The sequence below is a fragment of the Vigna unguiculata genome, chromosome 10, assembly GCF_004118075.2.
Source record: "Vigna unguiculata cultivar IT97K-499-35 chromosome 10, ASM411807v1, whole genome shotgun sequence".
Taxonomy (NCBI): Eukaryota; Viridiplantae; Streptophyta; class Magnoliopsida; order Fabales; family Fabaceae; genus Vigna; species Vigna unguiculata.
In genome coordinates, this window is record NC_040288.1 from 20,462,226 (window position 1) to 20,534,314 (window position 72,089).

The 72,089-nt window shown below is 34.0% G+C and overlaps 3 protein-coding genes and 2 pseudogenes across 3 annotated transcripts; 4 read left to right on the forward strand and 1 right to left on the reverse strand.

The window, feature by feature from the left end:
* The first annotated feature begins 1,739 nt into the window (after positions 1–1,739).
* Positions 1,740–3,098, forward strand: LOC114165372 (UPF0481 protein At3g47200-like). Its single transcript, XM_028050017.1, has one exon. It carries the CDS (start codon positions 1,740–1,742, stop codon positions 3,096–3,098), a length of 1,359 nt encoding a protein of 452 aa, XP_027905818.1.
* Positions 3,099–30,332: 27,234 nt separating this feature from the next.
* LOC114165373 lies at positions 30,333–31,810 on the forward strand (annotated as a pseudogene).
* An 8,253-nt stretch (positions 31,811–40,063) lies between these two features.
* Positions 40,064–41,904, forward strand: LOC114165077. The gene is made up of 4 exons (XM_028049731.1): positions 40,064–40,146; positions 40,306–41,169; positions 41,315–41,458; positions 41,638–41,904. The coding sequence occupies exons 1-4, from the start codon at positions 40,117–40,119 to the stop codon at positions 41,878–41,880; spliced, it is 1,281 nt and encodes a 426-aa protein (XP_027905532.1). The 5' UTR covers positions 40,064–40,116; the 3' UTR covers positions 41,881–41,904.
* A 4,241-nt stretch (positions 41,905–46,145) lies between these two features.
* LOC114165354 lies at positions 46,146–47,985 on the forward strand (annotated as a pseudogene).
* A 19,510-nt stretch (positions 47,986–67,495) lies between these two features.
* Positions 67,496–71,149, reverse strand: LOC114165374 (ethylene-responsive transcription factor ERF069-like). The gene is made up of 5 exons (XM_028050018.1): positions 71,066–71,149; positions 70,855–70,889; positions 68,085–68,211; positions 67,768–68,013; positions 67,496–67,711 (listed from the first exon to the last, which is right to left on the reverse strand). The coding sequence occupies exons 1-5, from the start codon at positions 71,147–71,149 to the stop codon at positions 67,496–67,498; spliced, it is 708 nt and encodes a 235-aa protein (XP_027905819.1).
* Positions 71,150–72,089: the final 940 nt, after the last annotated feature.

Here is a 72,089-nt window from a genome sequence, read left to right on the forward strand (position 1 = left end):
TTTTTATATATCACTCACTTCTTATTTAATTTTTTCAAGCTATATTTATAATTTCATAGTTCAATATATTTTTTTCTTTAACAATAAAATTTAAATTATTAAAAAATTATAAAACTTTAAAAAAAATATGTCAATGTACAAATAAAAATTGAAAGAAGAGATTTCATTGATTGTTCAACAATTTCAAAGTGCCCAAGAGTTGAAATATTCAAACATAAAATAGACAACATTAAAAGACATTGACAAACCGTAATACAATACTACATTTAAACCTAATCTTAATTTTTTTTTTTTGCTTCCACCAGTTGATTGTCCTACATCATTTGGAGACACCTACATGATTTGGATATAGTACACCACTTTGAGTATCATGTGCATTCAATGATTAAAGAATATAAGTAATTTTCTTAAGTAAATTATACCTCATTACCAGACGGATGTACCAAAACAACAACCATTGTAGCGAGAGGTTCAGGAATATATTCTCTGAAAGCAACGTAGGCAAGCAAGGTTTGCATTTGATTTCTTGAATGGTGCCTTCGGCAAACACATCCTACTACTAGTGCCAATAGTTATCAACTCTAGAAATACCAACAAGTGATGCAAAAAATAGTGGCAGAAAAATAATGCATTGTTTTGCAACATGGCCTCTACAATCAGATGCTTTTATTTTCCAAAATAAGTACAATGATAAAAATCCTAGTGATGAGCATATAAAGTATATGTGTATTCATGCATTAGTTTAGGTCATTTTTATTCATTTGTGCATTATTAGACTAATTTCATCATGCATTATCTTGTTTCGGATCATACATTTGGGTTTGTGCATTGTTTGTGTAAACAGGTCTAAAGGGAGTTAGTTAGACAAAAAATAGCGTGTTCCACATGTGTGTGGTAAATTTTTTCACGACCTGTAGGTTTGGCTTCAAAAGTGTAGGATTCAAAACAATGTGTTCCACATGTACCTCGTAGATTTGACTTCAAATTGCAAGATTCAAAAGAATGTGTTCCATAGACTCATTTTCTCAAAATTATCTTTTAGAAAAAACATGATCGAAAAGAAAGATTCTCCATTTATAAGTTTTAAAGTCCAAATCATGGTTTCTCATCCATTAACATGCCTCAAAAGCATGTGATATGCAAAAATAAATAATTTTATTTTATGAAGTAATTATTATTTTAGTCATAGTTTCTTGTCATAATTAAAAAAATTGTAATGAAATAATAAAATAGTAAATAGAATGAAAAATATAAAGAGAGTTAAACGAATACTCAGAAAGGAAAACGAAGAAAAAATAACCAGAATCATCGATTAAGTACTTCACTCTCTTCCGCCGCGAGCCGTCACCGGAGATTCGCTGTCTTCTTTTTCTCCGCTGAAGTCAAAGATATTATAGTAATATAAGGGTTGAAATGTCTTTTTCATTCTTAAAAGATAATAAAAATATTTATATTCTACAGCTTAACTAAACTAAAACTAGTTGACTTGAATACCGACAAAATGAGTCCACGTACCGACCGCAAGTGGTATCCACTAAAAGACATTCCAACCATTTCCACAACTCTTCTATGAAGTTGCAGAGAAAGTTCGAATTTTTTTTCATCATTTTCTGAGAGCTTTCACAATCACATTCATAAAGCTAAACCAGATATCATTAGTTTCTACAATTATTTTCTTGACAAGTTCTTTCTCCCTCTCTGTAGCTCAAAGTTTTCCCATTCTCTCACTTCAATTCAAGATGGCACAACCCGATTTCAGTTGGATGGTTCCCATCGAAGTGATGCTGGGTTCCCTCTTCCATGGTCAAGTCCAAGCTTGCAGCATCTCAAGCGTCACAGAGGAGCTTCGAGGCCCAAACGAAGCAGCTTTCAAGCCAAAAGAGGTCTCCATAGGACCCTTACACAGAGGAATCACCAGACACCTGCAACTAATGGAAGAGACCAAGTGGCGTTACATGCGGGAGTTTCTCGACAGAAGAGGAACGGAAGAACAAAACAGAAGATCAGAGCAAAGGCTCAGAGAGTGCGGCACAGACATCCTCAAATTGGACAAACTAATCATCGCAAGCTACGGAGGTAACATCGAATCAGAACCTCACGAGTTAGCTAAGATAATGATAGTAGATGGGTGTTTTTTGCTGGAGCTCCTTATGAGACTAGGTGATAATAGTAGCAACCCGAATGACCCAATATTACAAAACCAAGAGAAGGTGGTGTCTGTTATTAATGATATCACAATGTTGGAGAACCAAGTTCCCTTCATTGTGCTCAAGAAGTTGTTTAGGAAGGTTTTTCCTGATCGCAGTGACATCAACAGTGATCACCGTGTTGCTAATATTGTTCGCAGGGCTTTCGGTTACCCTGAGGTGAATAACTCTGGTGGCGTACACATTCTTCACTTGATGCACTTGTCCACAGTGGAACAGACTCAGCAAGAGGGTAAACGCGTGAAGCAGGAGCTTCTGAGATGCGCCACGAGGCTTCACGCTGCTGGAATAACGATTGAAGCTGCAGACATCACTCATCGCCATGAATTGGTTGATTGGTTCAACTTTGACATTAGTTTTAGTGGCAGTGTGCTAAGAATTCCACCGCTGTACGTGAAGGAAACAACAGAAGTGAGGTGGAGGAACTTGATTGCGTGGGAGCAGAGCAGAATTTGGATCAGATGTAAGTACACTTCATATGCATTGTTCTTCCAAGGCTTGGTTTGTTGTAAGCATGACATTGAGCTGCTAGAGGAGAAAGGGGTGATAGTGAATAGGGCTAGGAAGAGCAAGGATGAGTTGTTGGATCTGTTTAACACGATTTCTAAGGGAGCAGAGTACATGGATTCCAGCTATGAGGATATTTGTGATAGATTGAACAAGTTCCAGGGGAAGAAAGTCAGAACTGTATTGCAAAAAGTTCCTATTGTCACTTGGCATGGCTGCAGAGGGGTTTATGAGGTTGTAGTTTACTACTGCAGAAACTGGTACAGAATTTTGATACGTGATCATATCCCCACAGTGTGGAAATTTATAGGAGTGTTAGCAGCGGTTGTGCTCCTTGTTCTCACAATTATGCAGACCTATTATTCATCCCGACAAAAAAACTGAGTAGTGTTTGTAATTTCGTCTAACTTGTACACGTGAAATCAAGTGAAAAATGGAATCATGTATTGGCTTTATCCGAATGAATAAATCCAAATCTTGGTTTTTGTTTTAGGAGTAACGGCTTTGGTTTTTGCTGGTTACAATCACAGTTTCACTGATTTTGCTTCTTCGTGACTTGTTCATTTTCCAATAAGAAAAGTAAAGTGCAGGTGGAGAATTTACAAGGAACATAAAATTGTGCCTTAGTCCAAGTTTTTCATTTGGTATTAAGGGATGCTTTACTTTGTGTGCTTAGATTTCTTCTATCATTTAAGTTTTTTTGGGGGGCTTATTGCCGCAGCTAATCAAAGAAGGGCTTGGATCCACTGACAGAGAGAGAGAGAGTGGGCATTAAGAAACTGACAAGTCAAATCAGGGAAGATTTTCTCTAGTTTTCATGTTCCATTTACTAAATGGTTTTATTTACTAATTTTACCAGTATTGGCTTTTTGGCTGGGCCATGTGGCAAATGTAGTAGTTAGTTATAACTGTTAAAGTGTAAACGAGGCAGGAAATGAGGAGTTAGGAAATGGTGAGGATACGCTGAAGTTGGATGGGAAAAGTTGGTGTTGTTCATGATTAAATGACTGCTATAGGAGTGGAATAGGGCGGAGCAAGAGGGGGAAGCCTTGTGAATTACAGGCTGAGCTTAAGAAGGGCAAATCGAACTTTTCACAAATACAAGAAATTTTGTAATTATTTGAACCAACCAATTCTTAATGAAAAAATAGACCGAGATTAAACCTTTAATAATATAACATTCGCTATTTTATAAAATATCGCTTATTTTATAAAAGCACAATAATATTTTTTGACACCACACCTTTTTTATTATCATTTGTTCTTCACTACTGTTTACTTTCTTTTTATTTTAAAAATATAAAAATTAACTATTGTTAAGACTATTTTATTCATGTAAAAGTTGTCAAATGGTGTCACCACTACAAGAAAAATGTACATTTCCAATAGATATTTATCGACGGATGTCCTACTTATCGACAAAAGTACCGACAAATATCATTGATTGATTTACCGACGGATATTTCCTTCGATAATGTCGTATGTGAATGTTTGACCTATTTATTGACGAAAGTTGCATAGTTACCGACGGATCATATCCTTCAGTAAAGTCCTCGGTGAAATCAGAATTACATTTCACTTTCCCCTACCTTAATTTTAGTTTCGTCCCAAAATGCAAACCAAATAGAAAGGTCTTTGCATTGACATTAGCCTAGGAAACCAAATCAAAATCACATTGCACTGTTGTGACCTTGTCATTGCCCACTATCAAACCATCGTATCGTCTCTTCTTGTCCGTGGGTTGAGGGTGTAACACCCTCTATTTTGTATTAACTATGTTTAAATTTCTTGTTTAATTATGTAGTATGAAGTAATTTTATGATTTCATAAGTAAATTGACAAAGGGTTTTGTACAATGTAAATGATGATTTTTTTAGAGCCAACTACTTCATATTTTCGAGTTGCCTGAGTAAAATTATGATTAGGGCTTCATTAACCATTGGATTAGCCTGAAACTTTTATAGAACATTCTTAAAACATATTTCTTCACTATGAACGATAAGATTTTGAATTGGAGGTGTATGGAAGGGGTAGTAATTCCCGCACTTTACTGTAACAGTTAGGTCTCCAACTGTTGTCCAGTTCAGAGTTGCCATCGTAAACATTTTATTCTCAATTCGTTAACCATTGGATCGTGATGAAATTTTATTCAGAGTTCTTAAGACATAGTACTTAACTTTCACCGTTCGGATTTCTATTTAGAGTTATGTGGTTGTTGAAATAATGTTTTTAGTTTGAAATAGCGTCATTTACGTCTTGTTTTAAGTTATTTCTGCAAAAATTGGATTCAAGTTTCATAAACTGTTGGATTGAGCTCAAATTTTTTTGAGATTTCTAGAGACATAAGGATTTATAAATATAGGTTTGTGGTAAGAGATATGAATTTTATAGTTTGAGTAAGAGGTCTTCTAGAAATTCAACAAGTCTGCTTGCAACTACCATGAAGTTGCCAACTATGCAAATTTTGACCAAGCTTCTCTATATGGTCAAAATAAATTTATCCTCACTAAGAAATCTCATAAATCTACCATCAATTCATCTTTATCCATTTATGCAAGATTTTTCCTACAAAATCCAAAAAAAAAAAATGGTGAAAATTAAAGTAGGAGAGGGAATCCAACACCTTGACGTCTTCATTTCCATCTTAGAGTATAATTAGCATCACCAAGGTATGGGGGGGGGGGGGTCTATCTCAAATCTCTAAGTCTTTATCTTAACAAGTTTTCTTCAAGTATACAATCTGTCTTCTTGATTCTGAAATTTTCATATATTATCTTGACATTTTGAGTTGAAAAATGGATTCATTGGTTTTGAAAACCTAGGGTTAGGTTCAAGAATCATCTTATTTGAAGTTTAACACAAAAAGTTATAAATAAAACAAGTTTACTATTTTACTTAAAAGATTTTATATGAAAATTATATTTTAATTATTGTACTATACCTAGGCGGAGCAGTGTAACTACACGACCAAAACTGCCTAGGTATAGCCCCACAAATAACCACTGTATAAGTAACCGGTTAAGCAGGATCACATAGTGGCCCGAGTTGCCTACGGTAAAGAACAATACATAATAAGGGGTTGTTAACCCCCAAACTTAGAACGTTACAAACGAAGCCCCTAGTATCAACAATGCTAGCACAAGACTTGGGCTTGACCCAAGCCCATCTAGGACCGAACATTGGCCCAACACAACTAAGGGGGCCAAGCCCAAAAGAATGGTAGACATAATTAATAACTCTATAAATACGGGTGGACCCTAGTAATTAAGAGGTACGCTTTCATTAATTCCCTAATCTAAGATTTGACTTCTGAAGAGCCATTTTGCTGACTTGATCGTCGGAGCCCTCTCCGTAGGTAACCCCTTCAAGGGTTTGGACTGCATATGTAAGAGATGACATGTGCAAGTCAAGAAGGAGCCAGCTCGAAGGGTCAAGGATTGAGGTAAGGAATTATTTGTGTTCACTAATATCTCTTATTTGTTCTTCGTAAGAACAATTGGCGCCCACCGTGGGGCACGAAGCGATACCTTATTAAACAATCCGAACACTCTCGAGAATGGTCTCCACCTGCAGCAGAGCCGGAACCATGAAGCACCCTAAGGCAGGTCCTACTATGCTTGTCAACATCACCCCGGACTTGGCCGCCATCCTTGAAGGCCAAACAAAGATGCAACAAGAACTTGCCAGGTCAGGAGAACAAAGATGCAACAAGAAAGCGCAATGCTGATGAGATGGAAGCGCTTAGGCAGGAGAACTCCAGGCTGAGGAGGAAGATTGAAGTTGACCCAACCCAGAAGGGGAAGGGTAAGGAGCCGTCAGAAGCTCCCAGGTCCCTGGTCTACCAACCTAGCGAGGATGAAAGTGAATATAATCCCACCCCACACACTTTCACTACCACCCAACAAACACCCATCATCTCCACCCACCACACAAACATCCACCATCCGCGGATACCCCACAACCGCTAACCCTGTTGCCACCCTTCCCATCACTCATATCCCTCCTCACTACTTCACCACCACATTCCCTACCATCGTTCGTCATCCCATCCCACCATACTCGTTACCACCACAACCACCCAGATGTCGTCACCCTTTCATTGACATCATCACAACCACACCTCTCCCCAGCCAGTGGGAACCCTTCACACTGGACCGCTACACGGGAGAAACCGACCCTGATGAACATTTTAAAGTGTACATCAACCATGTTGCTCTCTACACATCTGATGATGTCGTCTTCTGCAAGGCTTTCCCCACCACCCTCAAAGGCCTTGCCCTTGAATGGTTCACTACCCTCTCCTCATACTCAATTGACTACTTTGATACACTCTCCCACCTTTTTACCACCCATTTTGCCAGCAACCGCCCACATCAGGCCACACCCTTATACTTTCATAGCGTCAGACAAGAAAGAGACGAGACGAGATATGCCTTCATTGACCGCTTCAGCAAGGCCGCCCTCTGCACGCACAACCTCACTCAAGAAATGATCTTGCAGTGTATGGCTCTAACTCTCAAACCGGGTCCATTCGCCAACAACGTCTACCTCCACCCTCTAGCCTCCATGCACAAACTCAAACTGCGCATTGCGGATTACATCCGCATAGAGGAGATGCAGACTCCACACACCAAGTTTTGCATTGACTACACACCCTCCTCCACCAGCCCGGACATCCCACCTCCATGACTTGAATCTAGGCCCAGAGAGCCTAGGCAACCACGATTCACTAGATATGCTCCATTAAACGTCCTCAGATCATGCCTTCTCGACAAAGTGCTCCAAGCCGATATCATCCCACCACAACACAAAACCTTGAACCCCCATAATGCTGACATGACCAAGTACTGCAATTATCACAGAAACAATGGTCACACCACCGACGAATGTAAGGCGCTTAAAGATAAAATAGAAGAATTAGTTCACGCTGACCATTTTCGTCGTTTTATCCGGAAAGATGGACCTTCTCATCCTCGTCAATCCGAGAACCGCCACCCCCCTCGCAACACTCGTCACGATAATCAGCCAAATCCAACCAACCGCCCAGATCAACAGCCAGCCCGCACTGACATCAACCAAGTTGATCCCCCTTTACGCGACACAATTAACACTATCGCAAGGGGTTTCGCCAGTGGTAGCTCCACCTCATCAGCTCGAAAGAAACACCTCCGTAATATCCAATCCATCAACCACATTACCCACTCCCACCACAGACGCCAAATGCCCCTCATCACCTTCACCGATGTTGATTTCCACGTTGTTGACCAACAACAAGATGATCCCATGGTCATCACAGTCGAGCTCGAGAACTTCGCGGTCAAAAAGATGCCCGTAGACCAAGGTAGTTCCGTTGATATCCTTCACTGGACCACTTACCAGAAACTCCAACTTTCCCCCCGCTGCAATGACTCCCTATGATGAACCCATCTATGGTTTCTTCGGAGAGAAGGTTTACACCGGTGGTTACATTGATCTTCACACCGTCTTTCATGAAGGATCCCAAACTAAGACCATCTTCATCCACTTCCTCATCGTGGAAGCACCCATATCATACAACGTCCTAATCGGCTGTCCATCCCTCAACACTCTAGGAGTTGTTGTCTCCACACCACACTCTGCCATGAAATTCTTGTCCCCATCTGGCGACATCATTACCATCCATGGCGACCAACGACTCACATGAGAATGCTATATGGCAAGCCTGCGCCTCAACAACAAATCCTCTAAACACATAACATTGAACGCCTACTTGGTTCGAAATCGCTCTATCTGGCGACGACTTGGACCCCAAGATAGGATGCGACTTACACATCAAACTAGTTGAGGAAATTGTACACCTAGACCTCCCCACTGGCCAGACCCTCAAATCAGAAGCAAGCCTCCGACGAGAGCACCGCGATGTCCTAACACCCACCCTAACCGCTAACGTAGACCCTCAAGTAGCAGTTCATAAGTTGTCCATATACAAAGATGACAGGTACATCTCGCAGAAAAAACGAAAGTTAGGAGAAGAACAACGGTCGACAACAAAAGCGGAAGCCGAGAAGTTACTAGATGTCGGGTTCATCGCAGAAGCCCATTACAGTACTTGGCTCTCTAACGTCGTCTTAGTTAAAAAAGCAAACGACAAATGGAGAATGTGCGTCGATTACACGGACCTTAATAAAGCCTACCCTAGAGATGCATACCCCTTATCCAACATTGACTGACTAGTAGATGGTGCAGTTGGCAACAAAGTTCTTAGTTTCTTAGATGCGTACTCCAGATACAATCAAATACCAATGGCCACATCCGACATGAACAAAACCACATTCATCACAGATGACGCTAATTATTTCTCCAAGGTTATGCTCTTTAGACTCAAAAAATGCAGGTGCTTCCTATCAGAGGCTAATGATAAAGTATTCAACCAATTGATGGGTAAGTGTGTCGAAGTATACATCAATGACATGGTTGTCAAATCACCTAGCCACCTGTAACATGCGCAAAACTTGTCCACAGTGTTCTCTGCCCTACAATAGCACAACCTCAAGCTCAACCCCGAAAAGTGCGTTTTTGGCGTTGATAGTGGCAAATTCCTAGGCTTCATGCTCACACAACGCAGCATTGAAGCCAATCCTGAAAAATGCAACGCTATCATTGAAATGCACAACCCCATCAATGTCAAAGAGGTCCAACGCCTGATAGGCAGCCTAACCGCTATATCCAAATTTCTCCCAAAACTGGCCGAACAAACTCGACCCATTATACAACTTCTCAAAAAATCCGCAAAATTCTCTTGGAACAATGATTGTGAAACAGTTGTCCAAAATCTCAAAACTACCCTCACATCCCCACTAATTATCCACAAACCAGACACACACCTCCCGCTCTAAGTATACATCATGGCTACAGACCACACGGTTAGTGCTGCCTTGGTCCAGGAATCTGCCAGGATCCAACATCTAGTATACTTCGTCAGTTGGACACTACAAGATCCTAAGACCAGATATCAAATGGTAGAAAAACTAGCTCGCTCCTTGTTGCACGTATCAAGACGACTACGTCCATACTTTCAAAACCACCATATTATTGCCAAGATCGATTACCCCATCCAGAAAATCCTTCAAAATCCCAACCTAGCCGGACGAATGTTGTGCTGGGCTATGGAACTCTTTGAATTCAACATTCGTTACGAACCACACGGCCCCATCAAAGCCTAGTGCCTACTTGACTTCGTCAACAACCTCCAACATACCGCTGAAGAAGACCAATGGATACTATATGTTGATGGTTCCTCTAACCTAAGGGGTGTCGGTGCCAGTATTGTCCTAGAAAGTCCCAACCATATTCTCATTGAAAAATCCCTCCACTTTGCCTTCAAAACCTCCAACAACCAAGCCGAATACGAAGTCATCCTCGCGGGATTATCATTGGCACATGAAGTTGGTGTACGAAGCCTCGTATGCAAAACAAATTCCAAACTCACTATCGGGCACCTCAACGATGAATTTCAAATAAAAGACGCAATTCTCCTCCAATACTACCTCCTGGTTCGTAACGTCATACAATCCGAATTCGACCACTTACATATCTAGCATATCCCAAGAAGTGAAAACGTACGAGCAGACGTTCTGTAAAAACTCGTAAGTACTAAACTCAAAGGCAGACATAAGTCCCTCCTACAACAGACACTATCTGCCCCATCGATAACAAACATTTGCCTCCACCTCGACCACGCCGATAACTGGATAACTCCCTACGTCCACTACCTTAAGACCGGCAATGCACCACCCAATACCAACAAAGGATGGCAAGAAAAAAGCAGCGCGATACACCATGATAGGCGACAAATTTTACAAGCGAGGATATGGGCAGCCCTTACTCAAATGTGTTACAAGAGAACAAGCCGAATACATAATTAAAGAGATACACGAGGGAATATGCGACTACCACTCAGGCGCACGAACAATGACCACCAGAATACTCATAGTCAACTACTTCTGGCCAACCATGGAGGCAGATTGTCAAGCCTTTGTTAAGAAATGCATACCTTGTTAGAAGCATGGAAACCTCATTCACCAAAAACATGAATAGTTACATTCCATACTGTCACTATGGCCATTCACCAAGTGGGGAACGGACATCTTGGGACCCTTCTCTCCAGGGAAAGGACAAGTGAAGTTCGTCATTGTCGGCATCAACTACTTTACAAAGTGGATAGAAGCCAAGCCATTGGCCACGATTACAGCTCAATAGGTTCAACAGTTTGTGTAGAAGAACATCATATGCCGCTATGGAGTCCCACACTATCATAACCGATAATGGCTGACAATTCATTGATAAAGAGCTCACCAAGTTCTACACCAGCGTAGGCATCAAACACATCACCAGCTCCATAGAACATCCGCAAACCAATGGACAAGCTGAAGCCACCAACAAGGTCATATTGGTCAAATTAGGAAAATGTTTAGATGGCGCGAAGGGCCGCTGGCCAGAGGACCTGCTGGAAGTATTATGGGCCTACAGGTGCACCCCCCCAATCTGCCACCAATGAATCCCCTTTTAGTCTAGTTTACGGCACGGAAGCAATGATACCGATTGAAATTGGCGAACCTTCCTTACGCCGTCAAGTATACGATCCTAACCAAAACCAGCATAATCTATGTACACACCTAGATCTACTAACCGAATTACGAGAAAAAGTGCAAATCTGGAACATAACGGTAAAGCAGAGAGCGGCCAGGAAATATAACTCAAACCTATGACCACAAACATTTATTAAAGGAGACCTAGTTTAGAGAATGGCTAGTAATGCAAGGAAAAGAGACGACAAATTCTCGGCCAACTGGGAAGGCCCATATTGAATACGAGAAGATGCAGGAGGAGGCGCTTACAAACTTGAGTTACTGTCAAGAGAAGAAATACCAAACACGTGGAATGCATCTCACCTAAAGTTTTACTTTAGTTAGTTTGATCAATGTAATAAACACTTGTAACCCTAGGTGTACTCTTTCTCCTCACTTGGCATTATTTCCCTAAGGAGAGTTTTGGCCAGGGAGATTTTAACGAGGCACCACAAACTTCATGAATAAAACAAAGGGTTCTTTCTCCTATACTCAACAAATATATTTATTCAATTTCTTAAGTTCCTCACCACTTACCACAAGTAAGCGGTCTGGGTCGAACACTAATTATTCAACTCGATTTCTTAAGTTCCCCCACCACTTACCACAAGTAAGCGGCCTGGGTCGAACACCAATTATTCAATTTGATTTCTTAAGTTCCCCACCACTTACGACAAGTAAGCGGCTTGGATCGAACACCAATTATTCAATTTGATTTCTTAAGTTCCCCACCACTTACCACAAAGTAAGCGGCTTAGACCGAACACTAATTATTCAATTCAATTCCTTGAGTTTCCCACCACTTACCACAAGTAAACGGCTTGGGTCGAACACTAATTATGCAATTCAATTTCTTAAGTTCCCCACCACTTACAACAAGTAGGCGGCCTGGGTCGAACACTAATTATTTAGTTAAATTCCTTGCATTCTCCACTACTTACAACAAGTAGGCGGCCTAGGTCAAACACCAGAACTATTACGTCGTTTGCGCAAAAATACTTAATTTATTTTCTAAAAACATTCATACCACTTCTCAAAGTAAGCAATCTATAACGCTAATATCAAACAAACTATAATGAATTTAAGGCAAAAAAATCATCAAACAACGCGCTCCTATAACACGAACTAGCGACATCACATGACATTAAATATACAAAAAACATTTATCATATTAACAAACGAAATAACAATTGTACGGATTATTAGAAACTTAGGATTAATATCAAATTAAAAGTGTTAAACAGTAATCCTAAGCAGTTGTTTGGTTCACGTCTACCTCCACGGCCATGACTGTAACATCCCTGGCTACCCCTCCTCGGGCCCCAGAGGCTGTCAGGTTACTACAGCCCAATGCACCCCAACCCCTCACCCTTCTCCGTCCATTCATACTGGGTGGGTTGTTGCCAGTGGGAATCGAACCCCCAACCTGACCTTTAACACCTCTGGCTCACCAGCAGATGCTACCAGTTGTGCTTTTTGTAACATCCCTGGCTACCCCTCCTCGGGCCCCAGAGGCTGTCAGGTTACTACAGCCCAATGCACCCCAACCCCTCACCCTTCTCCGTCCATTCATACTGGGTGGGTTGTTGCCAGTGGGAATCGAACCCCCAACCTGACCTTTAACACCTCTGGCTCACCAGCAGATGCTACCAGTTGCGCTGCAGCACAACTGGTAGCATCTGCTGGTGAGCCAGAGGTGTTAAAGGTCAGGTTGGGGGTTTGATTCCCACTGGCAACAACCCACCCAGTATGAATGGACGGAGAAGGGTGAGGGGTTGGGGTGCATTGGGCTGTAGTAACCTGACAGCCTCTGGGGCCCGAGGAGGGGTAGCCAGGGATGTTACAATGACCTCATCATGGTTTGCATCCAATTCAGCCGCCATCTTCTCTGCCTCTTCCTCTAGGCTTGAATCCGCTTCATTCACAAGCTACCCTCTAACCACATCTTTGTTTAAATCGAACTTGGCGTCCGACACATCTATATCCTTGTGAAAGAAGGCAGCTTGCCTTAACCCCTTCTGGAAGCCATTAATATGTTCTTGGATTATCTGACCCTTCAAGTCTTCAAGTTCGCTCTCTAGAATGTCATGTTTTTCCTTCAATTCATCATAGTCGGTCTCGAGATCCGCAATCTTGGTATTCAACTTTTTCTCGGAGTCCAAACATCTCACCCCCTAGGATCCCAACCTCTTCTTTTCCTCCAACCACTATTCCCTCTCTTTCGACAAGTGAATATCAATGTCGTGCCACACGGTAAATATCAATGTCGCGCCACACGGTAGTCTTCGACAACTCTATCAACCCAACTTCGAGCTTGGTCACACCAGACGAGGATCCCGGCCCCAACAAGGTGGCCCTCACCCTCTTCACATCCTTATGATGAAGGATTGACTCCAACCAAGGATAGAGACACATGCTTAAGAAGACTAAGCATGTTTAGAAAGGAAGTTCACTAATCCTTCATCCCTTTCATTTGTGTTTGTTATTTTTGATTCCCTAAATTGAATTAATTGAATCAACTTTAGTTGACTTGTTGACCTTTGACTAGGTTTGACTTGTTCACTATAATTGACTTGACTTAAGCCAACATGTTAATCTATGTTTATTTGCTTTGTAGGTTAATTAGGAGTAAGAAAGCAATGCTAGGTGGCGCATGGTGATTGGGGAGCATAAATGATGTGGATGAGAGAGTAAAGCAAAGGCATAAAGCATAAAGTAAAAGGCATAAAACAAGTGTACCTCTGTACCTTTGGTCTTCTTTGTTTTTAGCAGACTTTGGCCACTTTTTGGAGACATATGAGACACATTCTTTGTCTCCTTTTGTGCTAGAACGAAATTAGTCTTGCACACACCATAGTTGGCTCTTTTGTCTCTCATTTTTGTAACCTTATTTGACCTAGTTTTTAGAAGCTAGGGTTATGTTTTTGTAGAGACATCCTTAGGTATCTTTTATTTGCATAGAGGACCCTAAACTCTTCTATATAAGGGGTGCTCCTAGACATGTAAAAGGGTTGAACATTTTTGAAGTAAAAGCACTCTTGTGTCTCAACCATTTGTGAGAGTTTCCTCCATAAGGATTGAATACTTTCAAGCCTTATCTTGCATAGCAAGTGGCAGCACACATCCACTCATCTTCAAGGTTGCCATGGCTTCTAGCCTAGCCTTGTAGTGGCGTGCTTCTCACATTTTTACCATTTCTTTCCTTTCCATTTTATGTTTTCTTCTTCCTTTAATTGTTCTTGGTTTTCTATCATTTATGTGCTTTCCATTTCCTTTTCGTTTTCAATCAATCCATCATCTTCTTCTCTAGAGTTTTGTGAAAGGAACCTTCACATCTAGATAGCTTGCTATCTTATTGTCTAGTGGGGATTTCCTTTAGTTTTCCTTAAACAACTCTTCACCATATTCATAATATTAAAAGGAAACAAGATAATCCTTCATCATTTGGTATCTAGATCCTTGGTTATCTTGAATATGGTGTTTTTCATGTGCTAACCTTGTCTTGTTGTAGCTATCTTTGTACGGTTCAAATCCACTTCTATTACACACAAAAACAGTGCTGGTAGAAAACGTGACGAGTTTAAAACATTAAACTGTACCAGCTCAGCGGTCCAAAAATTACATTTTTGATGTTAAAAGAAAGCTCTTTGAGTCTAGTTTCCAGAAAAAAAAAGAACCAACGCATTTGGAGTTCTATGGAGAAAGTTATGATCAAATTAGTGAGCAAAGGTTAGATCTGCCAAGAATATGTGAATCAGCATTTTCAGGTTTTGTTGTGGCAGTTTGGCTACGATTTTTACACCTCTTTAAGCTCCTAAATGTGGTTGGATAATATGTCTTTGGATGCTTAGTCTTTGAGCCTCAAATCCATGGGTTTAAATGCATGATAGCTACATGTTTGTGTCTTTGTGTATGTCATGTTGAGTCTTTAAATGTGCCTAATTTTTGCTTGAGTCATATGTCATATGTTAACTTGAAGTTTTCTTATTCTTGTTTTTCAAAGTATTTGAATCTTGCTTTCACTTTGTGTCTCGCTTGATGTATGCTCCAGGCCACCTAAAACTCCTTCTCACCATTTTATGAAACTAGTTGTGAATGAAGAAAATTTTGCACCAATTTTTGTCTAAAAACCGAGAGCAACCTTACTCCTTGGTGAACTAAAAGTGTGTTTTTCACTAGGTGTTATGCTACTAGTTTTCATACTTAAGAATTGGGTGATATTGGCTAATTAGTTCCATGCTTTAACTTGGTTATGATCTTTCTTGGTGCATGCATGATTTAAGACTTGAAGATGCTTGTCAACCACTTTCCACAGGGTCTTAAAAATTTGTTTTTCTTGTTAGTCTTGTTCAAAGTTTTGTCACCAATATTTTTCTTTCCTTAGAGTTTAGCTTTCCTTGTTTTTGTGCTTTTCTTGCTTGTCACTAGGTGTTCTTTGTTTTGTCTTAGTAGTTTTCTTTTTTTGAAACTCTTGGGGTGTTGTGGCTGAATCACTTGTCTTGCATTTGAAAGGTTTTGAACAAGTTTTTAAAAGTGTTTGCTTCACTCCTTTGGTGGATTTTGAGTGCTAGCCTTGCCTTGTTACTTTGGGAGTGTGATCTAAACACTTGGGTTGCATTTTGGGTTGGATTTGGTCTCGATTTTCATGTTGTCTAACCCCTAATCCATTTATTAAGTCTCAGATTTGAGTGTTTTTGTTGTAGGAATCATGGCAAGTTCATCAAATGCACCTACACCAAACAAAAACAATACATTGATGAGATTGCTTCGGGATTTGGACTTGTCTAGGAAGGAGGCCTTTGAACAATTGAGAAAGGACAAGGAGCAAAGTGACCTAAGAATCCAAGAGCACATTCAAAGGCTTGAAGCTAGGGAGCAAGAAAGAGAAGCTAGGAAAAGAGGACATTCTAGGCGCAACCCATCACAAGAGAAGCAAACACCAAAGATTCCTAAGTCTAAAGGAGAAAATGACCCAAACATCTACATTGAGTGGGAACAAAAAGTGGACCAAATTTTTACCATTCATGTAGTTAGTGATCAAAAGCAAGTAGATTTGGTAGTCTTAGAGTTTAAGGATTATGCCATGACTTGGTGGCATCAATTATGTATGGACAATATTAACCAAGAGTCACTTGCGACTTCTTGGAGGGACCTTAAAAATTTGATGCGCGCTAGATTTGTTCCTTCCTACTATAGGAGGGAGACTCTTTTGAAGCTCCAAATGCTTCAACAAGGGTCCATGTGTGTGGATGAATATTACAAGTTAATGGAGTCCATGCTTCTAAAAGTAGGACTCCAATTTGAAAGTGAAGAGGAAAAGGTAGCAAGATTTGTGAGTGGGTTAAGGAGGGACATACAAGATTTAGTAGAGTTATATGAGTACTCCTCTCTTGACAAAGTTTTACATTTGGCCACCAAAGTTGAAACTCAATTGCAAAAGAAAAAAAAGGCCAAGAGGAGTAGTTCATACAATGACTACTGTTCTAGTACTTGAAAGATAAAGAAAGAAAACATGATAAATCACCACCCAAGAGTTCCCAAGACCCACCTCCTAAGACTAATTCATTTAGGCCTTCTAATGAAACTCCTAATTCTTCTCAAGGTACAAGGACAAGTTCTATAAAATGTTTTAAGTGTTTGGGATATGGGCACATAGCTTCAAATTGTCCTACCAAAAGAACCATGGCCTTAAACCTTAAAAAAGAAGTAGAGAATGGACATTCTTCTCCCCCTTCCCCCAAAAGTACTTCTTCCCACACTTCTTCTTCAAGTGAAAGGATTAAACCCCTTGAAGGTGGATTGTTAATGATAATGCACCAACTAAAACAAGTTTTCAAGGAACTTGACCCTTCTCAAAGACAAAACCTTTTTCATTCAAAGTGTCATATCAATGATAAATTATGTCCCCTCCTCATAGATAATTGAAGTTGTGTAAATGTGGCTAGCACAAGGGTTGTAGACAAGCTTGGCTTGAAAACTATCCCTCATGCCAAACCCTACAAGCTATCATGGCTTAAGAAAGAAAACATTAAAGTAACTCAACAAGTCCTCATTAACTTTTCAATTGGAAATTTTAAAGATGAGGTGTTATGTGATGTTGTGCCTATGGAAGCAACTCATCTTTTATAATGGCCATGCTAACACCTATGCTTTCTCCTTCCAAGGCAACAAGTTCACACTCCTACCTCTCTCACCCAATCAAGCAAATGAGGACCAAAATAAAGTGAAAGATAAGAGAAAAGATGAAAAAGAAAAAGAGCAAGTTACCTCCAAAGTGTTACTTGCCTCCAAAAAAAGATTTCCAAAGCAAGATGGACATCACCATTCTTCCATCTCTTGCAAGGCTCAAAAGGAAGACCTAATGCGCAAGCATGAGAGGAAGAGTGGTCTAGAAAAGAGGGATGGCCTAACCAAAGCTAGGGGTAATACCCTTAGAAAGGATGGAACAAGAGCTCATAAAAGGGAGGCGCAAATCCTCCCCAAAATCAAGTCAAGCTCCATCTACAAAGGCTTAAAGAATTTATGGTCAAATTCTCTCCAAGAAGAGGAGGATGATGAAGGATTGACCCCAACCAAGGATGGAGGCACATGCTTAAGAAGACTAAGCATGTTTAGAAAGGAAGTTCACTAATCCTTCATCCCTTTCATTTGTGTTTGTTATTTTTGATTCCCTAAGTTGACTTAATTGAATCAATTTTAGTTGACTTGTTGACCTTTGACTATGTTTGACTTGTTGACTATAATTGACTTGACTTAAGCCAACATGCTAATCTATGTTTATTTGATTTGTAGGTTAATTAGGAGTAAGAAAGCAATGCTAGGTGGTGCATGGTGATTGGGGAGCATAAACGATGTGGATGAGAGAGTAAAGCAAAGGCATAAAGCATAAAGTAAAAGGTATAAAACAAGTCTACCTATGTACCTTTGGTCTTCTTTGTTTTTAGCAGACTTTGGCCACTTTTTGGAGACATATGAGACACATTCTTTGTCTCCTTTTCTGCTAGAAGGAAATTAGCCTTGCACACACCATAGTTGGCTCTTTTGTCTCTCATTTTTGTAACCTTATTTGACCTTGTTTCTAGAAGCTAGGGTTAGGTTTTTGTAGAGACATCCTTAGGTATCTTTTATTTGCATAGAGGACCCTAAACTCTTCTATATAAGGGGTGCTCCTAGACATGTAAAAGGGTTGAACATTTTTGAAGTAAAAGAACTCTTGTGTCTCAACCATTTGTGAGAGTTTCATCCATAGGGAGTGAATACTTTGAAGCCTTATCTTGCATAGCAAGTGGCAGCACACATCCACTCATCTTCAAGGTTGCCATGACTTCTAGCCTAGCCTTGTAGTGGCGTGCTTCTCACATTTTTACCATTTCTTTCCTTTCCATTTTATGTTTTTTTCTTCCTTTAATTGTTCTTGGTTTTCTATCATTTATGTGCTTTCCATTTCCTTTTCGTTTTGAATCAATCCATCATCTTCTTCTCTTGAGTTTTGTGGAAGGAACCTTCACAAATTCAATTTTTATCTTTTAATAAAAAAAATAATTAGATGAAAGGAGAATAAAAAAAATATTCTGGAGGGAAAGATAGTGCCACGAAAAAAGTTGGTCGCGAAGAGGAACGTATAATGAGAATACAATGGCATGTGTAAGTGCCATATTTTGCATTCAAAATGCAACACATAAAAACTGTTGTATTATGAAACAAATTATGGCAGTTTTTTATAACTGCCATATTTATTTCATATTTTTATAGTGATCTAGTAGCAGCAACTTTTAGTTGAGGTCTTACAGAGGGAACTCAACAAGGGTTGTCGTCGTCCTCCCTCGATCTCACTATCGTTGGCCATCAGTAATTGTCTCACCCACCATCGTTGTTTTCACTCTCGTTGTTATCCCTCTGTATGTTCTCACTCTCATTAGATTGTTTTTCGCAAGCCAGTGGTCGCATTGAAGTTGCATTATTAGGAGGTGTCTACAAGAGACTTGAGCCATTATTAGGTGTGCCGATTTTTCCCTTTCTCTTTCTCTCTCTCTCTCTCTCTCGCGCCCTAATTGTGTTATGTTTTGTTTTTTGTTCGATGAAGTTGTTTGATTAGGGATTTCGTGTAGTTCTGAACCAAATGTGGATGAGAGTGATTAAGGATTTCTAAATGAAATATAAATACAATTGTGGATGAACTTTAATTCTAACTTGGGAAATTAAACCCTTTGCAATAAAAAGGACTTATAAACCATAGGTGTGATAGGTTATGAACTTGAGTGTGCATGGTTTAAAAAATGCCATTATGAATAGTTAGACAATTGATGGATTGATTATTCATCACTTTATACCTGTTTTGGTTTTGTATGCAATGGTTGCGTGAATTGAGTTCAACACTTAAAAAACCCTTTTAAAATGAAGTCTGATTTCACTTTGAACCACTATTCATGAGTTTTGTTCAAACCTGCAATAATTAATTGGCTTTGCCACTCTTTTCCTATTTCCAAAAATTTTGCTATAGGCTTCCTTCAACAATTCAATTAGTATAGGGCAACATGTCATAAGAAATTTATGCAACGTAGTTTATGTAATTTAAAAATGAAATTAGGCATCAAGTTGAATGATATTCTTATTTCTAACACTTCTTTAATGGTATAATAATGAAAACATATCTGATGATTCAATACACAAAACATATATTGACTCAAATATAGGAAATGACTACACAAAACATATATTGACTCAAATATAGGAAATGACTTCTTATTTTTGTTTTGGTATGCCAACATGAAAACAAAAACACCAATTATATTTAAAAACATCATCCATGGTTGAATTTTATTCAAATATAATTAAGATAACTTCATCTATTACTTTAGGGTAGTTTGTTTTCACAGCTCATCACACATTAACTGTTTATATTATTCACATTTGACCTACATTTTTAAAGTTTGACATCAAATCAAATTTACAACGTATTTTGTTGTAGGCACGTGAGTTGGGACGGTAAGTGTTTCTTGATGAAGTCTTTCAACAAACACATATCCGGAAAGGTACTGGCTAGTATGTGGATGAGAGGTCAAGGAAGACACATGTAAGTCTCTTTTAGTGTTTAATATTATTTACTCTTAAACTTATATATATATATATATATATATATATATATATATATATATATATATATATATATATACACACATATACACACACACCATTAGATAATAATAATTGTTCATTTTGTACTTACAAGAAGAATTTCAAATCAGGCTTTCCCAAGACAGATTTGAGGTTTCCTCTTGTGATGCTGATAGAACACAAGAGCAGTCCTCTGTTGATCCTACATAAGACGAGAATATCAGGACTAAGTGTTGGATTGAGACTATTGGAGGAAAAAAGAAAGGAAGACTTTATGCGATTGGCCAACTTGTTGCAAAATATACAAGTTCAAATGAAAGCATGAACCAACTACTAACTTCCTCCTCTTCTAATACTAAGGACCTCACTAATATTAGGTAACAACTTTCATGGAGTCTGGAGGAAAATGATCAATTGAGGTCTGAGTTTCGATCCTTTCAATCACTAGTTATTCAATATCTCCCTCCTGATGCTCAGACTCGTCTTCAACAACCACATCCACTGCCAAACCCTAATCAACAGAACTATGAAATTCCTCAACCCTAGTCACACCCCCAACAACAAAATAATCAGGAGGATGAAAATTTAAATGAAGAATCTTCTCCTGATTATGAAGATTATTAGTCAATATAATTTAATAGCTAGATTAGTTAGTTTAAGTGTTTTTCTTTGGCTTTGAAGAGCTCACTTGTGCAACTTGAAGTGGTATAGAAAAATTAAATAAAGGAAAGTCAAAGAGTGTTGATTAAAGTCTAATCAAGAGCTAACCAGCATAAAAAAACCAACAACAAAGTAGTGCCGATTGGAACAACTTCTGTTGGGCGAGAAACTAGTTGTGACAAATTTGAAACAAAAGCTAAAAAGTTGACCTTGAAGTTGACTTTCTGTAATTTGATCTCCTAGCTTTGTGCCAACTATGGGAAACGTCAAGGAACACTAGAATATATTTGCTAAAGTTGGGAAACCTGAAAAATTGATTGAATCGTGCATTCCATGTTACACTTGATTAGTTAGCTAGTTTACTTAGTTCAAATGGTTATTGAATCGAGATTCGTATTGTGAACCGTTTTGTGAATTTTTTTGAATCGTGAATCGAATCTTAATACGAATCGTAAGATACATGATAAATAAAAAACATTAAAAATATCATATATTATAATTAAGTCAAGATCTTCAATTTAAATGTTACATCTTAATTTTATTCTTTCATTCATCATCTCCAAGATCAATGTCACTTAGATCATCTTCTTCACCTAATATAACATTCTGTGGCAACTCTTCTTCATCCTCTTCCTCAACTTCTTCAACCATCCCTTCAATTCCATCATCATTTGCTGGTGTAGTAGATTTTCCCTTTATGTTTAAGTTACTTGGACCCCTCTTCCTTTTCTTGCTTGGAGCTCCCTCTTCAAGAGTAAAAGATTCATGTATATCCATCCATGAAACATCGTTTGGTAGACAAGGATCCTCTTTTTCAGTAATTGACTCATCATCTTATTCAATATCAAATAGACATATAGGATCATAAGTATCTCCTTTCTCTTCTCTAACCTTTTGTCTCATTTCATGTTGAATATTATATTTAACAAAGACAAGAGCATTTAGTCTTTCTTGTTCCAAACGGTTTCTTCTTTTGGTATGGACTTGATCAAATATGCTCTAGTTTCTTTCACAACCAGTAGCACTACAAGTGAGACTTAAAATTCTCATTGCTAGATTTTGCAACTTTTTACCTAAACACCATAACTTTCCCACCAAAGAGCTGCAATGTCAAATAAAAAACTAAACATTTATAATTGTGAAATTATGCTTTTAATAAAATCTTGAAAAAAAAAATAAAATTTATACCAAGTTGCTTCTTATCCCTAATGTCAATTGCCATGCTTCTTCCAAATAATCCTTGGGCTTTCTTGAATCTATCAAGTTGTTTATCAAGTTGAAATCTAATCCTTTTATCAGGGATCATTTTTTCTATGGTCTCATACAAAACCATATGAAATTTCTTCATCCGGATTGAAGCTTTTGTCATAATGAAATCTAATATAAAAATAAAAAGTAGGTGTTAAAATCTATCTATGAAATTGTAATCTAAGAAAGTGTAGTGTTTTCTAATTTTCTATATAAATTTAGGACCCATGTGTGTCTATAAATGAAAGTTGTGACTTTTTTGGCATTTGTAATCGTATTGTAAAATACTGGAAGTTCACCGATGTCTTCAAGAATTAAGTCAAGGCAATGAGCTGCACAAGGAGACCAAAATAGTTTAGTTCTCTTCTCTTCTAACATCTTTCCTGCTACCACAAAATTAGAAGCACCATCTATCACAACTTGCACGACATTATCCTCCTCAATTTCTTCAATCATAGAATCTAACAATTCAAACATTTGTTTAGCATCCTTGATCACATTACTAGTATCAATAGATTTTAAGAACACTGTTTCGCTTGGACTATTAACTAAAAAGTTGGTAAGAGACCTCCCTTTTCCATCTGTCCAACCATCACACATCAAAGTGCATCCCCATTTTTCCCATTCAACCTTATATTTCTCCAAACTAGCTTGAATATTGTCAACCGCTTTTTTCAGATAAGATACTCTAACTTCATGATAAGTTGGAGGCTTTAAACCCTTTCCATATTCCCCAACAGATTTCAACATTTGGGTAAATAAGGAGCTTCTTACCAAATTAAATGGCAAAGCATTCCCCTATATGTAGTTGCAAATATCTTGAATCACCAACTCTCTATCTTTAAACATTTCATTTATGGTTTGTTGTTTTGTAACTCCTTGTTTCCCCTTCTTACTACATTGAATATTTGTTTTTTCAAAACAATCTACCCGATTTGCTTCTTTTATTTTTTCTTTATCTTCTAACAACTTCAAAAACATTTCTCTAACATCATCAGGAACATATGTATAAGCAACGACATTCTCCTTTGTTCCAGCAAGATGATGTTTCATTCTTGCAACACCACCCCAACAAGTATGTGAACAATATTTGCACTTGACTAAAAGTCTATGAGGAGGAACACTCTCATAATGACTCTATGTATTATCTATTTCTTTCTTTCTCCTTGTTTGAGTCATACTCTTTTTAATTCTACAAATAAGAATAAATTCAAACTAATATTTCTTCTTAAAAAAATATAAATTAACATTCAGAATAAAAAAATATAAAAAGAAACATATATTTTGTCTGAAAAAGAAACGTTACAGATCATAAAGATTAATTATGTTTTGATAAACTATGAAGCTTTATTTTATTTGAAAAAGAAAAGTATATTTTATTTGAAAAAGAAACGTAAAGAAAGATCACGTGAATATCTTTTGAGCTTTCTGCTCTAAGATGGAATTTAAACAAAAAATAAAAAGGTACATAAAGATCATGTGTGAAGATTTCAGAAAAAAGTGAAATAAAAGGTTGATGTTATGTACATCTACTTTTTCAGTAAATTAAATATTATTAAAATTAAAAATCTAGAAACTTCATCAAAAAGCAATATATCAAAAAGCCATTTTAGATGCGAGCAGAAAACATTTGAGCAAAAAACACTTCAGCAGAAAACACTTCAGCAAACCTGTTTCAGATGCTTTCACGATGCTTTCTTTTTCATGATGCTTTCTTCTTCACGAAAATGATTCTTCACGAGCAGTCAGGTTTTCTATGCTTCTTTTTTTCTCTTCCACTTTATGCTTTTTCTCCACCTTCTTTTCTTTTCCCTTCTTAATTTATAACCAAATTTCCATCAAATGTGACTCTTCAGATTGTTGGGTTTTTTCATTTTCGATGTGTATTGTATGTTGCGTGAAGCGTATCCGGTGTGAGTAGCATGTAGGCAGTGTGTCGCTTTGTGAGATGTGTATTTTGGGAAAGTGTAAGCGTGGACAGAATCAGGTGAAACAAAACTGAATCGGGAATCATACGATTCCAACACGATTCAGCCGATTCAAGTCACGATTCAAGTGAGGAAACAATTCATCTACTAATACGTTTCGTGGGACACGAAATTTGAACTGTATCACGATACGAATCGTACGATTCTAACGATTCTAACTACCATGGATAGGATGATGTTGTTAGAGATTAGGCCTTGTTAGATTTAATGTTGATGCTGTAATACTAAGATAATGTAGGATTAATGAGTTCTGTTCTTATATTTTAAAATTCTGCAGTTTATTAAGTTGGCATTAGTTTTAAATAGTTTAGTTAAAGTAGAGTAGAGGTTAGCCTAGTTAGGTACTTTCTTTAGTAAACTAATACACTATTTTGAGTTTGGTGATTTTGGTGCAAGTTTATACATGTATTGCAGTGGTTTAATGCTAATTCAAGAAAGAGCAATCTGAAATGGAAACAAGTGCAAAATCTATAATGGAACTTGCAGTTTTCATCATCAAAAACAAATTCTAAAAGTAGTAATAAAACGAATTTTGTTTATTATTTGTCACTATATTTGTAGTTATTAATATGTAATCAATATCAAAAACATTTTTTATGACTCCATATTCATCAAATATTGCATCTATATTGTGTTAATGTTAATATTGAACTCAACTCATTAAATTTGTCTAAAGATATGTTGTTGTTTACTTTTTATTTATAAATTTGTTTTGCCATTACGAGTGTTTTTCAAATATTTATTATTTTAATACAAGAAATTTTTAAATTATAAAATCAAACTATATTGAAATTTATTTGTTATACTATTGTGATAAAAAAAATTGTCAAATTATATTAAATATATATTATTTAGATTTACCTTTTTAATAGGTTTTATTTGCCTTGTGGTATTTATAATTAAGGGTTTATTGGATGTGATCTTTCAATTTTTCTTATTTTTTTGTCTAAATCTAATGTTTTTTTGTTAAAAATAATTAACATTGTTGCTTATATTACATTCGTGTTTATAAGAGAGTGACAATGTAAATGACACGTGAAATTGTAAACTTAGACATTTCTTTCAAAAGAGAAAAAGTGGAATAGAAGAGTGAGAGAAATACTTGGTCTTAGTTGTTTGAAGGTTGTGCAAATTGGTAAGATTTATCGAGAATGAAGAAAAAGATGACCCTTGAATTTCTTTTTCTCTAATATTCTGCATCATGATTCAAAATGAAGAAGGAATATACCCTTAAAAATGGCATTGTACAATTGATAACTAATGAAAGACTTAGATAGTATTCGTTTGATGAGATAGTCTTGAAAGAATATGAAGATGAATTTATGTAGATTTAAAGGAATGATTGTGTGTGTTTTTTTGAGTAGATTTAGATGATAAAGTAAGTGAATTTGAAGATAAATTTTATGAAAATTAATGATTGATTTAATTGATATGATAAATTAGAAAAAGATTATAATAGATAAAATTAAAAATTTACCAAAACACCTTTCATAATAAAAATTTAATAAAATTATAATTAAATACTATGGGGCATTTCTACATTTACTTGGCAGAACAAATGCCAAACAAGTATTCGAAGGAAATATGATGTGAAAGTAGTTATTTACTTTTCTGTAATGACTTATATAATTTATAGTATATTGTAATACATCAATACAATTTCTAGATCATCATTATTTGTATTAATGTTGCCTTACTTTTAATCCATTACTTAGTTTATGATTGTGTTCTCTTTGTGGGTTATATGGTATACTATCATTTTTATGCTAATTGAGATTATAAATTAAAAATAAAGATTTTAGTGAACCTAGTCTCAATTTGAATCCATTAATAAAAAAAGATTGCGTAGAGTTAATTCCAAAACACACCAAAGTGCAGATGAAGTGAAAGGAACAAACACAAAAGTTGGAAATGGATAAATTTTCTCTCCTATTATGCAACCTATTTTCTTTTACATCCATGTAGAACTCCCTACACTTCACTTTTGTAAAAGGGAGTACAAAATATCTACGATGATTAATCCTGTGGATAAACTTACTTTAAATCTTCTACACTCCTTATATTAATTAGTAATATTTTTTTTAATAAATTTTATATCCCTTTAAGAAATTAACTATCTTAATGCATCATTTCTAAATTTATGTTTTTGCATATTTAATTTCAAAATTCTTATAATACATAAGTATCATTTCCAAATTATTATTATTATGACTATGATTGTTGGTTTACTTTTAACCCACCGCTTAGTTTATGATTATTTTATTTGTGCTATAAGGTATGGTTGATGCATTTTTTTTGTATATTTAACTATTGTTATGCTAAAAATACACTAAGAAAATGTAGTCTACTAATTGAGCTTATAATTTAAAAGATGTTGTGAAACAAGTGCCAATTTGAGTCCGAAAACAATAAAACGACTTGTGTAGAGTGAGGTGCAAATCACCCAAAAATGAACATTAAGAAAAATAAGTAAATAAACATTTTGAAATGAATCAATCATCCTGTATATCATAAAAGGTAAATATTGTTTTCATCACATATATCTAAATAAATTCATTTTTTGTTAACAATAATTTTAATGTATAATAATGTTGATATTGATTTATATAAGATATTGAATTATTTATTTTTTTATAAAAATTTGTAAAATTGCAGGACCTTCTATTATTTATCTTATGTATTGAACCTACTCATATATATTAATATTCTTACAAATAGGATACGTTAATTATCACAATCCTTTGTAAATGAAGTTAACACTTAATAATTAGGTTACTCCTAGGGACTTAAATAGTTAAGTAGTCCTTATAATTCTTACTATCTATCCCAATACTTTGAATCCAGTTTTAAAAATTTCATTACATCTATCTATTTAATTTAATTTTGACAATTAATTTTGATATTTAACCTACGACCAAATCGAACATAAACAATCACTCGCTGAGATGAAAGAAAAATACACTTTAGATCACCAAGGTACCTAGGAACACAGTTGTCGGAGCCACAAACAAGGAAGATAGCCGAAATGTCGAAAACATGGGGGAGAAGAGACGAAGAAAGGGGTTTCGTGCAAAACCATAAACAACAATTTACCTTAGATGTCCGACATAAATCTTAAAATTTATGACAAACAATGATGTCACACGACTTATAATATAAAATTTTTAATGAACCTTAGGTCATCCCACATAAAAAAAAATGATTTTAATTACAAAAGTATCCTTGCATATTCTTTATGTTGTGTTCTTTTGTGTTAGACAATAATTTCCTGATGCTAGGTACACTTTTTCCTATATTCTTGGTTCAAGTTTCAAGTAAATCATCCTTGTTTTGTATGAGATGGAAGAATACTTAGTATTTTCAAGCAATCTTTTTGTGTTAATTGTGATACGATGGGTGGATATCATAGGTGTTTGATAAAATGATTTTGTGTTATTGTAGACTAAGGTTTGGGTTGGCGGTGTTTTTTTAGGCACAATTTTCTTCATCAGTGTCTAAATATATTTGAGCTTGATTTAGCATTGAAACTTGAATTTTCTTATAATTTTAAAAGTATAATAAAATAAACGACATGAATCTTAAAGATATTCACCACTTAAACATAGATTTAATTAATAGGATTAAATGTGAAAGTTTGCATATGAGATTGGAATAAGATCAAAAATGCAAAAATAAGAGCACAATGATATAAAGAAAAGATAAGATAGAAATTCTTAGAAGCATGCAAAAATATGAGAAATTTAAAAAGGAAATAACAATTCAATTCAAAAATTGAAAGAGACAAAAGATAATATGAAGATGAAGAAATTATGATTCAATGGCGGAGGCCATGCCACTTGAAGATGTTTCAAGATATGTGTTAAATTGAGTAGCCACTTGATCATAGGATTAAGGATAAAATGAAGTTAAGAAAAGAAATTTCTCTCTCTTGTAAATACCTGAAGCATCTTAATGGATGAATAAAGTTGTAATGTATGTACATACGGTGCAAACCATGTGGAATGAAGTGTAATCGACCGCTCAGATGTGGAAAAACCTGACCGGTCATTATTAAAATAAGCTAAACATCTAATTACCATAAACATGTCAATAAGAAGGTTTAAAGTGAATTGGGCCACAATTTGTTTGCCCCTAATCAAAAAACCCGTGGAGATGACTATAAATACAGGTCAAATGTATGGTTGTTCAAACATTCATTACACTTTTATTACTTTTATTATAGCATTAATTGTTTAAAATGATCTAACCTAGGATGACTTTAGCATTGGAGCACCTGTAACATATACCTCCTAATCGGTTGGCAAACAGATTACCTTAGCACGAAGAGGATAACATTGAAGTCAACATACCAGGAAATTGTTTGGAGTGGACGTTTGACCATATACTCGAAACAAAAGTAAAAACCATTTAATTGGTACAAATTCAAGGAATAAAGAATCATATTTCTTTTTTCCTTTTTTCATAAGCTTTTAGACCAGAAAAGGAGTGATATTATTTTGTAGTCAATGTAGTTTTTATATGATTGATTTACAAAACTTTATGGACTCTCTTTAATGAAGATGGCAATTTCTCTTTGAATAACCCTTTTTTTCTTAATAAGTAGATGCCAATGATTTTTTTATGCATGTTTATCTTTATTTTGAAATAAAACTATTGAAATAAATTGGTTGACATACATTCACAGTTTTTGGATTTAGTTTATGCATATGTTGTCCATTTTTCTTGAGTCGCATTACGTTGAGAAACAAGCATGTGTTTTTAAGATGACAAATGCCTTATAATATTTCTTTCATTGAATTATTTAGAAGTTAATTTTTCAGCATTTGATAAAAATGATATCACAATCGTAGCACTTGCACACCAAAAAATACACAACCTTTGTTGTATTGAATTACTTTTTATTGTGATTAAAATAGCTAAGTTAACTTGTTTGTAATTGTTGCGCCATAAAAAATTTTCTTTCTATTAGATTACATTCAAGGGCACAACAATTTAACAATCAACTTTTAAAGTACAATCTTAAAATATAATAAACTTATATAAATTTAGAGGTATTTAGAATATATTTAAATCATATAAAAATATCATTTTATGTCTTACTAAAATACTATGAATAGTGATAAAAGAAATATCATGCATACTCAGTCAACCCTGTATATTATAATTATCACTATGTACAATTGCCTTTTTATTATGTTATGTAAAAGTGTCATTAATTAGTGTTATTAAAATTATTATTTTTTTCTCTTTCTTAACTCTTTATTTGAATAAACTTTCTTTTGTTAAAGTTATGTGATTGATATTTTTTATTTTCATCTTTTAAGCATAATTTAACTGAAAACCTACTGTCATATGTCATATAATTTGCTATTTAGGAAAAAAAGAACTACAAAAGTGAAACCATGTCAAGTTTGCCCAAAAAATCATTAATCAAGTTGTTTTTACATCTACTATTAGTTACAAAGTTTCCAAATAGTTTTTTAGATCTGTAAAACTATGTAAATACATGTTAATCTAGGTTTAAATACATCACCAAACATCTTATACAACCAAATAAAAAGAGACAACCAACATCAATTTAAAAATTAGTTATGCCAAATATATCATCATTTACTGATCCGCCATATATAAAACTAGCAATTAATTTCATATACGTATAAATTTATCTGCTTTAAAATTTAAACGATCATACATCTTCATCTAAGAACAAATCATCACCATGATGAACACATTATCTTTTTCTTACACGGTATGAACTTTTTATTGTGAATGTTCTATTACTTTGCCTTTTCTTTTCAATCTTATCCAATTCACGCGTTTTAACTACATTTTAAATCATCTACAAGATTATCATACGAATGATCCTACACACATATTTTCATGGCTAATGGAAACAACTTTGTTGTAGGTTCATATGAGGATTATCTCTAAAGGAGCAATAATTTTATTTTCAATAATGATGTTGCTCTTTGACACAACTTACTCAGTTGTTTTAGAGTCGGATGAAAAATCATATAAAGTCAGCTACTTTCTTGTCTGAAAATTTTGAAGTGGGACCAGGAAAAATTGTGGTGAAAACATTATTAGATATTGACTTTCCAAGGGGACACATTGGGGTCAAGAGTTTTGATGTTGAAGTAGTTGATGAAGATGGTAATTCAGTACCTTTGTATGAAACTTACCTTCATCATTGGTTTGCTGTAAAATATATTGAAAACATTACCATGTCAGAGTACATTAAACAATCTCACGACCTTCGCAATGGTATCGAATTCGAAAGAAATGATGGTGCATGCCAAGGTTTTTTGCTTCCACATTATTGGGGCTTGGGAGCAGAATCACGAGGAACATCTTCAAATCTTCCAGATCCTTTTGCAGTTGAATTAGGTAATCCTACAAAAATAAAGCATGGATTTAATGAAAAATGGTTGTTTAGCATCATGGTTATTGATACACGTGGAACATAAGATAGAAAAGGTTGTACAGAGTGTAGGTGTAAGCTTATGAATCTCCCAAAGGACTTTTACAATGTAACAACGGGCATTAACGGTCAATTGTTGCCTAGAAATTATAAAGGAGGACTCTTTTGTTGTCAAGATAACGTACAATGCAAATTAAGAAATGGTTTTCGTGGCCCAACAAGAAAGCTTTCCCTGAGATACAAAATAAAGTGGGTTGATTGGGATGAACACCAAGTGCCTCTTAAGTTCTATATACTTGATTCAACTGATCGTGTAAGATCAAATGGTTCTACACCAATTCATGATTGTCAGGTAGACGATTTACTCAATACATACAATACCTTACAAATCATAAGCTAACTTTTGAAACTCATTTAATTTCCAAACAAAGGGGGCTATTAATTACTTTTTTCATCGGTATGTGAGTAAAATAAATTTCTCAATTTGTTATAGGCAGAGTATACGATCCCGAGAAATCATGACAATAACATCCCTCATGTTAAGAAAGCAAACATCCCAATGACAAAAGGTGGTTATCTTATATATGGCACTGCTCATATGCACACTGGTGTTGTCAATGTTACTCTATATGGACAGGTAATATTTGATATTTGTTGTTCCCATGCAAGTTGTATCATGTAGATAAACTCACGTTAAATTTTGTGTGATTCATATATTCATTTTTAGGAATAAATTTTGTTGATACTTCTATATCTTTATAAGAAATTAACAAGTTTATTGAATCATCTCTATATTTATGATTATGCTTAACTTAGGATGGAAGGGTTTTATGCACTTCAAGTCCAAAATACGGAACTGGAAAAGAAGCGGGAAATGAAAAGGGTTACCTAGTTGGAATGTCAGTTTCTTATCCTAAACCCGGTTCTATAAAGATCGAAGATGGTGAAATTCTAACACTAGAATCAATATATGAAAACAAGTTTCGTACCGGAGCTATGGGGCATTTCTACATTTACTTGGCAGAACAAATGCCAAACAAGTATTCGAAGGAAATATGATGTGAAAGTAGTTATTTACTTTTCTGTAATGACTTATATAATTTATAGTATATTTTAATACATCAATACAATTTCTAGATCATCATTATGTGTATTAATGTTGTCTTACTTTTAATCCATTACTTAGTTTATGATTGTGTTCTCTTTGTGGGTTATATGGTATACTATCATTTTTATGCTAATTGAGATTATAAATTAAAAATAAAGATTTTAGTGAGCCTAGTCTCAATTTGAATACATTAATAAAAAAAGAATGCGTAGAGTTAATTGCGAAACACACCAAAGTGCAGATGAAGTGAAAGGAACAAACACAAAAGTTGGAAATGGATAAATTTTCTCTCCTATTATGCAACCTATTTTCTTTTACATCCATGTAGAAATCCCTACACTTCACTTTTGTAAAAGGGAGTACAAAATATCTACGATGATTAATCCTGTGGATAAACTTACGTTAAATCTTCTGCACTCCTTATATTAATTAGTAATAATTTTTTTAATAAATTTTATATCCCTTTAAGAAATTAACTACCTTAATGCATCATTTCTAAATTTATGTTTTTGCATATTTAATTTCAAAATTCTTATAATACATAAGTATCATTTCCAAATTATTATTATTATGACTATGATTTTTGGTTTACTTTTAACCCACCGCTTAGTTTATGATTGTTTTATTTGTGCTATAAGGTATGGTTGATGCATTTTTTTGTATATTTAACTATTGTTATGCTAAAAATACACTAAGAAAATGTAATCTACTAATTAAGCTTATAATTTAGGTATAATTAGTCGCAACGTACCCAGTTTCGTTCCAATGTGTCTAAATGGTATCCGCTTTTAACTTTGCATCTATTTAGTACCCAAATTAGTTAATTTGCATCAATTTGGTCACTTTTAGTTGACTTCGTTAAATGACTTAACGTCTGACCATGTTGACTACTTAAGTGGGGAAAAAAAATATTACGTGGCATGAGAGTGGTGTGTGATGTGGAACAATGTTTCGAAAAATGAAATTGAAAATTAAAAGGGGAGGATTTGGGAACGAATTAGAAGTTGGTGTTCGATTGAGAAGCGTTGTCGCGAAGTTAGGGTTCAATTCAAATTGGCGATTTCGAGCGTTGTGGAGGAAATTGAAGTTGTAATTGACATCAAAGTGGCAAATATTTCGGATTCCAGGTGCGCAAACCATTTTAATTTGTCTTTCATTGAATTAAATCTTTTTGGAATGGTGGGGTTTAGGGTTTGACCACTGCAGCAAATAACCTTCACGGTCACTGCACCAATCGAACAATGAAGAAGAAGATGAACATGGGAATGGGAAATTAGGGTTTTTTTAGTGGGGAAAATCAATTGAAATAGGGCATGACACGTTACCCACCCATTGCCACTGTACAATTATTCTCATTGACACGTATCCGTTCAACAATGCCAGATCACTGTTCCATTAACGGTGTTTCTGAAAATTTAACAGGATGGACCACATTGATGCAAATTAACTAATTTGGGTACTCAATAGATGCAAAGTTAAAAGCGGGTACCATTTAGACACATTGGAACGAAATTGGGTACGTTGTGAATAATTATACCTATAATTTAAAAGATGTTGTGAAGCAAGTGCCAATTTGAGTCCGAAAACAATAAAACGACTTGTGTAGAGTGAGGTGCAAATCACCCAAAAATGAACATTAAGAAAAATAAGTAAATAAACATTTTCAAATGAATCAATCATCTTGTATATCATAAAAGGTAAATATTGTTTTCATCACATATATCTAAATAAATTCATTTTTTATTAACAATAATTTTAATGTATAATAATGTTGATATTGATTTATATAAGATATTGAATTATTTATTTTTTTATAAAAATTTGTAATATTGCAGGACCTTCTATTATTTATCTTATGTATTGAAGCTACTCATATATATTAATATTCTTACAAATAGGATATGTTAATTATCACAATCCTTTGTAAATGAAGTTAACACTTAATAATTAGGTTACTCCTAGGGACTTAAATAGTTAAGTAGTCCTTATAATTCTTACTATCTATCCCAATACTTTGAATCCAGTTTTAAAAATTTCATTACATCTATCTATTTAATTTAATTTTGACAATTAATTTTGATATTTACAATATCAAAAGTGAACATCTATATAACACATGATAAAAGCAACAACAATTCAATAAAGATATTTATAATTTATCATGAATGAGATCCCCAAAAACAACCACAACATAAATTAAAACACTAAATGGAGGTTTTGATCATTAACCTCGATGAAAAATTTTAACCTACGACCAAATCGAACATAAACAATCACTCACTGAGACGAAAGAAAAATACACTTTAGATCACCAATGTACCTAGGAACACAGTTGTCGGAGCCACAACCAAGGAAGATAGTCGAAATGTCAAAAACGTGGGGGAGAAGAGACGAAGAAAGGGGTTTCGTGCAAAACCATAAACAAAGATTTACCTTAGATGTCCGACATAAATCTTAAAATTTATGACAGACAATGATGTCACACGACTTATAATATAAAATTTTTAATGAACCTTAGGTCATCCCATGTAAAAAAAAAATTGATTTTAATTACAAAAGTATCCTTGCGTATTCTTTATGTTGTGTTCTTTTGTGTTAGACAATAATTTCCTGATGCTAGGTACACTTTTTCCTCTATTCTTGGTTCAAGTTTCAAGTAAATCATCCTTGTTTTGTATGAGATGGAAGAATACTTAGTATTTTCAAGCAATCTTTTTGTGTTAATTGTGATACGATGGGTGGATTTCATAGCTGTTTGATAAAATGATTTTGTGTTATTGTAGACTAAGGTTTGGGTTGGCGGTGTTTTTTTAGGCAGAATTTTCTTCATCAGTGTCTGTCGCAACCGGAATCGCGACGGGAAGGCGAACCGAAAAAGAAAACGGGTTTGAAAAAGATATTTGGAGTCGCCACCATAGTTATTCTGGAAAACTATGGAAAACCATAAAAATAAAACAAGTCTGCGAAAAATCAGATTTTGGATCCAGGAGTCGGTTACGCGTAGGGAAGGTGTTAGCACCCTACCGCGCCCGCCCGAGGGCAATACCTTTAATTAAAAATGCAATGCTGATGTGATTTTTAAAATATTAATTTTCCCCAAAAATAATAAGACAAAAATGCTAAAAGAAACAAAATATTTTTTTAATTTTTTGGGCCCGACAACGATTGACCTTGGTCCTACGTATTCTCATTCAAAGTGAGAACTCAAGGTTACGTAGTTCTTTAAAATATATTTGAAAAAAAACTATTTCAGAAAATGATTTGATTTTTTTTTAGAGGTGAACCTGACAAGGACTGGCTTGCTCCTACGTATCTCACAATGGAGAATCAAGGATCACGCAGTTCTTATAAGATGTGGTTGTTTGAAAATGTTGATATTTTTATATTTTTGGAATTTTATATTTTTTTGGTATTTTTGAATTACTTGAAAATATGTGTCACACGACGCGAGCGGTCAGACAGACACTAAAAGAGAAAGAAAACTATTTTCGGTATTTTTTAAAAAAAAAAAGTGTCACACGGTGCGAGCGACCGGACAGGCACTATAAAGTAAAAGATAATATTTTTCATTTTTTAGATTTTCTATTTTTTTTTGTAATTTTTAATAATTTTCAAATATTTGGTTTTCCAGGAATAAAAAAATAAATAAAAAACGAAAATAAATAAATAATAAAAAAATAAAACAAAATAAAAGTAAATAAATAAATAAATAAAAATAAATAATTTAATTAAGAAGGATGAAAGTGGAAAACAAAATATGGGATGTATGAGTGATTAATGGGGGTGCACAAAATAAACACAATACAAAAAAGAAAATAACACACAATGACATAGGGGTGCGGGTAAGTAAAATGGGGAGTGTATGAAGAATAGTGAAACAGGCCCAATTGAAACACAAGGAAGGAGTGCATGCAGTATGGGCAGGGGTGCGCAAAAAAAAAAAATAAAAAAAATACACAAACAGTCCAAATCAAATGAATGGAGGTGCAAAGATAAGAAAAGGGGGTGCGCTGTGCAACTTCTAATAGATCCAAAAACATAAATCAGGAGGGGTGCGGAGGCCGAAAGAAGGGGTGCGCGGAGCAAAAGGTGGCTGATCCAATTTTTGAAAAAAAAAAGAACGAGAACCCTAATTTTAACTCAAGCCTCCTTCTCTTCACTTCACCACCAACGGCACCCTTCTCTCGAGCCACCAACAACACGACTCCGGCCCTGGGACGCGCGTCTGGCCGTCCTTAAACGCCGACGACGACAGCGGCCACCGTCGACGAAGCTGCCGGCGCTCGTGTCATCGTCTCAACCTCATTTTTCCCTTTTTCGCGAGCGCGAGATGGGCCGGATCCTGGAGCTCCGCCGTCGCACACCATGGCGCTCCAGCCTTGTGTTCGTCAGCTCCGACCGCCGCGCCTTGGACCGCCACCACGACGCCATTGCCGCTCGCAGAGAGACCGACCAAGATGCCAGCTCCGACCCCCTCTTCTCTGTTTCTCTGTTTGAGTTTGATTAGATGTGACAGATTGGGGAAGATGAAGCGAGAGTATTTGGCACTGGAATTGGGGTTTCGGTTCTATGTTTTTTTTATTTTTGATTTTATGCAGGTGAGCAATGAAGATGAGAGTGTAGGTAGAAGGATGGATTTGGAGTGTTGGACTGTTTTGTTTGGTGTGTCTGCAGGTTCGAATGAATTGGAGGCTAGTGTGGGCGTATGAATCTAATGGTGATGGAAAAAAAATGAGGAAGAAAAGTTTGGTGTTGGATGAATGGAAGGAAACTGTGGCTGCGGGGTTCGGTTGGGGTTCTGTTTGCAGGTTGAAATGGAGTCCCATGTTGAAGGAGGATGAGATAATGGTGAAAATAGGTTCTGGTGGGAATGTTTACAGCTTTGAGTATTTCATTGGTTATGGAGAATGGCGAGCTTTGAGTATTTCATTGGTTATGGAGAATGGCGAGAACGAGTGGTTTTGCGAATGGAAATGCTGGAAATGTTGGCGGGCGTTGGGCTTTAAGTTGATTTGAGTTGATCACGGTGAACTGGTTTGGGGTTATGGTGATCACGAGGCCGTGAAGGGGAAGGATGAATGATGGTGATAAAACTTTTTAAAGGGGAGGTACGATGAGGGTGCGAGAATGACGAGGGTGATGATGGAAGATTCAATGTAGTAATGCATACAGATTCAACAGTAATGTAGTAATGCACACAACAGATTCAACAGATTCAATGAGCCAAATAAATGACAAGCCAAAGCCCAGTATATATGACTACATTATGTTCATTCTCAAGCACAATGCAACTGCATCAGGTTCACATTCAAGTATGCAAATGAAGCGTTTACCTCTCGCAGTCCTCCCTATCAGTGTCTTCGCGACTCAAACGATTCTCCCCTCTCTTTTTCGCTTATGTTCTCCTTTCTTCTTGCCCTTTTTTTGTTGCTCTTGCTGCTCCGTGATCTTGTGAAAAAAAAAACCCAATTCGTCTTCCCCCTTTGCTTATGTGTGGAAAGTTGCACTTTAGCCATAGTTGCACTGCTATGCTCAGAGTGCCTCCCCTGGTTCCTGCCACAGTGATACACCAATACCCAACCTTTCTTCTTTTTGTGTCAAAAACCCCCCAATAATAAGATAACGTATGAATCTGGCCATATTTTGCATGGCAGAGTAAGTGAAATGACTTTCATTATTATTTTTTATTTTATATATTTTATATATTTTTTAAGAGCAGAAAAACAAAATGGTGTGAAAATGAAATAAAATAAAACTTGAAATTAAAATAAGATAAAATAAGATAAGGAAAAATAGCATAAAAAAAATTAAATAAATAAATAAATAAAAAGTAAGACAAAATAAAAAGAAAAGAGGTATTTATATACACGTCCAAATTAATGTTGACTCCTTTTTTTCTATAATGTTTTTTTTTTCCTTTTTTTCTTTTTTTTTAAAAAAATTAATTTCTTAGTTAATTGTTTTTATTAACCAGATAAAATTGAGTGTTGACAGTGTCTAAATATATTTAAGCTTGATTTAGCATTGAAACTTGAATTTTCTTATAATTTTAAAAGTATAATAAAATAAACAACATAAATCTTAAAGATATTCACCACTTAAACATAGATTTAATTAATAGGATTAAGTGTGAAAGTTTGCATATGAGATTGGAATAAGATCAAGAATGCAAAAATAAGAGCACAATGATATAAAGAAAAGATAAGATAGAAATTCTTATAAGCATGCAAAAATATGAGAAATTTGAAAAGGAAATAACAATTCGATTCAAAAATTGAAAGAGACAAAAGATAATATGAAGATGAAGAAATTATGATTCAATGGCGAAGAAATTATGATTCAATGGCGGAGGCCATCCCACTTGAAGATGTTTCAAGATATGTGTTAAATTGAGTAGCCACTTGATCATAGGATTAAGGATAAAATAAAGTTAAGAATAGAAATTTCTCTCTCTTGTAAATACCTGGAAGCATCTTAATGGATGAATAAAGTTGTAATGTATGTACATACGGTGCAAACCATGTGGAATGAAGTGTAATCGACCGCTCGGATGTGGAAAAACCTGACCGGTCATTATTAAAATAAGCTAAACATCTAATTACCATAAACATGTCAATAGGAAGGTTTAAAGTGAATTGGGCCAAAATTTGTTTGCCCCTAATCAAAAAACTCGTGGAGATGACTATAAATACAGGTCAAATGTATGGTTGTTCGAACATTCATTACACTTTTATTACTTTTATTATAGCATTAATTGTTTAAACCGATCTAACCTAGGATGACTTTAGCATTGGAGCACCTTTAACATATACCTCCTGATCGGTTGGCAAACAGATTACCCTAGCACGAAGAGGATAACACTGAAGTCAACATACCAGGAAATTGTTTGGAGTGGACGTTTGACCCTATACTCGAAACAAAAGTAAAAACCATTTAATTGGTACAAATTCAAGGAATAAAGAATCATGTTTCTTTTTTCCTTTTTTCATAAGCTTTTAGACCAGAAAAGGAGTGATATTATTTTGTAGTCAATGTAGTTTTTATATGATTGATTTACAAAACTTTATGGACTCTCTTTATTGAAGATGGCAATTTCTCTTTGAATAACCCTTTTTTTTTCTTAATAAGTAGATGCCAATGATTTTTTTATGCATGTTTATCTTTATTTTGAAATAAAACTATTGAAATAAATTGGTTGACATACATTCACAGTTTTTGGATTTAGTTTATGCATATGTTGTCCATTTTTCTTGAGTTGCATTACGTTGAGAAACAAGCATGTGTTTTTAAGATGACAAATGCCTTATAATATTTCTTTCATTGAATTATTTAGAAGTTAATTTTTCAGCATTTGATAAAAATGATATCACAATCGTAGCACTTGCACATCAAAAAATACACAACCTTTGTTGTATTGAATTACTTTTTATTGTGATTAAAATAGCTAAGTTAACTTGTTTGTAATTGTTGCGCCATAAAAAATTTTCTTTCTATTAGTTTACATTCAAGGGCACAACAATTTAACAATCAATTTTTAAAGTACAATCTTAAAATATAATAAACTTATATAAATTTAGAGGTATTTAGAATATATTTAAATCATATAAAAATATCATTTTATGTCTTACTAAAATACTATGAATAGTGATAAAAGAAATATCATGCATACTCAGTCAACCCTGTATATTATAATTATCACTATGTACAATTGCATTCTTATTGTGTTATGTCTTAAGTGTCATTAATTAGTGTTATTAAAATTATTATTTTTTTCTCTTTCTTAACTCTTTATTTGAATAAACTTCCTTTTGTTAAAGTTATGTGATTGATATTTTTTATTTTCATCTTTTAAGCATAATTTAACTGAAAACCTATTGTCATATGTCATATAATATTAGAATGTTGCTATTTAGGAAAAAAAGAACTACAAAAGTGAAACCATGTCAAGTTTGCCCAAAAAATCATTAATCAAGTTGTTTTTACATCTACAATTAGTTACAAAGTTTCCAAATAGTTGTTTAGATCTGTAAAACTATGTAAATACATGTTAATCTAGGTTTAAATACGTCACCAAACATCTTATACAACCAACTAAAAAGAGACAACCAACATCAATTTAAAAATTAGTTATGCCAAATATATCATCATTTACTGATCCGCCATATATAAAACTAGCAATTAATTTCATATACGTATAAATTTATCTGCTTTAAAATTTAAACGATCATACATCTTCATCTAAGAACAAATCATCACCATGATCAACACATTATCGTTTTCTTACACGGTATGAACTTTTTATTGTGAATGTTCTATTACTTTGCCTTTTCTTTTCAATCTTATCCAATTCACGCGTTTTAACTACATTTTAAATCATCTACAAGATTATCATACGAATGATCCTACACACATATTTTCATGGCTAATGGAAACGATTTTGTTGTAGGTTCATATGAGGATTATCTCTAAAGGAGCAATAATTTTATTTTCAATAATGATGTTGCTCTTTGACACAACTTACTCAGTTGTTTTAGAGTCGAATGAAAATCATATAAAGTCAGCTACTTTCTTGTCTGAAAATTTTGAAGTGGGACCAGGAAAAATTGTGGTGAAAACATTATTAGATATTGACTTTCCAAGGGGACACATTGGGGTCAAGAGTTTTGATGTTGAAGTAGTTGATGAAGATGGTAATTCAGTACCTTTGTATGAAACTTACCTTCATCATTGGTTTGCTGTAAAATATATTGAAAACATTACCATGTCAGAGTACATTAAACAATCTCACGACCTTCGCAATGGTATCGAATTCGAAAGAAATGATGGTGCATGCCAAGGTTTTTTGCTTCCACATTATTGGGGCTTGGGAGCAGAATCACGAGGAACATCTTCAAATCTTCCAGATCCTTTTGCAGTTGAATTAGGTAATCCTACAAAAATAAAGCATGGATTTAATGAAAAATGGTTGTTTAGCATCATGGTTATTGATACACGTGGAACACAAGATAGAAAAGGTTGTACAGAGTGTAGGTGTAAGCTTATGAATCTCCCAAAGGACTTTTACAATGTAACAACGGGCATTAACGGTCAATTGTTGCCTAGAAATTATAAAGGAGGACTCTTTTGTTGTCAAGATAACGTACAATGCAAATTAAGAAATGGTTTTCGTGGCCCAACAAGAAAGCTTTCCCTGAGATACAAAATAAAGTGGGTTGATTGGGATGAACACCAAGTGCCTCTTAAGTTCTATATACTTGATTCAACTGATCGTGTAAGATCAAATGGTTCTACACCAATTCACGATTGTCAGGTAGACGATTTACTCAATACATACAATACCTTACAAATCATAAGCAAACTTTTGAAACTCATTTAATTTCCAAACAAAGGTATTAGGCTATTAATTACTTTTTTCATCGGTATGTGAGTAAAATAAATTTCTCAATTTGTTATAGGCAGAGTATACGATCCCGAGAAATCATGACAATGACATCCCTCATGTTAAGAAAGCAAACATCCCAATGACAAAAGGTGGTTATCTTATATATGGCACTGCTCATATGCACACTGGTGTTGTCAATGTTACTCTATATGGACAGGTAATATTTGATATTTGTTGTTCCCATGTAAGTTGTATCATGTAGATAAACTCACGTTAAATTTTGTGTGATTCATATATTCATTTTTAGGAATAAATTTTGTTGATACATCTACATCTTTATAAGAAATTAACAAGTTTATTGAATCATCTCTATATTTACGATTATGCTTAACTTAGGATGGAAGGGTTTTATGCACTTCAAGTCCAAAATACGGAACTGGAAAAGAAGCGGGAAATGAAAAGGGTTACCTAGTTGGAATGTCAGTTTGTTATCCTAAACCCGGTTCTATAAAGATCGAAGATGGTGAAATTCTAACACTAGAATCAATATATGAAAACAAGTTTCGTACCGGAGCTATGGGGCATTTCTACATTTACTTGGCAGAACAAATGCCAAACAAGTATTCGAAGGAAATATGATGTGAAAGTAGTTATTTACTTTTATGTAATGACTTATATAATTTATAGTATATTGTAATACATCAATACAATTTCTAGATCATCATTATGTGTATTAATGTTGTCTTACTTTTAATCCATTACTTAGTTTATGATTGTGTTCTCTTTGTGGGTTATATGGTATACTATCATTTTTATGCTAATTGAGATTATAAATTAAAAATAAAGATTTTAGTGAACCTAGTCTCAATTTGAATCCATTAATAAGAAAAGAATGCGTAGAGTTAATTGCAAAACACACCAAAGTGCAGATGAAGTGAAAGGAACAAACACAAAAGTTGGAAATGGATAAATTTTCTCTCCTATTATGCAACCTATTTTCTTTTACATCCATGTAGAAATCCCTACACTTCACTTTTGTAAAAGGGAGTACAAAATATCTACGATGATTAATCCTGTGGATAAACTTACGTTAAATCTTCTGCACTCCTTATATTAATTAGTAATAATTTTTTTAATAAATTTAATATCCCTTTAAGAAATTAACTACCTTAATGCATCATTTCTAAATTTATGTTTTTGCATATTTAATTTCAAAATTCTTATAATACATAAGTATCATTTCCAAATTATTATTATTATGACTATGATTGTTGGTTTACTTTTAACCCACCGCTTAGTTTATGATTGTTTTATTTGTGCTATAAGGTATGGTTGATGCATTTTTTTTGTATATTTAACTATTGTTATGCTAAAAATACACTAAGAAAATGTAGTCTACTAATTGAGCTTATAATTTAAAAGATGTTGTGAAGCAAGTGCCAATTTGAGTCCGAAAACAATAAAACGACTTGTGTAGAGTGAGGTGCAAATCACCCAAAAATGAACATTAAGAAAAATAAGTAAATAAACATTTTGAAATGAATCAATCATCCTGTATATCATAAAAGGTAAATATTGTTTTCATCACATATATCTAAATAAATTCATTTTTTGTTAACAATAATTTTAATGTATATTAATGTTTATATTGATTTATATAAGATATTGAATTATTTATTTTTTTATAAAAATTTGTAATATTGTAGGACCTTCTATTATTTATCTTATGTATTGAAGCTACTCATATATATTAATATTCTTACAAATAGGATACGTTAATTATCACAATCCTTTGTAAATGAAGTTAACACTTAATAATTAGGTTACTCCTAGGGACTTAAATAGTTAAGTAGTCCTTATAATTCTTACTATCTATCCCAATACTTTGAATCCAGTTTTAAAAATCTCATTACATCTATCTATTTAATTTAATTCTATTTAATTTAATTTTGACAATTAATTTTGATATTTACAATATCAAAAGTGAACATCTATATAACACGTGATAAAAGCAACAACAATTCAATAAAGATATTTATAACTTATCATGAATGAGATCCCCAAAAACAACCACAACATAAATTAAAACACTAAATGGAGGTTTTGATCATTAACCTCGATGAAAAATTTTAACCTACGACCAAATCGAACATAAACAATCACTCGCTGAGACGAAAGAAAAATACACTTTAGACCACCAATGTACCTAGGAACACAATTGTCGGAGCCACAACCAAGGAAGATAGCTGAAATGTCGAAAACGTGGGGGAGAAGAGACGAAGAAAGGGGTTTCGTGCAAAACCATAAACAAAAATTTACCTTAGATGTCCGACATAAATCTTAAAATTTATGACAGACAATGATGTCACACGACTTATAATATAAAATTTTTAATGAACCTTAGGTCATCCCACGTAAAAAAAAAATGATTTTAATTACAAAAGTATCCTTGCATATTTTTATGTTGTGTTCTTTTGTGTTAGACAATAATTTCCTGATGCTAGGTACACTTTTCCCTCTATTCTTGGTTCAAGTTTCAAGTAAATCATCCTTGTTTTGTATGAGATGGAAGAATACTTAGTATTTTCAAGCAATCTTTTTGTGTTAATTGTGATACGATGGGTGGATTTCATAGGTGTTTGATAAAATGATTTTGTGTTATTGTAGACTAAGGTTTGGGTTGGCGGTGTTTTTTTAGGCACAATTTTCTTCATCAGTGTCTAAATATATTTGAGCTTGATTTAGCATTGAAACTTGAATTTTCTTATAATTTTAAAAGTATAATAAAATAAACAACATGAATCTTAAAGATATTCACCACTTAAACATAGATTTAATTAATAGGATTAAGTGTGAAAGTTTGCATATGAGATTGGAATAAGATCAAGAATGCAAAAATAAGAGCACAATGATATAAAGAAAAGATAAGATAGAAATTCTTATAAGCATGCAAAAATATGAGAAATTTGAAAAGGAAATAACAATTCAATTCAAAAATTGAAAGAGACAAAAGATAATATGAAGATGAAGAAATTATGATTCAGTGGCGGAGGCCATGCCACTTGAAGATGTTTCAAGATATGTGTTAAATTGAGTAGCCACTTGATCATAGGATTAAGGATAAAATACAGTTAAGAATAGAAATTTCTCTCTCTTGTAAATACCTGGAAGCATCTTAATGGATGAATAAAGTTGTAATGTATGTACATACGGTGCAAACCATGTGGAATGAAGTGTAATCGACCGCTCGGATGTGGAAAAACATGACCGGTCATTATTAAAATAAGCTAAACATCTAATTACCATAAACATGTCAATAGGAAGGTTTAAAGTGAATTGGGCCACAATTTGTTTGCCCCTAATCAAAAAACTCGTGGAGATGACTATAAATACAGGTCAAATGTATGGTTGTTCGAACATTCATTACACTTTTATTACTTTTATTATAGCATTAATTGTTTAAACCGATCTAACCTAGGATGACTTTAGCATTGGAGCACCTTTAACATATACCCCCTGATCAGTTGGCAAACAGATTACCCTAGCACGAAGAGGATAACACTGAAGTCAACATACCAGGAAATTGTTTGGAGTGGACGTTTGACCCTATACTCGAAACAAAAGTAAAAACCATTTAATTGGTACAAATTCAAGGAATAAAGAATCATGTTTCTTTTTTCCTTTTTTCATAAGCTTTTAGACCAGAAAAGGAGTGATATTATTTTGTAGTCAATGTAGTTTTTATATGATTGATTTACAAAACTTTATGGACTCTCTTTATTGAAGATGGTAATTTCTCTTTGAATAACCCTTTTTTTTCTTAATAAGTAGATGCCAATGATTTTTTTATGCATGTTTATCTTTATTTTGAAATAAAACTATTGAAATAAATTGGTTGACATACATTCACAGTTTTTGGATTTAGTTTATGCATATGTTGTCCATTTTTCTTGAGTTGCATTATGTTGAGAAACAAGCATGTGTTTTTAAGATGACAAATGCCTTATAATATTTCTTTCATTGAATTATTTAGAAGTTAATTTTTCAGCATTTGATAAAAATGATATCACAATCGTAGCACTTGCACATCAAAAAATACACAACCTTTGTTGTATTGAATTACTTTTTATTGTGATTAAAATAGCTAAGTTAACTTGTTTGTAATTGTTGCGCCATAAAAAATTTTCTTTCTATTAGTTTACATTCAAGGGCACAACAATTTAACAATCAACTTTTAAAGTACAATCTTAAAATATAATAAACTTATATAAATTTAGAGGTATTTAGAATATATTTAAATCATATAAAAATATCATTTTATGTCTTACTAAAATACTATGAATAGTGATAAAAGAAATATCATGCATACTCAGTCAACCCTGTATATTATAATTATCACTATGTACAATTGCATTCTTATTGTGTTATGTCTTAAGTGTCATTAATTAGTGTTATTAAAATTATTATTTTTTTCTCTTTCTTAACTCTTTATTTGAATAAACTTCCTTTTGTTAAAGTTATGTGATTGATATTTTTTATTTTCATCTTTTAAGCATAATTTAACTGAAAACCTATTGTCATATGTCATATAATATTAGAATGTTGCTATTTAGGAAAAAAAGAACTACAAAAGTGAAACCATGTCAAGTTTGCCCAAAAAATCATTAATCAAGTTGTTTTTACATCTACAATTAGTTACAAAGTTTCCAAATAGTTGTTTAGATCTGTAAAACTATGTAAATACATGTTAATCTAGGTTTAAATACGTCACCAAACATCTTATACAACCAACTAAAAAGAGACAACCAACATCAATTTAAAAATTAGTTATGCCAAATATATCATCATTTACTGATCCGCCATATATAAAACTAGCAATTAATTTCATATACGTATAAATTTATCTGCTTTAAAATTTAAACGATCATACATCTTCATCTAAGAACAAATCATCACCATGATCAACACATTATCGTTTTCTTACACGGTATGAACTTTTTATTGTGAATGTTCTATTACTTTGCCTTTTCTTTTCAATCTTATCCAATTCACGCGTTTTAACTACATTTTAAATCATCTACAAGATTATCATACGAATGATCCTACACACATATTTTCATGGCTAATGGAAACGATTTTGTTGTAGGTTCATATGAGGATTATCTCTAAAGGAGCAATAATTTTATTTTCAATAATGATGTTGCTCTTTGACACAACTTACTCAGTTGTTTTAGAGTCGAATGAAAATCATATAAAGTCAGCTACTTTCTTGTCTGAAAATTTTGAAGTGGGACCAGGAAAAATTGTGGTGAAAACATTATTAGATATTGACTTTCCAAGGGGACACATTGGGGTCAAGAGTTTTGATGTTGAAGTAGTTGATGAAGATGGTAATTCAGTACCTTTGTATGAAACTTACCTTCATCATTGGTTTGCTGTAAAATATATTGAAAACATTACCATGTCAGAGTACATTAAACAATCTCACGACCTTCGCAATGGTATCGAATTCGAAAGAAATGATGGTGCATGCCAAGGTTTTTTGCTTCCACATTATTGGGGCTTGGGAGCAGAATCACGAGGAACATCTTCAAATCTTCCAGATCCTTTTGCAGTTGAATTAGGTAATCCTACAAAAATAAAGCATGGATTTAATGAAAAATGGTTGTTTAGCATCATGGTTATTGATACACGTGGAACACAAGATAGAAAAGGTTGTACAGAGTGTAGGTGTAAGCTTATGAATCTCCCAAAGGACTTTTACAATGTAACAACGGGCATTAACGGTCAATTGTTGCCTAGAAATTATAAAGGAGGACTCTTTTGTTGTCAAGATAACGTACAATGCAAATTAAGAAATGGTTTTCGTGGCCCAACAAGAAAGCTTTCCCTGAGATACAAAATAAAGTGGGTTGATTGGGATGAACACCAAGTGCCTCTTAAGTTCTATATACTTGATTCAACTGATCGTGTAAGATCAAATGGTTCTACACCAATTCACGATTGTCAGGTAGACGATTTACTCAATACATACAATACCTTACAAATCATAAGCAAACTTTTGAAACTCATTTAATTTCCAAACAAAGGTATTAGGCTATTAATTACTTTTTTCATCGGTATGTGAGTAAAATAAATTTCTCAATTTGTTATAGGCAGAGTATACGATCCCGAGAAATCATGACAATGACATCCCTCATGTTAAGAAAGCAAACATCCCAATGACAAAAGGTGGTTATCTTATATATGGCATGCTCATATGCACACTGGTGTTGTCAATGTTACTCTATATGGACAGGTAATATTTGATATTTGTTGTTCCCATGTAAGTTGTATCATGTAGATAAACTCACGTTAAATTTTGTGTGATTCATATATTCATTTTTAGGAATAAATTTTGTTGATACATCTACATCTTTATAAGAAATTAACAAGTTTATTGAATCATCTCTATATTTACGATTATGCTTAACTTAGGATGGAAGGGTTTTATGCACTTCAAGTCCAAAATACGGAACTGGAAAAGAAGCGGGAAATGAAAAGGGTTACCTAGTTGGAATGTCAGTTTGTTATCCTAAACTCGGTTCTATAAAGATCGAAGATGGTGAAATTCTAACACTAGAATCAATATATGAAAACAAGTTTCGTACCGGAGCTATGGGGCATTTCTACATTTACTTGGCAGAACAAATGCCAAACAAGTATTCGAAGGAAATATGATGTGAAAGTAGTTATTTACTTTTATGTAATGACTTATATAATTTATAGTATATTGTAATACATCAATACAATTTCTAGATCATCATTATGTGTATTAATGTTGTCTTACTTTTAATCCATTACTTAGTTTATGATTGTGTTCTCTTTGTGGGTTATATGGTATACTATCATTTTTATGCTAATTGAGATTATAAATTAAAAATAAAGATTTTAGTGAACCTAGTCTCAATTTGAATCCATTAATAAGAAAAGAATGCGTAGAGTTAATTGCAAAACACACCAAAGTGCAGATGAAGTGAAAGGAACAAACACAAAAGTTGGAAATGGATAAATTTTCTCTCCTATTATGCAACCTATTTTCTTTTACATCCATGTAGAAATCCCTACACTTCACTTTTGTAAAAGGGAGTACAAAATATCTACGATGATTAATCCTGTGGATAAACTTACGTTAAATCTTCTGCACTCCTTATATTAATTAGTAATAATTTTTTTAATAAATTTTATATCCCTTTAAGAAATTAACTACCTTAATGCATCATTTCTAAATTTATGCTTTTGCATATTTAATTTCAAAATTGTTATAATACATAAGTATTATTTCCAAATTATAATTATGACTGTGATTGTTGGTTTACTTTTAACCCACCGCTTTGTTTATGATTGGTTTATTTTTGCTATAGGGAATGGTTGATGCATTTTTTTGTATAGTTAACTATTGTTATTCTAAAAATACACTAAGAAAATGTGGTCTACTAATTGAGCTTATAATTTAAAAGATGTTGTGAAGCAAGTGCCAATTTTAGTCCGAAAACAATAAAATGACTTGTGTGGAGTGAAGTGCAAATCACCCAAAAATGAACATTATGAAAAATAAGTAAATAAAAATTTTAAAATGAATCAATCATCCTCAATATCATAAAAGTTAAATATTGTTTTCATCATATATATCTAAATAAATGTTAACAATAATTTTAATGTATAAAAATGTTGATATTAATTTATATAAGATTTTGAATTATTAAATTTTTTATAAAAATTTTTAATGTTGCAAGAACTTCTATTATTTATCTTATGAATTTAATATGTATGACCCGTGAAATTTAAATAAGTAAATAAATAATTATTTAATAAATATGGGTAGTGGAGCTTTTATGGCATTTAATGTTAAGGTTTATGATGTGGAAAAGTACTAGTTCAAATGGTTGAGAGTACTTAGTTAGATTGAGAGGACATGGGTTTGAATCCTATGCATGCCATTTAGGTGTTATTGTAATCATGTAATTTTAATAATATGTTGAGCGTAAAGAGGGATAATATAATCTTATATTTATAGAAATTATCAAGAAACTTGAATTGGCTTGATGGTTGTGAATGTGCTTGGCAATTGGCATGGGTAAGGGTTCAAACCTTGGTAAATCCAAATTAAACTTTCTTTTTCCCAAAGTTCAGAGAGGATTGAAGGCTGTTGCGGAAGCTGTTAAAGGAAACCGCTTTATCTCGATAATTTTATGTTTTGATTGATTGTATAACATATATAACCGTCAATTTCGATGTTTTTGGGATTCTAGAGCGAAGTTAAACGAGAAGAAATGGAATGCGTATATGTATGGATTGTGGAGTATTAAGAATCATTATAATTCTGCAGTAATTGGATAATAATTGGGGAAAATTGTATGAATGTGAATTTTAGGGTTGATGATTGGTGATTCTCAAAGTTACACGAAATTAAATGGGAAATTGTTAATGAAGTATCTTAGATTGGAAGTTTAGGTATGAACCATGAATCTAAATACGTAAGTATGGCCTATTGAGTCATAAATCGATGGAAACCAGAGTTGTGGTGAATGGGCTAAGGTTCGCAACTGCAGGAAGAATTTTGGGGTTCCTGGAACAGCAAGAATCGCTTGACGGCACCTTAGTTGCCACCAGGCGCCATACCAGAGATGCGTGGTGTTCTAATTGATGAAAAACATTCTTTTTCGTATTTTCGCAGAACAGGAACCGCCTAGCGCTGGTTTTGTACCGCCAGGTGCCAGGTTCTTGATTTTTGGGCGCTTGGCGCCATCATTTTTCTAGTTTGCGCAGTTTTCAGAAAACTGCATTTCCCGATTCATTAACTGTTCGATTTAGGTGAAATTTTGACAGGTGGTCCATAACATTTATTTCTTCACTTTGCACGGTGGAGATTTGATTTGGAGGTCAGTAGATATATACGTTACACAATATTGCTCATTTAATAGTCTTTAAAATACATGAATAAGCTCTTGATAATTTCAAGTAACTTCTAATGAAGCATGATTGGGTTATGTGGTAAGTCTCTATCAATTTGAATGTTCCTTTGGGTTAGTTACATGTGGAGAATTGTTTATTGGTGAATGCATGTGTGTCAATATTAATTTGCATTGGTGCAGAGGATCATATGTTTAAATTGTTAGAGTGATGCTGCTTATATTTGTTTGAGCATGCGTTATTCACAAGTTAGAATTGAATGCTAGCATGGATTTAAAGGGGGAATATATATATATATATATATATATATATATATATATATATATATATATATATATATATATATATATGAAATGTGAATGGATTTATTTTACTTTGTTCTGGATGCTTAAAAAACTAGTATTGTGCAAGTACTAGTGTAGCGCCTGGCGGTGGTGTTTGACCGCCAGGCAATAGCTACAAAACCAGTAGAGAATTGAAGCGTGTAGCACTTGGTAAGGGTTGTCCCGTCAGGCAATACTTGTAGAAACAATAGCATCAGAGGCGCTTGGTGCCTGGCGGCATGTGTCCCCTGTCAGGCGGTCTGGAAACCTTTTGTGCCTGGCGACTTGTGTGGAGCGTCAGGCGATTTTTGATGAAGCAGACATTGTGTTTTGCTTGCTTTGGATGTGCGTGGTATACAAGGCTTTGGGTGATATCTCAAGGGTCAGATGCAAGAGTATTCCTGGAGTTGTGGCTCAGGATGGAGAGTAACACGAGCATTCTTAGAGTTATGGCTCGGAATAGCGAGTGTTTTCGCATGTGTTCTACAAGTGGTGGCTTGTAGGTTGGACAGCAACGATAGCTTGAGATTATCAACCAAAGATGTAGAACATGGATTACATGGTGGTGGCCATGTGTGATGAGACCAAAGGATGGAGTTCCTTTAATGTGTGTGTTTTGTTATATAAATTTTTGCATATGTTTATATTCCTTTAGCTCACCCTATCTGTGTGTGTTTGGCGATGATCGTGTACGCGGTACACGGGAGCAGATGATGTTGTTGGTGGTTCTAGTGGAGCGTAGATCTAGAGCGTGGGCTAGTTGGGAAACTTTGTGGCAGCGTTTTTGTTGAATGGGGGAGTTACTTCAACTCATATGAAGATGGTTTTGATGATGTCCAAGGCTACACATCATGTGCATTACCAATTTAGAATTAGTCATGTTTTATTTAGGTTGTACATTAGGTTGTTTGTATGAAATTATCATATGTAAATCAAGTCTGCATTAAGTTGTAATTAATCATCACACTCTTGCTTGTGCAATCATGAATTGATTAGTTGTTTAACTAATGGATTAGCTGTGAGTACTGCACTAAGGCAGTGAAAATACACTCACGATAATCGATTAGGTAAATTCCTAATCCATTAATGACAGTAGAGAACTCTATATAAAAGCTGTTTTCTGAAATCTGTTTCTGTCTAGAAAAAATTACAAATCACTGAAAAACATTCTGAGAAACAGCCCTTTGAGATTCACAGAGTTCTTAAGCATTCTTCAAGATCATTCAAGTGAAGATTCAAGAAGATTGATGGTTGATTCTACCTTGATGGGTCTAGCTTGAATCTAGGAGCAAATTGACAAATCTGCACAACAATAGGTGTATTCGTTTCTTGATTCTTTTTTATTGTATTTCTGATTACAGTTGCTTCATTGTGTGAAGTGTAGGCCTAGGTGCAATTGCGTGGATGCATTGCTCTTAGGGGGAGTTCTTGATTGGTATATCAAGTTCTTGGGTTTTAGGTTCTAGAATTATATAGGTGTTCTTGTAATTCTTGGATCCTAATTGTATTAGTGGAATCCTCCTAAGTGGGTTTACTTAGGAGAAGACTGGACGTTGATTCTTTTTGAATCGAACCAGTATAAATTGTTGTGTCTTGGTTTTTCTCTTCTCTTACAATCTTTCTTAATTATCTTAAACAGTCCATTAACACAGAACTGCGAAATTGATTAATTGGGTTATAAAACTTAAAGACTCTTTCAAGATTCAACTTAAACAAGTGAAAGACTCATTAATCAATTCAGATCCCTTTCTGGGTTGAGCTATTAGATAGATCTATTTTTAACAATTGGCACCAGAGCTGGTTAATCGCACGATAATCGATTAGAAAGATCCTGATATGTCTAATACATCTCAAACCTTTGCTGAAGGGGCATCCATCAATAGGCCACCTCTATTTGCTGGTGAAAACTACCCTTTTTGGAAAATTAGAATGAAAATTTTTCTTGAATCAGTGGACAAAGGGGTTTGGGATGCTGTAGTTAATGGACCTTTTAAACCCATCAAATTTGTGGAAGGCAAAACTGTCCCTAAAGAGTTCTCACAGTGGACTCTTGATGAGAATAAAAGGGCACACTATGATGTTAGAGCCAAAAATATTATATCTTCTGCACTAACTTTGGATGAATTCTACAGGGTATTTGTGTGTGAATCAGCCAAAGAAATGTGGGATATGATGAAGGATTATCTTGTTCCTTTTTAAGAGGATTGAATATGGTGTGAGTTGATTAAGAAAGCTAAGTGAAATCCCCACTGGACATTAAGATAGCAAGCTATCTAGATGTGAAGGTTCTTTCACAAAGCTCAAGAGAAGAAGATGATGGATTGATTCAAAACAAAAAGGAAATGGAAAGCACATAAACCATAGAAAATCAAGAACAATTAAAGGAAGAAGAAAACATAAAATGGAAAGGAAAGGAATGGTAAAAATGTGAGAAGCACGCCACTACAAGGCTAGGCTAGAAGCCATGGCAACCTTGAAGATGAGTAGATGTGTGCCGCCACTTGCTATGCAAGATAAGGCTTAAAAGTATTCACTCCCTAGGGAGGAAATTCTCACAAATGGTTGAGACACAAGAGTGTTTTTACTTTAAAATGTTCAACCCTTTTACATGTCTAGGAGCACCCCTTATATAGAAGAGTTTAGGGGCCTCTAAGCAAATAAAAGATACCTAAGGATGTCTCTACAAAAACCTAACCCTAGCTTCTAGAAACTAGGTCAAATAAGGTTACAAATATGAGAGACAAAAGAGCCAACTATGGTGTGTGCAAGGCTAATTTCGTTCTAGCACAAAAGGAGACAAATAATGTGTCTCATATGTCTCCAAAAAGTGGCCAAAGTGTGCTAAAAACAAAGGAGACCAAAGGTACATAGGTACACTTGTTTTATGCCTTTTACTTTATGCTTTATGCCTTTGCTTTACTCTCTCATCCACATCATTTATGCTCCCCAATCACCATGCGCCACCTAGCATTGCTTTCTTACTCCTAATTAACCTACAAAGCAAATAAACATAGATTAGCATGTTGGCTTAAGTCAAGTCAACTATAGTCAACAAGTCAAACCTAGTCAAAGGTCAACAAGTCAACTAAAGTTGATTCAACTAAGTCAACTTAGGGAATCAACAATAACAAACACAAATGAAAGGGATGAAGGATTAGTGAACTTCCTTTCTAAACAATGTTAGTCTTCTTAAGCATGTGCCTTCATCCTTGGTTGGGGTCAATCCTTCATCATAACCCATGAGGGCACGCATGAAGTCAAAAGGGCAAGGAAGAACACTCTCATTCAAGAGTATGAGATGTTCATAATGAAGGCTGGAGAAAGCATTTGTGATGTGCAGAAAAGATTTACACATATATTAAATTACCTCCTAGCTCTTGGCAAGACCTTTGACAAAGAGGAACTCAATATCAAAATTTTGAAGAGCTTAAATAAGACATGGCAGCCTAAAGTTACAGCCATTTCTGAATCTAGAGATCTCACTAGTATGAACATAGCCACTCTCTTTGGAAAATTGAGGGAACATGAATTAGAGCTTAGAAGACTCAAGGAAGAAGAGGATGGAGAAAAGAGGCACACTATAGCCTTGAAAAGTGCTATAAAATCTGCAACAAAACTTAAGAGAGCAAAATCTGCAGATGACTCAATTGATGGAAATTCTTATAGTGAAGCCTTGAGTTTAATGGTAAAAAGGTTCTCTAAATTTTTGAAGCTTAAAAATAAGACTAAAAACAGTTATGCAAGCAATAAGAGACAGTCCAGAAAGCAGGAACGTTCTGGCACTCCAATCTGCTATGAGTGTGGCAAAACAGGACAAATCAAACCAGATTGCCCTGTACTCAAGATGAAACAGAAACTGGAAGAGAAAAGTGAGGGAAACAAGCATAAGAAGAAAAGGAAAGCTTACAACAGTGACTCTAGCTCATCCAGTGAATCTGATGGAAGCATTGAGGAAGAAACTAACCTATGTCTTATGACTGGAACAAGCTCTTCTAAGAGCAGTGTGAGTAGTTTCAACTCCAATGATGATGAAAATAACTACTATGAATTACTTTATGCTTTTAATGAATTGCATAAGGAAGCCATAAAATTGCAAAAGTTAAATAATAAGCGCAAAGGAGAAATTAAATGGCTTGAAGGTAGAGTAAAGCAACTAGAAGAGGAAAATGAAAATCTGATAACAAGTCTTGAAAAACTAGAAAAATCTAAGAAACACTCTAGGTCCAAAGATGGCACAAGCTCTCCCTAATGTGAAAAATATCCGGGACAACTAGAAAAGATAGATTACCTAATGAAAACTCTCTCAAAATTCACTTTGGGAAGATCAAACCTTGATGCAGTGTTAGGATCTCAAAGGAGGGTGCTTAATAAAGAGGGAATAGGTTACAGTGGCAAATCTAATCCATTAGGCACCAAAAATTTTCTAAATATGAGTAAACCAACATCTGTCATTTGCTCTTACTGTTCTGAACTTGGTCATGCATCAAATTCCTGCTATTTTAAAAATTGTGGGGTTCCTAAAGGAGAATACAAGTGGGTACCTAAAGGAACACCTCAAACCACTAACATGAAAGGACCCAAGTTCAATTGGGTACTTGCATCTTCTCTTTAATCTTTGTTTCAGTTGTGTCTTGATGCAAGGAAAACAATGTAGCTTCTATATAATGGATGCTCAAGACACATGAAAGGAGATGTGAAGAACTTCTGTAGGGTATCTTACAAAGCCAATTAATAGTCATGTTACAAGAGATGATAATAACAAAGGTCAAATTTTAGGCATTGCCAAGGTGAAAAGTTCCTCTTCTATTGTGATCAAGTATAATTGTTGGTTGAAGTACTCCCATATTTTGAATTTACCGCATGTTTATTCACTAAAAAGGAAGTAAAATGTGCATTTTTTTCATATTTCTGCATAAATTAATCCATTAGGTAATTCTCTAATGGATTATCGTTTTCCTGCTATGGCTAATTTGTTTCTGAACACTACATAATTCATTAGATTAGTCATCTGCTAGTACTGTAATCCTTAACTGCCTGTATGCACTCTGATATTCCTGATGTTGGATCTGTTTATCCATCCCATTGGTCTTGGTTTCTATTTGCTCTATACTTCCATAAATTTCTGCACTACTGATTTAAACTGATATCGCAATACTTAATTGCTGATTTGATTTATGGATGTCTGCACTCTGATGTTAACATGTGCTACTGATTTCACCTACTGCATTGTTAGTATTGTCATACTTTGTATTGTTACTCTGTGATGTTCATGGTATGTGCTGGTTTGGTTGTGTTACACCCCTATGCTCTTTTTGCTAATGTCCAAAGCGGGAGAAAGCTATTTGTTTCTGTATTGCAGGACACATAATGTTGCTATGTTACAGGACATATTTTGGCCATCATCAAAAAGGGGGAGATTGTTGAAAGGGGGAGCTACTTCAACTCATATGAAGATGGTTTTGATGATGTCCAAGGCTACACTTCATGTGCATTACCAGTTTAGAATTAGTCTTGTTTTAGTTAAGTTGTGCATTAGGTTGTTTATATGAAATTATCATATGTAAATCAAGTCTGCATTAAGTTGTAATTAATCATCACACTCTTGCTTGTGCAATCATGAATTGATTAGTTGTTTAACTAATGGATTAGCTATGAGTACTGCACTAAGGCAGTGAAAATACACTCACGATAATCGATTAGGTAAATTCCTAATCCATTAATGACAGTAGAGAAGTCTATATAAAAGCTGTTTTCTAAAATCTGTTTCTGTCTGGAAAAAATTACAAATCACTGAAAAACATTCTGAGAAACAGCCCTTTGAGATTCACAGAGTTCTTAAGCATTCTTGAAGATCATTCAAGTGAAGATTCAAGGAGATTGATGGTTGATTCTACCTTGATGGGTCTAGCTTGAATCTAGGAGCAAATTGACAAATCTGCACAACAATAGGTGTATTCGTTTCTTGATTCTTTTTATTATATTTTTGAGTACAGTTGCTTCATTGTGTGAAGTGTAGGCCTATGTGCAATTGTGTAGATGCATTGCTCCTAGGGGGAGTTCTTGATTGGTAGATCAAGTTCTTGGGTTTTAGGTTCTAGAATTATATAGGTGTTCTTGTAATTCCTGGATCCTAATTGTATTAGTGGAATCCTCCTAAGTGGGTTTACTTAGGAGAAGACTAGACGTTGATTCTTTTTGAATCGAACCAGTATAAACTGTTGTGTCTTGGTTTTTCTCTTCTTTTACAATCTTTCTTAATTGCCTTAAATAGTCCATTAACACAGAACTGCGAAATTGATTAATTGGGTTATAAAACTAAAGACTCTTTCAAGATTCAACTTAAACAAGTGAAAGACTCATTAATCAATTCAGATCCCTTTCTGGATTGAGCTATTAGATAGATCTGTTTTTAACAGTTTCATCATTTTTATGAGTTTTAAGGATTTCTTATAATCGTTAGAATTATAGAACTTGGCTTTATAATGAAACTGATTATGATAATGTATTGTGTTTATAAAAATTGGATTTAAGTTGGTTTTATAGGTGTAATAAAGTTTTAAATTCCCGCGGTTTTGGGAAATTGAGTTAGAATAAATGAAGTATTATTATTAGATTTTTATTTTATTATTTAAAATTCGTAATATATGGATGGGATGTTATAGAAGCTACTCATATGTATTAATATTCTTACAAATCGGATATGTTAATTCTTATAATCCTTTGTAATGAAGTTAAGACTTAATAATTAGGTTACTCCTAAGGACTTAAATAGTTAAGTAGTCCTTATATTTTGTAGGTATAAATTCTTATTTACTCCCCTAATTTTTTGGTTTAGTTCAACTTGGTATCCTTATTATTTATTGGTTCAATTTAGTCCTTCAATTACTTAAAAAGGTTCAGTTTGGTCATTTCTGTTAATTTGGAGTTAACACTCCATCAGTATAAGATATGTGTCAAGTCGTGAATCTTTTAATTTTTTAATTTTTTTATTATTTCTTTTAATTTTTAATTTTTGTTCTAAAAATATATAAACTGTCATGTGTCAGGTTACTGTTATGCCACGTGACAGTTTACAATCGTGACACATGGTTGTGGTAGTAGTTATTTTTAATTTAGTCCTCTATTAAAATTTTTAGTTCAATTTAGTACACCTATCATTTAAAACGATCTAATCTTGTCCTCTTCAATTTGAGAACCAAATTAGTAAATAAGTTTAATTACAATTATATATATATATATATATATATACACACACACACACGTACACGCTTTCTTATTGTTTTAATATTAATTAATTAATTTTTATAAAAGAATAAAAAATAACAATAGAGAAAACATAATATTATCAAATGTTCAATATTAAAAGGAAGTGTTCTTGTGTTGTTGGAATTAAGTGATCTCAAGAGCCTTCAGCCTTCTTTCTCCTTCCCTTCTCTCCTTATCACTAACTTTGATCCACCGCAGGGAGTGAGGTACCTGCAAGCACTCTGATGCTTAAGTCATAAATAATTCAATATTCTCTGCACTATATGAGTTCAAGATTAGATAGATACCCCTTGTTAGTCATTGAATCATCTCTTATATTACCTAACATCACTCCCCACTTTATTACCTACAGGGCAGTTTTCTTCTTTCATTAAGCACTAAGGAATCTAATGAATGTCGTAACTGACTCAAACCTTAATACAACGGTAACATTTCCAAATTATAATTGATGTTGTGTTGAGCCTTTAAGTTCTTAGGCATGTATGTTATCTCTTCCATCACTGGAAAAATATTCCCCTTTGCACCGCCAGTCCAGGATGTACCCGGCCCCTTAGGCCGGGATGTACTCGGCTATTTAGGCCAAGATGTGCCTGCTGCCTTGTTGGGCCATGGAACGCACATTGCCCATAGTGGATGAAATGTACCTGGACACTGGGTCGGGATGTACGCGTCCATCCACACCAAGCTGGGTTTATCCTCTTTTCTCCCTATTCTCCTTTGATAAATGCGCCTTAATTTGAATAACAACATCTCCCCTTGTGCACATGTTCAGGTACATCTCTCCCACGCTTCCCTATTGTACTAATTAGTGGGACATACATGGACACCCTATACAGGAAGGTTGTTTTCTCAATATCAAATATTTAGAAAAAAAATTATAATTGTATACATTTCAAATTACAATACCAAATAAAATTCCATAAGAGGCAAAACATTTATTTAATTTACAAACATTAATGAAACCTAGTTGATAAAATTTAAAAATATTTTTAAAAAAATATAAAAGGAAAACAAATATTCAAATTAAAATATATTTTAAATGTCTATTTACTTTAATTTTTTAAATTCTACTAAATCTTTTTTTTATATGTTAATAAAAGTTATAATACATCAATTTATCAAAATCACGCCAAGAACACAAATTAAACTAATGATAATATGATTTTAACATAAATCTTGTATCGTTTGAACTTCAAAATATGTTGGATGGTGATACACACATTAAACTTTTATAATATAGTAAATAAATTTTTTTATACAATTATAGTAATAAAACTACACGTATGAAAATTAGCTAGAAAATAAAAATAGTAAAATAGTATTCTATATGACAAAAATAAACAACAAATAAAAATATTTAAAAAATGTTTAAATGTGTGTCTTAGAAACAATTTGAGATACCATTGAATGAAATCGCACCAAAAAAAACAAATGTGTGCTTATAAGGTATGATAAGATGAAAAATATTTAAGATATCTAAGAAAACTTTTCAAATAACAACCTAGCTAATGGTTGAGAGATAAAAAAAATTATTGTAGGGAAACAAAAGATTTTTTCAAATGAAACAAAAATTAATAATAACATAATAAAAAAGATTTTTTTTTTTATTTTACTAGTAAATGAAAGGCTAATGCGATTGAAATTTAACTTGAGAGTGCTACACATTCTCATGTGGAAAGAAAATATACAACAAATAAAAATATTAAAGAAATAGAAATATTCAAATGTTATATATAAAAAGAATTTCATTGACATACATTATTTGAACATAATTGCATAAAAATTGTGATAAGAAGAAAAATATTTTAAAGATGCGAATGAATATGTTAAATATGATTTACAAGTTCACCACACTCTATTACTATAAAAACTTTCGTGTCTGCATATATAACTTTCCTGGCGAATAAAAAATTATCGATAAAATTTCGATTTTTAAAATTTCTATTATTTTTAAAAGAATTTATTATATCTATAAAATTTGTTGTTAACTTAGTAATGTTATTATCAACGAATATTTTTATAAATAATAAATTCGTTAATAATTAAATGTTTTAATAATTTGTCAGTAAAATTAGTGTCAAAATTTCTTTCATTTATTTTGGACTTTGTCTATTTCAATGATAAATATATTTTTTTTTTGTAATTGAATGTTTTTATAAATTTGTATGTAAGTTAAACATTAAATTAAATTTCCAGCAAAATTTGACGTAATATTCTATTAAATCCATTAAAGATGGATGAGAGGAAGAAAAAAAGAAGAATTAGGAGGATAAGTCAAAGGAAGAGGAGAAGTTGAAGAAGTAAAAGAAGGAAAAAAAAAGAACACTCAAATTATTTATAGATACATAATTGTTAATACATACATATTTACCGATGAACTTTTTAGTGCCACTTTTTTATTAGAAAATTCATTTTATTAACGGAATTCCACTATTATCGATAGAATCTTCCATTTGATAATTTCTTTTTTTTTCTTGTAAACCGTATTAATTATTTTCTATTTATTAAAAATATAATTATGAATTTGAGTTCTAAACTATAAAATTCAAGAATATTTAAAAAATAAATAAATAAATTTATTAGTTTAAAATTTAAAATAGAAAATAATGTCGCAATATTTTATATGGATTATTCCGTATTAATATTGATTTTTTTAGATACATCTTTTTGAAATATTCAACATTCATAAGTGCGTCGTTGACATGGCATCCAAAGACTTAGTTCACCCGAATCATACACCAAAAAGAATCACAATTTTTTCTTCAATTTCCTTTTTATTGAATAAAAGATGTCAAATATAAGAAGAGTGCATCAATGTCAAACGTAATAAAAAGCTTGAAAATAAAGCACACCTACCCATGTTTTGGGTTATAAATTAGAATGTGTTGAATACATTGTGGTACGAACAAAAGTAATAATGGCTTCTAATAGAGTCTCTTTTATTTGGGTTCTTCTCTTTGTTTTTGTGTTAGGTTTGTTATTTGCTAGGGCATCAACACTTAAGGTAGCTGATGCCTCTGGGTTTCATGCAAGTAAGTAAAATCTTTCATTCTTCTGGTTTTTTAATGTTGTTGTCTTTCCATAGACAAATATATATGTGTTAAATATATAAATTGATTTCTATATTTTTTCAATAAATGATTGTTTTTTACACGACTATTTAATCACATGCATGGAATGAAAATTCTTTCCATAAATATTTTTAAAAGGTAAAAATAATTATTTGATAAACTAATTTTATTTTATGTATAAGTTAATTAACTTTGATGGAGATTTCATATTGACCAGAGATACAAGACAAATTTACTGTATGTAATTGAGTGTAAATCTTACCTCTCAAATCAATATTTTATAATTGAATTATGTTTGTAGTTCATTACTTAAGATGGTAACAAAATTATCCAAAGTTTATTATAATGGAATTTATTTTTTGTTGGATATATTGTCTTATCTATTATCGAGTCATTATCATATCATCGTTAATATCATGTTGAAGATGTGTATGTTTCAACGTAAAGGGAATGTGTTAAAGATCTACATCAACTAAAATTAAAGTAGATGACTAAAACTTTTCAATAAGTAATTCTAAGGTAAATAAAAATAACAATACAAGAATAGTAAAGTTTTTTAATTTATATGTAAGTTAAAATCTAATTTCGGAGATTGTAAATAGCACGCAAAGAAGATTTTCCCATTTTGCATTTTTCTCCAAAAATATAATTTGTTTTTCTATTCCAGGTAGTTATTCTAGTTTTAATAATCACAAACTTGCTCTTCTTACTTATTTAGTTCTAGAAGTTAAATATAATTTAAGTGACAAACAAAGACTTTTTTTATTCTTCTGGTACAAGATTTCATTCGATCCAACGTTGATAACTAATGTTGGTTTTTTCTAACTATCATTTATATTGTGTTTGGATGAGGCAATTTAATGAAGTAATTAATTTATTTGAAGAAATTGAAATGCTTTGAAGTAAGATGACATGTTTGGATCAAGAAATTAAAATGAAATTGAAACTGATGAATTTCAAAAAGGTATTTTAAATAACTAAAATAATAGAATTTGAAATTCACTCAAAAAAGAATGAAATTGAAATTCAACTCCTGGAATGAGTCGGTCTAGAATGAAGGTCGAGCCAAGTCAGCACGGGCAGATGGTCAAGCCAAATCGACCTGGGCCAAAGGTACAGTCAAGTCAGCCTAGGCCGAAGGTTGAGCCAAGTGGTTCGGGTCGAAGGTTAACTCGAGTTGGTTTAGGCTGAAGTCGAGCTGAGTTGATCCAAGCTAAAGTCAAGCCAAGTCGGCTCAGGTCGAAGGTCGAATCGAAGGTCAAACCGAGTCGATTAGGGTCGAAGGTCGAGCTGAGTTGGCCTAAGCCAAAGGTTGAGTCGAATTGGCCTGTACCGAAGGTCGAGTCGATTTGGTCCAAGTCGATGGGCAAGCCGAGTCAGCCTGAGTTGAAGGTCAAGCCAAGTCGGACCAAGACGAAATTGAGTTGAGTCGGTCTGGTCAAAATTGAGTTGAGTCTGGCTGGACCGAAGTCAAGTTGAGTCCACCTGAGCTAAAGTTAAGTCGATTCGACTCATGCTAAAGGTCGAAATGAGTCAACCCGGGTAGAAGGTCGAATCGAGCCGACCCAGACCGAAGATCGAGCCAAGTCGGCCAAGCCGAGTTGGCCCAAGTCGAAGGTGGAGTAGAGTCGAGATGAATCATCCCGGATTGAAGGTCAAGAACTCAAGCGAAAGGATAAAGTTGAGTTTGTCTTAAAATAAAAATTAAATTGCTTTATTTAAACAAAAAAATTAAAATCTAAAATATTTCAATTACTCAATCAAAATAAACTATTTAATAAATGAAGGAATTCAACTGAAATATACATTTCAAATTTTTGAAATCTCTCGTTCAAACACATGATTAGGATTTGCTCAAATGATCCAAGAATGTCCTGTTTTGGTTTTACTTTTCTAGTCATTTTAGATTCAATCATTGGACTTTTTTTCTTTTTTTCTATAAGTATTTATTGAAATTATTTATCCAATTAGAAATGCTTGCTTTACTTAGAAGTAAATTTCTTTGATAAAATAAATCCTTAACTATATTTTTCTTCACAGGTTCATATGAAAAATTTCAGAGTAGAAGGTTAGTGGACCAGAAACGAGCAGATATTCCTCGTGATGGAAATTATTATCCATGATTTGGATGTTGCATGTCTTGTGTTTGAAAGAATATTAAGAAATAAAAAGGTGTATTAGATAGCATGGTTATGCATATTTATAATTGGTTGGAATGTTCTATATGTTGAAATTTAAGTTATTTCTTTTATCTTGATAATTTTATTAGCAGAGAAGGTGAACTTATCATCTATCTTACTCTGCTTTTCAAACCCTTTAAATGAATTATCTTATATATTTCAAATATTAGTGTAAGAGTTGAATTCAAGGTCTCTCCAACCCTCCATTTCAAATAATGTGAAATCTTGTTTAAAATAGTGTTGAGTTTATGCTTTTATGTTTTAAGTTTTACTTTGTAATTATATTTCAAATTCTATGAAAGAAAGACAATATATATTACAATCTTTATCTTTAATTTTTTTTCTCTTATTTACTGTATTAAATATTAGTTTGGATACATCAAAATTTTGTAAGAAAAACTTAAAACGTAGAAACAACTTTTTCAAATACCAAGAGTGCGAAAAATGTTTACTTTTTGAAAGATAATAATTCAGATAACGTTTAAAATGAATTCATATTATTTCGTCTCAGCTCTCATCTTAAAAAGTAATTGACGAGAGAAGTAAAAGATGGGTTTAGTCTTTCAAGAATTTTAAGTTAAAATTGAAAAATAAATTTTCATCTTGAAGTAATATTTAATATAAAATAAATTAGTCACAATTTTCATGATATTTGAAAGGCTGGATAAACAATTTTTTACTTGCTATAATTACTGATTTAGTTCTTTAAATTTTTTTTTCTTTTTATTATTTATTGGTTCAATTTACTTCTTCAACTGTTCAGAAAAATTTAATTTGGTCATCTCTGTCAAGTTAAATTTAATACTCTGTCAATATATCACACAGGTCAAGTTGTGAAATTTTCAATTTTTTTTAATTATTCATTAATTTTTTTTTAAAATATATAAATGATCACATCTCATATTACAGTCAAGTCACGTGGTAGGTTATAATCGTGTCACTTGCCACGTGATAGTGGTAGTAGTTGTTTTCAATTTAGTCTTTAATTTAAATTTTTTATTTAATTTAGTCCCTCTATTCTTTAAAACAATCCAATTTGATTTTCTCCTATTTGAGAAAAAATTAGTAATTAAGTTTAATTACAAGTTATTTATACATGTTAAAATATTTTTTTAAAATTCATACATCAAATTACTTCACCTAAATATTCAAATTATTTTAATTTTTACATTTTTACCCTTGTAATTTTTTACACTTGAAATTTTTTACACTTTAAAAAATAAAATAATTTGAATATTTAGGTGTAGTGATTTGATGAATAAATTCAAAAAAATATATTTTAACACACACACACACACACACACACACACACATATATATATATATATATATATATATATATATATATATATATAGTTGTAATTAAGCTTATTTAGTAATTTGATATCAGATTGAAGGAGACAAAGTTGGATCGTTTTAAAAAATAGGAGACTAAGTTGAACAAAAAATTTGAATAAAGAACTAAATTAAAAATAATTACTACTACTGTCACGTGGCATGACTGTAACCTGCAACATAGCACAACTGTAACATGACATGTGACAGTTTATATATTTTTTTAAAAAATTAAAAACTTTTAAAAAAATTTAAATTTTCACAAATTGGCACGTGGAATGTAAAGACATGGTGTTAACTAATTGGAGGACTAAATTGAACAAACAAATAATAAGATACCAAAATGAATTAAACCAAAAAATTAGAGGACTAGAGAAATTGGATTTTTTTTAATTCTAAATCAATATTTATATTTTATAAATCAATAACAAATATTGGTATATATCAAAATTAACGTAATGGTAGAAGAATTTAAAATAATACAAAATAAATAAAAGAAAATACATTTTTTTGTCTTGAATAGTTTTTATGGTAAATAAATTACTTGTAAATATCCAGAAAGTAGATAGCATGATGAAGGTTCATTGGATTGTATGACGATGAATAATTACCGTAACTATTTTCGTTTTGCTTTTTTCAAGAATGAATGAATTGTACGAATCTTCATATATAAATGTAATAAAAAAATGTTTAGGTTTTATAATATAGAAGATGGTTTATTCAGTTTAACTTTGTTTTGTTTTCTTATTTTCATTTCAGTACGATATCTAATTCACTTTACACAGGAGTTTTATTATTCTTGGACTCGAATTATAGCTAGGTTCACAACATATTCTATTAAATTATAACAAGGTTAATCTACAAATTACATTTTTCTAGTATATTATTTATATAAAAAAAATATTTTATCTACCGAATAATATCATCAAGACACGATGAAAAAAAAAACACCACTATATGAAAACCAAATATTGGATTAAAAATAAAATAAAATCAATACACATAGTGATAATATAGAACTGGTATTCTTGAATATCTTGTTGATGATTTCGCAAATTGTGGTGTTCTTTAACACTCATATTTTGATATTTTCTTGGGACATTTTTCACTAGTCATTGACATTGTCATTCGATTTTAGACCAACCAAGCACTAACTAGGTTTAATGTTGAGTCCATGTTTGAAGTTCAACGTCAACCAGACATAAATATTGGATGTTGAACTTTTAGCATTTTTGGGTACTTTTTTAGTCAACCCAATACATTTTCATCAACAATTAAATAAGTCAAATGTTTTTTTAATATTAAAAGTAAATATAAATAATTTTTAAAATTTTTATTAAAAGTTCTTATTTTAGTTTAAAAGTGATTAATTTAAAAAAAGTTAAATGAAATTTTTTTAAAATTTAACAGTTACTTAAAAAATAAAAATCATAAAATAATTATTTAATTTTAAAAAAAATATTTATTAAAAAGTATAATTGAAAATAAAAATGTGCATACAAAATTCCATGTGAAGAATTCCATGTGTATGTTCTTTTTTCAAAAGACAAAGAGTGGAAGTACATACAAAAGGTGTGCTATGTGAATTAGAACCAAAACCAATCTCCCAAGTAGAAATTTTGTCTAATGTGAATGAATAATTTTGGAAAAATATGATTCCTACACATGGCCTTTGGCGAAGTACTTAATTGAAAACATTAAAAATATAGTAACTAATTCCTTGACTTGATCCTTAAATAGTCACTGCTCATTCTTGATTCTAGCATACCCATGTGTTCTAGAAACCATGAATCTTAATTTCTTCGGACAAAAACATCGGAAAGGATGATGAGCTAGGAAGGATCATCCTACAAGTAGTTATTGTTTTTGTCTAATTCTAGATTAAGAGAAAGTGCAAAAGTTACCTTTTTTCACGATGCAACAACTTGCTTGTTGAATAAATCTTCTGCGAACAAAGGGATTTCAAAGCTCGGTCAACTTTCTGCAAAAAAATGGATTAGAGTGCAAGAATTAAAGAGGGGACTTTTTCTTTGTCAGATCCATGAACTACCCAAATCAGACCAACTTGCATGCCTGTGTTTCAAAAGAACAAAAAAATCAAAATCAAATTAATGATGGAAGCATGTCATTGGTCCCTTCTTTGAGCACCTTTTCAGAAGAGCCATAGAATTAGAACGTTTCCCATTATTATCTTAGCCATTTGGGTGAGAAAATTTCAAGTTGAAGGAAAAAGGCAAATTATGTTTCTAAGAACTCTATTGGGGTAAAACTCAATCTCTAAATTTCATTAAAAAAATCAAACCTTTCTGTGACCTGTTAATAAATGTTTCAAAAGGGTCTCTATACTTTTAAAGATTTCAACCTTGTGATTTCAAATTCATGTAAAAATCAGACCAACTTGCATGGCTCTGTTTGAAGATGTGATGTTGGAAAGTATCAGAAAGAAGCCAAATTGATAATGCAAGGCTATGTAGTGTTTCAAACATGGTAAAGTGGATGAGAAAGTGACTCTAACATAAATTATAAACCTTCAAACATGCCATTGAAAGGCTATTTGTAGACCATCACACCACACAAACATTTTAGCAGAAAAAGCTAAGAGTCCAAGATGCAGTATGTGTGGCCCTGAAGGTGGCCAACCATTGAACATGACATGTGGACTCACTTTATGCATAATGCCACATGTTTGGTCCAAAATCTTTGACAATACATGAAAACAAAAATATCTCAAACAAAAAAACTAGGGAGTTAGCATATAACAAAGTTTACTACACCCTAATCTGTTTATATATGAATCTCTTTAGAACAACCAAAAAAATCACCCTTTTGAATAAACTAATTTTTAACACTTATCAGTCCTGCCATGAACACTGAAATTCTCTCTCAGTAACATAAAACAGATTGGTCTTTGAGAAAATAAAATAAAATCTATCACAGTCTGTTATCAATTCATGTTTCATTTACAAGTTTCTTTGTGGAACAAATAAAGAAGCATCTTTTTTAGTAAACTAAATACAAAGATGCAACTTTTTTGCACTATAGATTAACTCTACTCAGCAACACAAAATGAACTTATCTCAGAAAAAAAAAAATCTAAACGAGTTAGAGACAATTAATCCACATCTCATTATTGAAAAGTATCATCAGTGAAAAAGCTATCTACATCCCATTTACATGATTCAAGATCCTCATCCAACGAAACATCAATGTTAGAAAACACAGTAGGAAGAGGTTGCTCATAAAGAACATGATCAGAAAACAAGAAACTATCAACTTCATCGTTTAACCCATCAAACACTTCTTCTTTGAATGTTTCTTCCAAAGACAAAGGTTCCATCCAAGGCTGAAACAACAGAACCGAAGTGGGTGAAGCACATGGCCACAACTCCTCCGTTTAACCCCACTTTCACACTCTTTCAACGGCGGTTTGATGAAATTAGTGACAGCATCGGCACCTCTGAGGTTTATAGCTGCTCTGTCGTAAACCACAGCTGCTTCTTCTGCCGTGTCGAAGGTTCCAAGCCACACTCGTTTCCGCCGTATAGGGTCTTTTATCTCGGCGGCCCACCGTCCCCATGGCCGCTGCCGCACGCCGCGAAACTTGTGCTCTTGTTTTTGTTGGTGGTGTTGCTGTTTCATAGCTTCCTTGTATTTGGTTGAACAACAACAACTATCACTGATGGCTGCCAACAACAACTATTCGTTGGCACCCTAACTGGTGCAATCGCCATTCTATGCTGCGCTGCTATAGGTGGCTGCATCGCATCCACCATCCGGTGAATAGTCTCTGCGATGTCATCAGCACCATTCTTACTCCTTCTCCTTCTGTTTAGCAGCCATAGTCTGAATACGTCACATGACAACGGTTAAAACCAATTCACTAGGTTAAACAAGCCACTCACACAATTACAACATTCAACTCAACCACACAAGCAATCAAACGTCAAGCTCACTCCCAAAAAGCTCCAAAATATTTAAAATATTTTTCAAAACTTTTGCTCTGATACCAATTGTAACATATCTAAGGAATATTACTAATATTTAATATATAAAATAAAAAATAAAAAATAAATGCCTCGTTTATTTAATACCATTTCCCAAAAACACGGGAAATTTAAAACTTTAATACAATGTAATGAAAATCGGAGTCCATAAGTATAAAACTAAAGTAATATTCAAATGGCTCCCAAAAGGGTTACAAAACTATCTCAAAACCAAAATAACCAATATATACAAAATCACATGCTATTCCTCGCTCCGAGTCTATGCATCTCCTGGCCCACCTGTCACATCATCTGCTCCCGGATAACGAGTTATTCGATCGCCACACACACACAGAAAGGGTGAGCTATGCACAATATATAAAACAGATACATGAAATAAATATGTCACCCATCCCAAAATAACATAACTAAAATTTCATGCTTTTCAAATTATCCAACCATGACCTCATAGTCCTTCATGAGTCATATACCTGAACCAGATCTTGGGACTTCACTGTGCTTCCACGAAACTAACCCATTCGTGGTCCAACCCTATGAGCCTATCCCGCTCATAGTCTTGCCCTACAGACTCCTCGTCTGTAGTAAATCATCCAAGCCTTCTCAACTTGGACCCTGGCATGCACGCAATCACCATACTATGGACTCCTCGCCCAATAGTAGCCGACGGAAACATAACAGTTCCTTGCCCATCGTGCGCCCGACGCATGTAATCACCATACTAAGGACTCATCGCCTGTTAGTAGCCGACAGGAACTCAACCAGTTCCATGCTCATCATGCGTCCAACCATCAAGCACATCCCAGACCCCTATTGGACTTAGTCCTTCAAGCCCAAACACCACACCACATGCATATACTTCCTATACTTAGGATAAAACAACCAAATCACACACACAAGCACACATAAACATGGAAATTCGCATAAACTCGCTTAAGTTAGGGACTCTCACCCAAGCTAAGCCCTCAGCGTCGCTTAGGCTAATTTACCTCGCCTGAGCGAGCTTAAAACAACAGCCTCATCACGTTATCTCGCTTAGGCGAGATCATCTCTCGCCCAAACACTCAATTCAATCTCACCTGAGCTACAATGCAAGCAACACATCCAACTTGATCGCGACATCTCGCTTAGGCGAGACCATCTCGCCTAAGTGAGACCCTGGTTCGCTCAAACCCACCAAACTCCTCGCCTGGACGAGGTTTCACGCTCAAAACAATCCAGGTTTCCTCGCGACCTCGCTTAGGCGAGTGTCTCTCGCTTGAGCGAGAGACTAAGTCGCTCAACCCCATCCAAGGTCGCCTGGGTGAGTAACGCGAATCAGGACCAAAAACGAGACTCTACAACTCTCGCTTAGGCGAGATGGAGTCGCTTGGGCGAGACTTGCTGGGTTTCGAGTCTGATCACGCGCATTACGAAGACCAAAACTCTACTCAATCATTACCAAGACAATGTAATGGCAAACAAACATCAGAGTCATGCATTATATCCCATTAAGCTACCAAAACACAAGAGTTTGGCTTCCACCACCATTCCTTTACCAAAAACCCTCATTCCCAAAAATATAATGCATTACAGGATTATACGCACAACATCAATTAATTAAGCTTTCTATCACCACACATAATGCACGAATTTTCATGCCAACAGAAATCAATTGAAAATAGAATTTACCCAAAACCATAACACATGTCAATCAATTTAAGCGCATAAGGACAGCTCCCCTAACCTGAAATCTTGGTACCAAATTAGTAGCCTTTGAGGGTTCTTCTCCAATCTCCCAATCTGCCTAATTCTTCCTCTCAAGTCTTCTCCTAATAGCACCCAATTCTTTCCTCACCCACTCAGAATTCGTATTCTTCTCACAAGCAAATTGACAGCAGTGCCAAAACCCCCTTTTTTCTTCAAAATGACCTTTTATATGCGTCTCATTTAGGGGTTTAAATGTTAAAACGTTAGGCTTTATGGTGCATTTAATTTTTATTAAAGGATCATTATACAATGGTTTCCAGCCCCCTCCTTGGCTACCCCTTCTAGGTTTACTGTTGCCCTCTCATATTCCCTCCAAAACTACACTAAAAAAAATAAAGTTCCAATTTCATTCTCACCTAAGTTTGAACCCATGCCCACTTAGTCACCATTCAAGTGCATAACCGATTCAACCAAGTCATGTGAGTGATACACTCCCCTCTCATACAACCAAAGTACTCTCAACCATTTGAGCTAGTACTTTTCCATATCACATTAAACAATAATTAATGACATAAAGGCGCTTTCTACCCGCATTTATTAATTAATTATTTATTTAATTAATTAATTTTCATGGGTCTTACATAGCTGGCCAGAATCAACCACCAATCCTCACCCTTCTTTGTTCGTTCTCTCTAATATAGTTGGCATCAACAATACACAAAAACCTCATTCTCCATTTCAATCCGCAACATCTCATTTCAATCCGTAACAATCCTTAACCCCCACGTTGATTAACCTCTGATCCCCATTGATAGAACCATCATCTCCAACCTGCACTCAGAAAATCAAGTACACGCACTTCACCACCACTCTTCATTTTCCGCTAAATCCATAATAGCACTCCATAATAGCACTGAACCAGCGCTACTCGCTTCTTTCACACACATGCCAGAAAACCACCAAACCACCACCCCCATCTTCTACAAGATTCACGTGCCCACACTTACCTCCAATTCACCGAAATCTTCATACACAACAAGCAAAACAATACAACATGCCAAACCCACCTTTCTACCTACGTCATTCATCATCCTCGAGCCACAGATGTAGTGAAACACCCAAATCCATTTATCCAACCTAGCATAAATTAGAAAAAGAAAATAGTAAGAGGAGATAAAACCATCGAATGGGCGAATCAATGGCGACTTCGATCATGGTTGGTCACACGATGGTTGGGCTCGGTGTCGTGGCTTCCAGATTTGGTGTGGCTCATGCTTGAAGAAGAACGAGAGATGTTTAGGATGCGGCAGAGGCCAGAAAGGCTTCTGGTAGCGATTGGCGTTGTTGCTAGTGGCTTTGACAGGCCGGGAAGCTTGTGAGGTCGAGACATTGGAGCTGGAAGGAGTGGCTCGTGTATCACGGAAGAAGACTTTGGAAGATTGAGAGAGCACTCGCGCGTGGAAGGGAACAAAGGAGAATCGGTGATGCAAGCGCTAGCAGCTCCTTCGGCGGTGGTCGTCGTTGACGCTGGCCTTGGTCGGTTGTGAGTGAGGGTTGGTGCCGCTTACGTAGAGGAAGAAGAAACCCTCTTTAGGATTATTTTTATGTTTAAGAGTTATTTTGGTTTAGACTTAAAACTAATTTTGTTAACTTCCTACACCACCACTTTTAATGTTCTCACACCCTGTGTATTTTTTTGCACATGTTTATTCTTTGCACACATGATATTTGTTAACCCCGTGCACCTGATATTTGTTAACCCCGCACCCCTTTTTGCAGCCATGTTTCATTACACACACCTTCCTTGGCTACTTCCTGCACCACCATATTTACTGACCCCACTCCCTCTCGAATATAGAAATGCAATTCAGCCAAGACTTCAACAACCGCGACCATCTGAATAAGGAATGTTGCGTCCGCACATCCTCAGCCACCTATCCGTATCCGGCCTTTGTCGGTCAGCTACTTTTTGCTACTTCCTCTGGTGGATCCTCTCTTATTTCAGTAGTTGTCTCCATTGGGATCCTCCCC

Excerpts from the sequence above, each read along its gene's own strand:
- LOC114165372 (XM_028050017.1), top strand. The coding sequence starts at position 1,740 with ATGGCACAACCCGATTTCAGTTGGATGGTTCCCATCGAAGTGATGCTG.
- LOC114165077 (XM_028049731.1), top strand. The coding sequence starts at position 40,117 with ATGATCAACACATTATCGTTTTCTTACACG. Across the intron at positions 41,170-41,314 it reads CACCAATTCACGATTGTCAG|GCAGAGTATACGATCCCGAG; the intron begins GTAGACGATTTA and ends AATTTGTTATAG. Across the intron at positions 41,459-41,637 it reads ATGTTACTCTATATGGACAG|GATGGAAGGGTTTTATGCAC; the intron begins GTAATATTTGAT and ends TGCTTAACTTAG.
- LOC114165374 (XM_028050018.1), bottom strand. The coding sequence starts at position 71,149 with ATGATGAATGACGTAGGTAGAAAGGTGGGTTTGGCATGTTGTATTGTT. Across the intron at positions 70,890-71,065 it reads AAGATTTCGGTGAATTGGAG|GTTGGAGATGATGGTTCTAT; the intron begins GTAAGTGTGGGC and ends TTCTGAGTGCAG. Across the intron at positions 67,712-67,767 it reads TGAAAGAGTGTGAAAGTGGG|CCTTGGATGGAACCTTTGTC; the intron begins GTTAAACGGAGG and ends CTGTTGTTTCAG.